This window comes from Hypomesus transpacificus, chromosome 3, assembly GCF_021917145.1.
Source record: "Hypomesus transpacificus isolate Combined female chromosome 3, fHypTra1, whole genome shotgun sequence".
Classification (NCBI taxonomy): domain Eukaryota; kingdom Metazoa; phylum Chordata; class Actinopteri; order Osmeriformes; family Osmeridae; genus Hypomesus; species Hypomesus transpacificus.
The window spans coordinates 1,783,715-1,854,057 of NC_061062.1; the positions used below are offsets into that span (position 1 = coordinate 1,783,715).

At 46.8% G+C, this 70,343-nt stretch overlaps 5 protein-coding genes across 8 annotated transcripts in view; 1 reads left to right on the plus strand and 4 right to left on the minus strand.

The window, feature by feature from the left end:
* LOC124486873 overlaps positions 1–2,366 on the minus strand; it is a 5,707-nt gene extending 3,341 nt beyond the window's left edge. The window contains exon 1 of the mRNA XM_047048755.1: positions 2,112–2,366. The gene's annotated coding sequence lies outside the window, so the exon portion shown is untranslated. The remainder of the gene's footprint in view (positions 1–2,111) is intronic.
* A 6,768-nt stretch (positions 2,367–9,134) lies between these two features.
* On the minus strand, positions 9,135–34,335 carry tmem63c (transmembrane protein 63C). The gene is made up of 23 exons (XM_047048107.1): positions 34,248–34,335; positions 25,126–25,370; positions 22,598–22,677; positions 20,761–20,848; positions 19,990–20,027; positions 18,807–18,949; positions 18,015–18,066; positions 17,768–17,876; positions 17,448–17,521; positions 17,273–17,353; positions 16,783–16,903; positions 16,355–16,488; positions 16,143–16,265; positions 15,028–15,181; positions 14,551–14,657; positions 13,658–13,744; positions 13,435–13,500; positions 13,137–13,299; positions 12,490–12,595; positions 11,634–11,801; positions 11,423–11,535; positions 10,743–10,817; positions 9,135–9,594 (listed from the first exon to the last, which is right to left on the minus strand). The coding sequence occupies exons 2-23, from the start codon at positions 25,333–25,335 to the stop codon at positions 9,367–9,369; spliced, it is 2,520 nt and encodes an 839-aa protein (XP_046904063.1). The 5' UTR covers positions 25,336–25,370; positions 34,248–34,335; the 3' UTR covers positions 9,135–9,366.
* On the plus strand, positions 33,148–39,217 carry zdhhc22 (zinc finger DHHC-type palmitoyltransferase 22). 3 transcript variants are annotated; one of them, XM_047049820.1, is made up of 3 exons: positions 33,148–33,338; positions 35,940–36,497; positions 36,625–39,217. In XM_047049820.1, exons 1-3 carry the CDS (start codon positions 33,329–33,331, stop codon positions 36,900–36,902), a joined length of 846 nt encoding a protein of 281 aa, XP_046905776.1. In that variant the 5' UTR covers positions 33,148–33,328; the 3' UTR covers positions 36,903–39,217. The 3 variants fall into 3 exon arrangements, with proteins under 3 accessions (XP_046905776.1, XP_046905793.1, XP_046905785.1); XM_047049837.1 differs by having other exon boundaries at positions 36,483–36,497; XM_047049829.1 differs by lacking the exon at positions 33,148–33,338 and adding an exon at positions 35,121–35,183.
* Positions 39,218–39,321: 104 nt separating this feature from the next.
* Positions 39,322–44,428, minus strand: cipca (CLOCK-interacting pacemaker a). Its single transcript, XM_047049613.1, has 4 exons — positions 44,276–44,428; positions 42,186–42,296; positions 41,697–41,869; positions 39,322–41,111 (listed from the first exon to the last, which is right to left on the minus strand). The coding sequence occupies exons 2-4, from the start codon at positions 42,238–42,240 to the stop codon at positions 40,296–40,298; spliced, it is 1,044 nt and encodes a 347-aa protein (XP_046905569.1). The 5' UTR covers positions 42,241–42,296; positions 44,276–44,428; the 3' UTR covers positions 39,322–40,295.
* A 1,139-nt stretch (positions 44,429–45,567) lies between these two features.
* pgfb (placental growth factor b) lies at positions 45,568–59,716 on the minus strand. 2 transcript variants are annotated; one of them, XR_006958548.1, is made up of 7 exons: positions 59,108–59,716; positions 48,759–48,795; positions 47,328–47,524; positions 47,133–47,212; positions 46,974–47,003; positions 46,707–46,824; positions 45,568–46,410 (listed from the first exon to the last, which is right to left on the minus strand). XR_006958548.1 is itself a non-coding variant. In XM_047050158.1 (7 exons), the coding sequence occupies exons 1-7, from the start codon at positions 59,168–59,170 to the stop codon at positions 46,389–46,391; spliced, it is 492 nt and encodes a 163-aa protein (XP_046906114.1). In that variant the 5' UTR covers positions 59,171–59,716; the 3' UTR covers positions 45,568–46,388. The 2 variants fall into 2 exon arrangements, 1 of the variants encoding a protein (XP_046906114.1); XM_047050158.1 differs by having other exon boundaries at positions 46,762–46,824.
* Between the last annotated feature and the right edge of the window lie 10,627 nt (positions 59,717–70,343).

Sequence of the window (70,343 nt, forward strand, 5' to 3'; positions counted from 1 at the left end):
TGTCAGGTTTAGCATTTTGTGTGTGAGGTTTTCAGTTATGTGTCTGCAGTTTTGAGAAAGCCGATATTGTTTTGAAAAACGTGTGTTGACAATGGCGAAAAACTGTAAGACCCAGCTTTCAATTCTAAACCACACTTTCTTCAAAACACTACACACAATCCTCTGTATTTTGCACACTTCATCAATGCCAAATCTCCTTGTGTTCCGAGAAAACACACTGCCATTCAAATGGCAAAACTTCCATTTCCAAGGCTGTTGTTCAATTTGCAATCAAAGCTTTAGCATTATAAGGGCCACAGGTGAGCTCCTGGTTTTGAGAACAATGGATGACAACATGAAAGGTAGAAGAGATCAGAGAGACAGAGGTGAGGGTAGGAGGACGAGGAGGACGAGGAGGAGGAGGAGCAAGAAGGAGAGCCATTATCTCTGATGAGATTCGGGCCACTGTGGTCAACCATGTGGTCAACCATGGTTTGACCATGCATGACGCTGGCCAGAGGGTTCAACCAAACATAAGCCGCTTCTCAGTTGCATCCATTCTCCGGGCATTCAGAAGAGAGAACAGGTAAGAAACACTACTATGACAGGAAAACACTAGTTTTCAGATACGTGGAGCCAGATACGTTTTAAGGCCGTGTGTGGGTGTGTGGTGTGTGGGTGTGTGTGTGTGTGCCATAGACTGCGCTGTGTCTTCTTGTAGTGCAAAGCTCCAGAGCAAATCACCTTAGCCCTTCCAGGTCTATATCCTTGTGGAGGGAGATTTTGTTTCTTGTTGTCAATATGCCTTTAAAGCGATTGTCTTAGAGACATAAAAAAAGAACACCCCCAGAAACCTTGAATCTTATCCATTTAAAATGTACACAGTTCGAAACTAAAAATGAAACAATCCCTTTGTAAGGAGAATAGAACTGATCTCTTGCTCATTTCAGTCTCAGAGTGAGATTTCAGCTCCTAACGACCCACCCATTAGCAAATGCCAAATATTCATATGATAAGGGCATGGTACTTCAGTGATTGCTATTGGGTCATTAATGATGTGTCAAGAAAACCTGTGGGGGCCACAAGGACAATCACGAGCCATTACGTAATGGCCATTGTTTTTGACCGAGGTGTCCCAGGTGAGTTTACACCTAACTCATCAATATGCATCATGTAGGGACTCTAGTTTTGGAGAGGGAAAGGTCACTCTGAAATTATAAATATGTAGTAGTGAAACCACACGCACTTTCTGATTGCTAAACTCACATATGTATAGCTAACACCTATGTTTACAAGCAGGGTCGGACTGGCCATTGGGAGACTCGGGAGATTTCCCGAACGGCCGGTCAAACAAACGGCCGCGTCACTATTAAAAAAAAAAAATCCGAATAGTTTACGCTCACTTTGAGGAAGGCTTTAAATAATAAATGTGCTATTTGGCTCAATTGCAAATGTCTTGATTTTTTTGTTCTGTGTATTAAAGCAGGCACAGGTGACACAGGGAAAGAGATGGAGGCTGCTGTGGTGACAGGGTCCAGTGGAGAGACTATTTAGTGCTGCACCTATGACAGGTGCAGCACTAAAACTGTACACAATAGTCAGTCTGTTAACAGGGTTATTATATGGACATTAGTTTGTTGAATTGATTGTCATTATTGAATATAGTTAACAGATGATTGTTCTTTTGCAACATCAAATAGCAGATGCAGAAACAGAGACAAGTATGGAAAAAGAAAGTGAGGGAGAAAGTGGAGGGGGGGCGGGGTCGGTGGGCCGTCTGTGTTTCAAAGTCCTGGGCTGTTTTTCACTCCCACCCTGTTTACAAGGTTCAAAAGTCTCGGTCTGAAATCTTTACATGTGTTTTTGTACAAAATCTGAGCACCTCTGAAGCTATGTTTTTATAAGGGTATGTTTACATTTGATTTAAATAAAATGTATTTTCCTACATTCCTTTTACTCACATGTTATCATTGCAGAGGTCTTCTAGAATATAATCATAAATGCCATTTGTGCATCAATGTTTTTAGTTAGGTGAAATGTACAAAAACATCAAGGCATGTCAGACAACCTGAAAAAGACAAACAGGCCTTGGACCCTTAAGTGCTAGGCTGCAACAGAACGGTGGAACATACCTGAAGCCCTCGCCTGATCAGGTCTGATGACTGATGAAGTGTTTTTATGCTGTCGTAGGTGATGAAATGATGTAATTCAAGCCTCCCCTCGATGCTGCTGTTGGTGTGATGTGAGTAAGGAATGCCCACCGTGTTTATCAGTTTATAAACTCAGAGGTTGGATTATTTTCAATCAGAAGAACAAGAAATCATTCTTAAAAAATCACATAATGATGTTCTTTCCTTTCCAGCGTGTTATGGGATCTGCTCCTGGTTAGTCCCACCCACATTAGTATAGGTCACGTGATTTCAAATAACTCAGAGGAAATCATTCTTAGAAATCTCATGTTTTCCTTTCTCTTCTTTGTGTGTGTGTGGGTGTGTGTGTGTTGACTCTAGATCTTTTCAACATGGGTTTCTGCTTTTTGGTAAAAGCACCCTAGGTAGTCACAGAAGGAGACTAGTTAGTAGTTACTAGTTAAGTAGTCACAGACGGACAACGTCATTAAGTTATGCCTACTACAACGGTAAAACTCCAGCTGTAATGTTTAAGTTGGGTCACAGCCAGCAATGTTATCTGGCAAAAGCAATGGGCCAAGCGAAGCTGTACAACATCACTTGTTGTAAGGTGTGTGTGTGTGTGGTGTGTGTGTGCGTGTGTGTGTGGGGGGGTGTGTGTGGTGTGCGTGTGTGTGTGCGTGTGTGTGTGGGTGTGTTTAGCAAAGCAAACCGGTCTGCCCTCCATGGCCATGTGTGTGTGTAACAGCCTTGGTAACATTATGTGTGTGTGTATCCTTGTGGAGTTCTGGCCTTGAAGACTGACTAAACTCATGGAGAAAAACTCACAAACACAGAGTGCACTCCCTGTCACACACACACACACAGACACCACACACCATATTTAGGTTATAAATATGCTCTGAGGACAGATCAGAAATTAAGCCTCTCTTTAAAGGGTGCTACTATGGAACAGGTTAAAGAAGTCAAACTGTTGGGTGTCACTATTGACGAAACACTGTCATGGTCCACCCACTCAGTCCATTACCGTGGTGAGAATGATTAAAGGTACCTATGCCATTAGAAGGAGTTGCTCATCTGCTAACTAACACAACAATTAGACTAGTCATACCATCTCTAGTTCTGTCAAATCTGGACTACTGTCCTGTTATCTGGTCTAGTGCATCAAAGCATGAACTCGGTAAACTTCAGCTTGCTCAGAACAGAGCGGCAAGACTAGCACTTCACTGCTCTGTTAGGCGTAGTGTGGATGCTATCCATGCCAGGCTGTCATGGATGAGGGTAGATGAACGACTGGCATGTAGCCTTATTCTGTTTTTAAATAATGTGTATTCCTCACAGAAACCTGTCAGTTTGTCTTTACAGCTATCACCTGCAAATGAGAGACATGGTTATAATCCTAGACAGGCACTAAGTGGTCACTTTACTTTTCCTCTACCCAGAACCAATGCACTTAAGAAAACAGTAATGTACAGAGCCATATACTGGAATGTGCTCCCCTCATATGTGACTCTAACACATTTGTTAGATGTATGGCAGGCAGTCGAGGCAGCCAGGCAGTTAAGGCAGGCAGGCAGTCGAGGCAGCCAGGCAGTCGAGGCAGCCAGGCAGTCGAGGCAGCCAGGCAGTCGAGGCAGCCAGGCAGTCGAGGCAGCCAGACAGTCGAGGCAGCCAGACAGTCGTGGCATGCAGGCAGTTGAGGCAGGCAGGCAGTTGAGGCAGTTGAGGCAGGCGGCCGAGTGGACCGTGTTCAGCGCTCATTCAAACCCGATGTAGGAGACGTATCGATGTGTATTTCATGATTCTGACTAATCTTCAAAGAGAGTTTGCTCGAGAGCTTTCTAGAGCTGATGACCCCTGGGGCTATGAAGAGATATTCCCATCCCTTATGAGCCATGCCTTATGAGGCTGAAGGACTGACTCCAGTGGAAACAAGGCAGTGAGAAAACACAACAACAGACACACATTATTTTTAGAAAGTCTGCAATGTGTTTTGGAATGAAAGAGGTGTGTGTGTGTTGGGGGGAGATTGGACGTTGTCATGGCAACTGCTACCGATGAGGGTCCAGAGAGTGGTGTGTGTTTGTGTTTGTTTTTGGAGAAAGATGGCAATATTCCGTTGTAGCAGCTGATCAATTATAGTGATGAGAAAGAGGCGCTTGAGTGTGGGAGCGGGTTAGCGTAGCTAGGCTTATCAGGTTAGCTCTTAGATGATCGTCACGGAGACCAACTGTGCCGAGTGCTGGAGAAACAGTCCGCCTGCCCGCCCCGCCATCTCTGCTGCCTTCACGGCAACCGCCGTGGCCTTACCAACCATAGGAAACAGTGGCGAAAATCTGCTATACATTTTTTTGGGGGGGGAATTATGTGACATTTTCTCAAGAGCAATTCCTGAGGGGGACACCAAAATTACTGCTGTAACACATAGCCTATATTGTAATATGTTAAATGTGTTATATTAATATTATTTCAATTTCCTCATGTTTACAGTGATTTATGCGGAGACAAATCCTATTTTTCCCAGGATGGGGGGGTCGTGTCCTCCCTGTCTTCCCCGGGATTTCCGGCTATGATACGAAAAGCCTCTCGCTGTGTGTATCTGTTAAATTACATTGATTTACTGACATGAGAGAAAGCGGCACTTTTGGTTTGTTAAGTTTGGCTTAGTTTAGAGGGCGTATCGCAACCCACAAAGGCAGTTTTTTTCTTCATCCGCCAAGGAACGTTGTATGTTTTGATAGATGATTGACGCGGCATCAGTGCTATAGACAGTGAGGCATCCACTCTGTTTTTATGTCGCTCTCTCCTCTGGCTCGCTGTCTGAACACCACAAAGGTTACAATTTGATTGAAGCACGCAGCCATGGCGACCAGGCGTTAAGCCACCCGGTAATAGCGCCGGTCTCCTGCATTAGATAACCGCTCCTGACACCTTTCCCGGGAAATGGAGACGGTGGCCTTTCGTGCAGTCGTCGGGCTCTAATGAGCTGGCCCTTCTGTGACACACTGCCTGCCAAGAGCTTCACAGCGCCGCTCTGGGTCTCACATCGATTTCCTCCAAGATCTGAGAAGTAGGCACCGTCCTGTCGAACTGTCCAGCAGAGCTTGTTGGCAGACCCCGACTTTCGAGCTTTGAGTCGGGGTAGACTTCCACTAATCTGCTGTAAACATATGCTAACATCTGAAGGTGAATAGGAAACGACGAACTTCTACTGTCATTGTCACTCAGAATCCCCCCAAAAATATGTAAATCTAAAACAACAGGGACTGATTAAGTGGCATTAACATGTGCAAATAGAGAGACAGGGAGTCATAGGGGACTGACAATATGGTTGCTGCAGGAGGGGGCAGATATTTTCTATTCTAAGCAGCTGGTTAGCAGAGAAAAAAAAGCTGTGGCACTCACCCACAGGAATTACCTTTCCCTCTGTAGCAGACTCCTAGCAGTTGCCAGGGGTGACAGGGGAAAATGTCAGGCATTTCTCCTTTTTTTTTTCTTTTATGATTTTTTCTCTCAATAATGAGAAAGGTCATTGTGACTGGCAGGGCGCATCATTTCAGTTGATATGTTTTCAGTTGACCGTGATAACGACTGTGCTTTAATTATGAAGGTGTAGGCTCACCGAATACCTCAGAATCGCTCAGGTAGCCTCCTAAATGCTACATGGTAGTTTTGATTCAGCAGCATTCGACTCACATCTCTCTCTCCCTGCTGTCTCCAGCTTCAAGCATGAGCCAGAGTCTCAAGCAGGTAATTGGCCCCGTCCTCATATGGTCTGTAGAGGACCAATGAGGTTTGCGATATGCAGAGGCTTGTCCCCGGGCTAGTTTGTATGCAGACACACTGTTTCAAACACTTGGGCCTTCAGGGAGGAGAGCATGTGCATGCATTAACCCTGGCTCTCCAGACCCAACCAGGACACTGCCCTGTTACCCTCCCTACCCCGGGGAATTTCACGGTTGATACGGAATGAGTTTGATCCACAGAGAAACTCTGGGATTTTAAATCCTTCATATCATGCGATAGAAGCACTGAAAACTTGTTAGGTTCAAAACGTGGCGTGCAGAATTGAGTTGTATTCGGTTTGTTAGACTCCTGTGGTTCAGGCCTCATGTTGTGTGTTGCACTAACCCCAACAATGATCGTTCCTACGTGCAGTACGTTCCCCCTTCTGGTCTGGAGAGACTGCTATCCTTCTGGTCTGGAGAGACTGCTATCCTTCTGGTCTGGAGAGACTGCTATCCTTCTGCTGAACCAGTGGCTCCACGTCCTCTGACGACAGGAGATGGATGGGGACTGCGGCTCTACAGGCATCACAGCAGGCATCACAGCAGTAGATTATATCTGAATTCAAAACACAGCATTTCAAATAGGAGTTTGTTTGAATAGTTTGACAGTGACACACATCAACATCAGGGGCCATAAAGGGAGTTTACCGAATAAGGCAGGCTCATGGAACAGGCCCCAGGTTCCTGCTACGCTCCCTGTCACATGACCTCAGCCCTGTCACATGACCTCAGCCTTGTGAAAAAAACAACAATCAAGATTGCAGACCGTTTCTTTGTCTTTTTATTTCTCAGCAAATGTCAATGATTCAGAGAAATCTAGAAGTGGGATTTCGGCAAGAACACACAGTATTTGTTAAAGGATGAAAATTACAAATGAAGTCTGGAAAAACTCAGTGTTCCATGAATAAATGGAGCGAGGCAGACAAGCACACAGGAAAACAGATCACTAAGCATGAAATCTAAACAATTTACGAGAATATTCCATTCCCGTCACTGACATTGGAATAAAATAAAAAACTTTCATTTTATATATATATATTTTTTTTTATGTTACCACACATTAAATCAAAATGGACAAGAAATCTTATCAGCTATTATGGTCACTGTCAAATATAAAAGGATTAATATGTCAACATGAAGTGAATTATGGGTCTTGTGGCCTGGACACCACTTGTAGAAGCTGAAACCCTGGACACTTTATAGGGATGTGAATTCTCAGACGGCCGGTCAACCAGATTTCACTGTGGCACTTTCCACAATTAAAGTCTCACATGATAGAGAAGACACTGAACAACATTATTATCCTCAATAACAATTTCTTTCTGAAGTCTTAACATGTGTTTTAGAAATATAACTCGATTTCTTCATAAAATTTAACAAATAACTTTAATTTTATAAGGTACCAGTCCTGTAATAACCCTCTTCTTTCCTCTAAACCCTCCATGAAGCTGCTACTGGCACACTCGGCTCAAGGGATCCACTGCAGAAAGACAATGAAAACATTGAGGAAATCTCCTGTAAAACCAGCCAGACATCGCACAAAGTCGACTGGATTCAAGGGTCTAAAAATGAAATATGTTACAGCTGCACATTTTGAGTTCCTACTACTGTACAGTAGCTTTTTGCTTTAGGTGTGACAACAACAACAAAAATCACCCAATATCTACATGATGTCAACAACAGTTGTTTACTTTCAAGAGATTGGCTATATGATCACATAGAGCAGATCTGCAAAGACACTGAGTGACATCTACAACAAGGTACCTCAAACCACAATCCAGGTGTTTCCACTGATACTGTTTAAGACATCAGACAAGCAAAACACAGTCAGCACAATAACATGAGTCAACATAGTCTCTGTAACCCACAGAGACGCTTGTCTATCGGCTGCATGACACAGGAGAAATCTGCAAGAGAAACACACTGTGTCTCAGAATGCTTCCCTGCTCCAGCATACTTTACTGAAACGTCTTGGTCGTTATCAAGTCCTGCAGAACGAATTATTCATTTGAATCAGGTGTGTTGGAGCAGGGAAACATCTAAAACATGCAGGGCAGAACATCCCCGAGGACCAGTGTTGGGAACCACGTTCTGTATCCCACTGGGAGACGACAAGTGACAGGAGCGGATGAGGAAATCATGAGGTGTGATTACATGTTTGTCATTTCTACGGTTTGAATCCCCGGTTTGAATCCCCAGTCTGAATCCCCAGTTTGAATCCCCAGTTTGAATCCCCAGTTTGAATCCCCTACTTCCCTGCTTTAGTTTCAGACCATGCAACTTCATTCAGGCCATGCTGGATTGTCAGACAAAAGTGATTCTCTCTTCAAGGCACAACAAGAGAACGTTATAACAAACCACAATCAGTTTACATTCAGATTGGCAAGGAAACCTCCCTAATCCCTTCAGCAGCAAAAACACCCAGAATAACAAAACTAGTCAAGCTTACTGTCGCACGAGTGAAACATAAGATGATCTGAGTTTACACAGATGGAGAGAGTGCTGTATGTGGATTACAAGCCCTAAGAGATCTGGATTAGAGGACAGGATCATGGGTAGAGGAGGGAGAGGCGTAGTTCGGTGGTTAGAGCATTTAACTGCAGATCAAGAGCACTCAGGTTCAAATCCCCCACCGTGCATTTGCTAACGGAGTACATTGTTATTACAGGGTGAACGCAGAGACACATTCTTACATGTATACAGCACTGTCAACATGCAGTGGTTTGTCAGAGTTCTGGAAAGATCTAAACTACTGTGACCATGATGCAAGAGGGTAGGATCAGAATCTGAGTCTGTTTGTGTTTCTGGATCTTTATGAATCAAATAAATAAAACCAAAATGAATACAACTCATGTAAGTTCACTCAAATCTCAGAAAGAGGTAAATAAAGGAAACTTCTGCACCCCACCCCAAGCACAACACTGACAGCACAAATAACTGGCAGTTACAGAATCAGGAACAAATAACAAGAGCTTCTTTAGTGACCACGATGATTACAATGAGATCCAGGTAGAGTGGGTTCCTCGTGTCTTCGCTCCGCGGGGAGAGTGTTCCATCTCGGAGTTCCACTCTAACCCTCCTTCTGTTCAGTTATCTCACTGCAGATGGCTTCACAACCCCACAGCCCTCTCTCTCTGTCTCTCTGCATCCTAATGCTCTGCCTCCACAGCCAAATCCACCCTCCCTCACCAAACCCTCACCCACCCACCCTCCCTCACCCCCACCCCCTCATCATAACCACCCTGCCTGTCCGCTGGGGTCAGCCCCCCTCCCTTCAACCCAGAGAGTCCCCTCCACTCCTCCATGTTCCTGTGTCACACGCACGGCTACCAGGATGTCCCCACACGACACAGTCACCCCCAGCCAGCGCGTGACCAGCTGGGGGATCGATTCAGACAAAACATAGCGCAGCGGCAGCTGACTCAAGCCAGGCGCAAGCGTGGAGAGCGTCGGGGAGGCTGCGTTCCCTGTCACTGGTGCCCCACAGGGCTGTCCATGAGGGGGCTGGGGTAGTAGGAGTGTGGGGGATCCTGGAGCTGGGTCTCCAGGGTCTCCCCCTGCGCCCCCGGGTCGTCCTGGCCCGCCGGCTCGTGGGCGGGGCCGTGGGCGCAGGCCAGGGCGCCGTAGCTCTGGTGGGCAGGGGACGGCATGGGGGTCAGGGACAGCTCTGGCTCCAGCAGCACCGACGCCACGAAGAGCTGGAGGGAGGAGACACACACAAACCAAATTGTCAAATGGGCGAGCAAGGTAATAGGAGTAAATCAATGGACTCTGGAATACATTTATCCAACTGAGTTGTACAGGAAGGCAAGGACTATTTCATGTGATGAGCTGCATCCCTGAAGAAACGGGTTTCAGTTACTTCCCTCGGGTTGCCGGTTTGTGGTCCCGAGATGGAAAACAAGACGCTACAGGAATACTTTTGTTCCTGCGGCAATTGAGGTTTTAAATAATGATAAGAGGAGAGATGTTTTAGTATGCAATAGTTAGTTAACTACAAGAAAGGATATGCTTGTGTTTGGTGCAGCCTGTCATGATGTTATTAACCGGTATATTTGTTGTGAATCGTTGTGTCTTGTACGTGTTTTTTCTGGACAACGAAATTCTATTAATCTGCAAAACACTTTTACCTGCGGGTACGAAATAAAGATACCTTGACCTTAACACAGCACACATCAGGACACACACACACACATGTAATTGCACACCTGGTAGACATGTCCTATTCATGGCGGGTGTTTTCACAAGTAAAATCAAATGTCTTAGTCCACTGAAATGGACACACACACACATCAACACACACAGCACACATCAGGACACACACACACGTCAGCGTGTTTAACTGAACACCGGGGAGTTTCACAACAATGACAACACAAAAAAACGTATTTTTTGATTATTATATATGTATATTGATTGATTAATATAATAGTACATTAGGTGTAACTTGGCATGATTATGATTTTTTGTGATTGATGATCATTCAGTTGAATGATATGTTTATAATTAGATGTGTTGTCTTTCACTCTGGACTGCTTTGGCAACATTGTTTAACCTGAACATTCATGCCAAGGTACTGAATTAAATTGTCGAGAGAGTGGGCCCATGTAAACACTGTCAACGAGTAACACGAACACGGGAAGGGACCCTTGTGCTGTGCAGTCATGTCGTTTGTGACTAAAATGTTATGAAGTGTTTAGTCTTAGTGTCAGGATATCTCACAGTGAGCGTCATGTGTGTGTGTGTGAGGGGTGTGAGGGGTGTGTGTGTGTGTGTGTGAGAGGTGTGTGTGTGTGTGTGTGTGTGAGAGGTGTGTGTGTGTGTGTGTGAGAGGTGTGTACTGTACATTAGAGGTGGTGGAGGAGGAGCCAGTGTTCCTCTCTGCGTCAGGATAGGCTCCCTCTGCCGGCTTGTCCGACATCTGAAACACACAACCACAGGAGTGACCGTCAGACGAAGAGCTGACCTGTCCAACGGCTTTTTGAGATTGAGCCAGAGCATCGCACCTGGTGCAGGCCAGAGCATCTCACCTGGTATCAGACCAGAGCATCTCACCTGGTATCAGACCAGAGCATCTCACCTGGTACAGGCCAGAGCATCTCACCTGGTATTAGACCAGAGCATCTCACCTGGTATGAGACCAGAGCATCTCACCTGGTATGAGACCAGAGCATCTCACCTGGTATCAGGCCAGAGCATCTCACCTGGTACAGGCCAGAGCATCTCACCGGGTATGAGACCAGAGCATCTCACCTGGTACAGGCCAGAGCATCTCACCTGGTATCAGACCAGAGCATCTCACCTGGTATCAGACCAGAGCATCTCACCTGGTACAGGCCAGAGCATCTCATCTGGTATCAGACCAGAGCATCTCACCTGGTATGAGACCAGAGCATCTCACCTGGTATCAGACCAGAGCATCTCACCTGGTATGAGACCAGAGCATCTCACCTGGTATGAGACCAGAGCATCTCACCTGGTATCAGACCAGAGCATTTCACCTGGTATCAGGCCAGAGCATCTCACCTGGTAGCTTGTTGACTTGTCTGTTTGCTTCCTCAGACACAGGCCGAACAGAGACAAGGTGATGCAGGACAGCAGGGACACAAAGGTGAACAGGGTGATGGGTCTCGTCGGGCCTGGGTCACAAAGGGGAGAGCAACAGAACATCAAGTCCACATGGGATCCAAGTGGCTCAGCCAATCCTTGTGTGACGAGGGGGCGGGACAGGAAATACCTAGTCTGAGGACTGAGAAGAAGAGAAGCCAGAACATGGAGAGGATGGGGGCTACGATGACCTGGCAGATGGCTGCTCTGTGGATGCGCTGGTTCAGTTTGGTGGGCACGTAGGCATAGTAGATGTTGTAGCGGTCCACCATGTGCTTTAGGATTAGGTACAGCAGCCCTGAAAGAGAGGTAGAGAGAGACAGAGAGAGAAAGAGACAGAGAGAGAGATAGAGAGAGAGAGGGAGAAGAGAGAGAGAGAGAGAGAGAGAGAGAGAGAGAAAGAGAGAGAGAGGGAGAAGAGAGAGAGAGAGAGAGAGAGAGAGGGAGAGAGAGGGAGAAGAGAGAGAAAGACAGACAGAAAATGAAACACTGAGGACCTCTTCCCTTCCTCCAGATTCTCCACGTCCCCCAGGCAGGTGAGCCCAGTGGGCAGCCAGGCCTGAGCAGGACAGCGTGGGCCCTGAGTGCCGTGTTGCAGCTCTGGGCAGAGACAGGAGAGGAGTGGGCGTCTGGCTGGCAGCTCGCTGTGTCTCAGCGTCTGGGAGGCCAGCAGCACTCTCTCACAGTCTGAACCCGGCTGGCAGCAGAGGTGAGGGAGGTTACAGTATCAGGAGATACGCTCCCACTCCCACACACACACACTTATACGGAAACACACATGCATCTACACACACACACACACACACACACTCTCAAACACGTGTAAGCACATACCTATGCATGCGAGCACGCATATACACACTTGTTTATGCACACACACACGCAAACTCGCATTTACATGTAGTCATTTATGCACACACACACTCAAACACGTATACACACATACACATGCATGCAGGAACACACACACACACTAACAGGCTCACCAAAGGGCACGATAATGGGGCAAGTGATGCTGTAAGTCAGGCTGACAGCAAAGATGCACATGGTCCAGGCGTACTCCAGACCAAACTGGAACTCATAGGCCTGGCTCTGGAGAGAGACAAAGAGCAGGGAGAACGAGGTTAAACAGTCACTGTCCACGTCTTCAATTATCCTTCAATCATGGCAGGGAAGGCCTCGAAAGAATGGCTTTCATGTGGTGTCTCCTCAAATGTTTATTGCACTGCAGTCAGTCCTCTTTAGAATCAACAAGAGGATTTATTGTCGTTTGCAGGACAAGTTAAAAGGTTCTCTCTGCCACGGCAGACACACAGCACTGAGTTGAACTGACTGAGTCAGCAGTACAGGTCAAGCAGCTGGAGAGGGTGGAGAGGAGAGGGTGGAGAGAAGAGGGTTTAAGAGGAGAGGGTGGAGAGGGTTTAAGAGGTGAGGGTGGAGAGGGTGGAGAGGAGAGGGTGGAGAGGAGAGGGTTTAAGAGGTGAGGGTGGAGAGGGTTTAAGAGGTGAGGGTGGAGAGGAGAGGGTGGAGAGAAGAGGGTTTAAGAGGTGAGGGTGGAGAGGAGAGGGTTTAAGAGGTGAGGGTGGAGAGGAGAGGGTGATGGTGAACACAGAGACCCGACGGAGACCCTGACCCGTCTGATGTGGATGCGTTCGGCCTGGGACTTGGCCAAGCAGAGGCGGAGGGCGTACACCACCAGGGCTGGGACTCTCAGCAGCTCCATGGCGGTGCCCAGCAGGCTGGCCGTGATGACGTAGTTAACGAAGAATGCCCCGTTGTCAGGGAGGAACACACACCTGCACACAGGGGTCAGGGGATATGGGATGGTTGAAGGGTTTAGTTGCTGCGTTTGGGTACTTGGTTTTGTATTTATGCTATGCAAAAGTCCTGTATGGTCCTGAATCATTTACTGTTGACAAAAACAAACTCACTGGAATTTAATGTCCTTGTCATCCAGGAAATTCACATCAAACAGCCATCTGAAAAACAGGTCCAGGCTAAAAAGAAAAAGGTAAATTATTTTATATCATTTTTCTTTGGAAGATTTTCCACACAAAATGATGCAGCACGTTTCATATAAAAAGTATATGTTTTTATTTACAGTTGATCAGGAGATTGATCAAGTTGATCAGTTAAATACTGTAGGAGGGCTACCTGGATAGACCCAGCGAAGGAAGGATGATCACCATGAACACCAACAGCAAGAAGCACTTATGCATCGTGGTCTGATTCTCACTGGACCTGAGGAATCACCAGTCATGTCAGGAAACACGTGCACACGCACAGCAGAGGCTCTGCAGACACTCATAGGTACGCACGTGAAAACACATCCTAAAGACTCGAAAACAGATTACCGGGTTTCTTACACACCGACGAAAGCTGCTCACACCTAATATCTGTAAACAGTTGATTTGCATTTGGTGCTTCACACACACCACACTAGGTGGGGGTGGTTATGATATGAGCTGTTCCTGGCTCCTAGGTGCTGTGTGAGGTGGTGCATGTTCTGCTCCTCTCTGCATAGTGACCACTGTGCATATCATTATCTCCACATCGACATCTCTATGACAACCTGACCAGAACGGGAGAGCACAGAGAGACTGACAGAGAGAGAGAGAGAGAGAGAGAGAGAGAGAGAGAGAGAGAGAGAGAGAGAGAGAGAGAGAGAGAGAGAGGGAGAGAAAGACAGAGACACAGAGAGGGAGAATGAAGGAGAGAGAGAGTGGGGGGTAGTGAGGATGATGGAGGGAGCGAGAGGTCAAAAGAAAGAGAGAGAAGGGGGGTAATGAGGGAGGGGGGTGAATGAGAAAGAGAGGGAGAGAGATAGAGGGGAAAGGACACAGGGAGACTGGCAGAGAGAAAGGAGTGGGGGTGAGGCAGAGATAGAAGAGGAAAGAGAAAGAGGAACAGGGAGACCGAGAACAGGGAGATCAAATGATAAAGACGGACAGTGGAAGTTGAGGAGAGAGGGTGATGTGGCCTGCTGTGGCCTTCTGTGGCCTGCGGGGGGCAGCGGGGGCAGCGGGGGCAGCGGGGGGCAGCGGTACCTGGTCCAGTGGGACTCGAAGAAGGCTGAGTAGTAAACGATGAAGGGCAGCAGGACAGAGAAGGCCCACAGCAGCAGGGTCGGGAGGAACTGGGTGATGAGAGGGTTCTGAGGAGAACATATCAGGAACATCAACATGTGGGGAACTAGGCATTATGTTCCTGGTTCTGTTTATTCTTATGATGAACATAAGTACATAGGAAGTCCCATTTCTTCCACAGAGTGCAGACATTCATGCGATGTAAGATGCATTAATTTAACAGACGCTTTCCTCAGCAAGATCTGAAGATCTCAGGGATCTGAACCTGTGAGCTCTCGGGCTCTTAGTCATACACTCTAACCACTGAGCCATACCCGGTCCTAAGATGGTCGTGAGAGTCTGGAGACAGTTAGGCCCAAGCAGTATCGCTCTCAGACTCCCCCCAGAACACACAGCATCTCCACTGAACCACGTCACAGTCCAAGTACAGGCCCTGACCTGAAGACTCTCCACTGGTCTGGTGACGTTGAACTTGTCCATGGTGTTGACGATGATGGCAGGGGTGGTAAGGAAGAAGAGGAGGAGGAAGAGGAGTATGTTGAGCAGAATGCAGCGCAGCCACCAGCGAGAGCCACAGACAGACAGGTTTTCCCTGGAGACAGACACGGTGTTTAGAAGTGCAGACAGACAGGTTCTCCTGGAGACAGACACAGTGTTTAGAGCTGCAGACGGACAGGTTCTCCTGGAGACAGACACTGTGTTTAGAGCTGCAGACAGACAGGTTCTCCCTGGAGACAGACACGGTGTTTAGTAAAAACATCTTCCTGGGTGACAGGGCAGACAGCTGAAGCAGGACGGACTTGATAGAACTACATGTCCCATAAACCTCCAGCTGTCTGTATGACAGTAGTCTTTGCAGTACACCGAAACAGCAGCCATCTCTTGTGTGTGTGTTCTTGTGTGTGTGTGTTCCTGTGTGTGTGTTCTTGTGTGTGTGTGTGTGTTCTCTACATTTCTCCGGCATACAGAGCAGATTGGGCCCATCATACTTGAGTGCTTTTTTTAAATGAAGGAGCGTTAGTCCCTGGTCATTGGCCGTGTCATTGGCTGATGCTGAGACGTTGTCGTCCACATTCTCCCAGCGAGCGAGGCACGAGGCACGAGGCGTGAAGCACACACTGCAGGACACCGTCTCGTTAGGTTAATCCCCCCCGCTACATATGCAACGCTCTGCTCTGTTACGTAACCACAGAGGGAAGGCTGCACTGGCTTTCCAGGATGAAAGAGCATAACGGCTAATCCTTTCATCTCATCTACCTCTGATTGATGGTATTGGACGAGAGAGAGAGAGAGAGAGAGAGAGAGAGAGAGAGAGAAATTAATCAATTTGATCTCTTACTTGATCTTAAATATTTGAGAGATAGAGAGAGAGAGGGAGGGAGGAGAGACAGGTAAGAGAGAGAGACAGGTAATGTGATTATCACAATCCACAATGTCACAGAATGATGTGACAGCTGGATGCTTTCAGTGGATGTGTGGATGTCACCCGCTCATCTGAGAGCTCGACGTCAGCGTTGGTCCTGCGACACGCTCGGCACGCTCGGCACGCTCACCAGATGATGTCACTGGGGGCGGGAGCATAGCCAACCCCCCAGCTCTGGGACTGGACCACCGTGGTGATGCTGGACTGCTGGGGTCTCCGACGGCAACGGACCCGACTGTAGTCCTTGACGATCCTGGAAACACAGAGCGGTGGTGAGGTGGGGGAAACACCCGGACACTTCCAGGGTCAGGGGTCGCCGCGGGAACGGCGTAGCTCACTCACACAGCCGTCATCCTCTCGTCCCTGAAGGTGACGAAGGCGACGCCCAGCCTCTTCAGAGAGATGCGGTTCTTCTCCGCGTTGAACTCGTCCGTCAGTTTCTCCTCCAGCTCGCTGTAGTACTGCTCCGCATCCACCTGTCAAGGAGACACAGCAACATGCCATGGAGCCGGCTCTGTCAGGGAGACACAGCAACACGCCATCGAGCCGGCTCTGTCAGGGAGACACAGCAACACGCCATCGAGCCGGCTCTGTCAGGGAGACACAGCAACATGCCATCGAGCCGGCTCTGTCAGGGTCGGAGTGGAGCTCTGCGACCGTCAAGGAGCACAAACCAACAGGGTCCGTTGCCGTAGCTCCATCCTAGTTCAGGTTTGCGCTGCCACCTAGTGGCGGACAACAGCCAACGCGCCGTGTTTGTGAGAACCTACCTGCTCGAAGCCACACAGATCACAGCAGAGGATCTGGGCACAGGGGTGGGTCTTAATCATGATCTTCCCCTCCTTCTGGGTCTTGGTGGTGAAATACAGCCTTCCTTTCATCGCCTTCCGTCTGCAGACCAACACATGGAGGGTGAATAAAACAGTTACCATAGGGATCATTGCTCTAACATCACTTCTATAACTTATATTCTACTAATAGGTAGATTAGTACAACTACAGGTCAGTAGAAGCTCACTTAGGTTAGAGGTTTGGATCATTTCTTTCAGGTTTACATCGGCCGCTAGGGGTTGTCAAGAGCAGGACCAAAGAATAATAATGTACTTGTATCTGTACCTCTACCTGTACCCTTACCTGTACCCTTATCTGTACTTGTACCTGTACCTCTACCTGTACCTGTACCTCTACTTCTAACACAACGATAAATCAAGTTGAAAGCTGAACTGTCCCCAGTGTTGTGAGTGTAGCCGGGGCATCGTACCTCTCTGCGTCCAGCCTCATCAGCTTGTGAACGTTGAAACCAAAGCGGATGTCGGTGACAGTGCAGCTGGGGTAGGCCTCACTGGAACGACACACACAGACACACAGAGTCACACACCTCACATGTGGCTGTAGTCTCTATGGCGGGATGGAAGGCAGAAAAGAGGCATCCTTACTGGAAGTGCTTGGTGATGAGTCCCGGGTCTGCTATCTCTCTAGGGATGGAGGTGATCATCAGGGTTCGAGCTACCTGCCACACGCAACAACGTGTTCAGATAAGAACTGATGCAGACAAGCCCCTGCCAAAACACAGACACACATACTGCACACACTCACACTCACTCACTCACACACTCACACACACACACACACTCACTCACTCACACACTCACACACACACTCACACACTCACACTCACTCACTCACTCACTCACACACACACACACACACTCACACACTCACACACCCACTCACTCACTCGCTCCCACCCACAGACCTTGTCGTCCTCCCTGTACTCCAGGTGTGAGGAGTGGTGGGCCATGCAGAGCACTGTGATGATGAAGTAGAGCAGAGCGAAGGTGCTGTGGAGCCATAGGAAGCTGTCCCTGAGGAGACAGGAAGTACAGACACATCAGCTGCTGGACAGACAGCGCCTCCACACCACACTGATGTCAGCTCATTCTGTTTGACACAGCGCACCAACTGACTTTCCTGAAGATGGGAAATGTCAGGTTTGTTCTTACTTTGAAGGAACATTAGCCAACGTCGTTCTCCCAAAGTTTTCAGGGCTGTCTCCTGTAAAAACGACAGGACAGCGATGGATGAAACAACTAGTATATATATACTTTACGTGTGTACAATGACAAGACGTTAAGAGAGGCGATGTGTTCAAACACAGAAAGCATTTTCCGTCCAGTGATAACTGAAAACGGGACCCTCAAGATTACGGCTATGTCTCACTTCGCTATTTTCATGTGCATGCGATGTGTGTGTGCCGTTGCTATGGCAGCCACTATATGGGTGTGGGTTCCTTAACGAGAGGTGGTGGTGACACACTGGTCCATATAGATGACAGCCAACAGCAATAACTGCTGAGTGGTGAGCCTGCTCCAAGTAGACCTTTATTGGCTCGCCTCAACATTCCCTCTGAGAGCTCACAACATTAGGCGGGGACAAAAAACACTAAACTGCCAAATACCATTTATTTTGCTGTTCAGCAGTCGCATGTTGTATACTCTGACATTAAGCGTTTGTTAGAAGGAACTGGGAAAACCTTTTGGGGGGGTTTGTTTGACTATTTATAGTCTACTCTATGGCTTGAGGAAGACCTCACCACTAATTCAATCCCAAAAGAGAAAATGAGAGCAGGATTTGTGTTTGCAGCTGTGGTGTGTGTTTGTGTTTGCAGCTGTGGTGTGTGTGTATGTGTGTGGCCTCCCTGTGTGTCCTGCTAGGTGTTCCTCCAGCTCCGCTGCCGTCTGGGATAGCCCGGGGGCTCCCAGCGCCTGCCAGCCCCAGTGAGAGCTCCAAATTACCCAGGAGGTTCCCGGAAAAGTTGACAGGCAGGATGATGGCCAAGGACGTCAGACAGACCACTGTCACGAGCAGGATGATGTGGCGCTGAAAGGACAGGTAGGTGATGGCGTCGATGCCACACTTGCTGCGTATCTCCTCATCCCTGCGGAGATGAAACAGACACGTTCAGTAGGTTTCGAGGGTGGGTGGGGGGGTTGGGGTCTATTTCTGGCTGCCCCTGGAGGGTAACCTCCCCCCCCACGGAGTCTAAGCCCCCTGTGGAGACTCCACAGAGCGAGGGAGGGTTGAGGAGAGACAGTGGAGCCTAGTCCGCACAGAGCGAGGGAGGGTTGAGGAGAGACAGTGGGGCCTAGTCCTCACAGAGCGAGGGAGGGTTGAGGAGAGACAGTGGGGCCTAGTCCTCACAGAGCGAGGGAGGGTTGAGGAGAGACAGTGGGGCCTAGTCCTGACAGAGCGAGGGAGGGTTGAGGAGAGACAGTGGGGCCTAGTCCTGACAGAGCGAGGGAGGGTTGAGGAGAGACAGTGGGGCCTAGTCCTCACAGAGCGAGGGAGGGTTGAGGAGAGACAGTGGGGCCTAGTCCTGACAGAGCGAGGGAGGGTTGAGGAGAGACAGTGGGGCCTAGTCCTGACAGAGCGAGGGAGGGTTGAGGAGAGACAGTGGGGCCTAGTCCTCACAGAGCTGTGCCTTTCCTCTGGTGCCAGCGCTGCGGTCGGAGAGGGGAGCCCTGACAGGAGAGTCCAGTCGTCTCGTAAAACTGTAACAACAGGAGGTGCATGCTGGTCCCATGGCAGGCCACACATTGAGAACGCACATGCCTCTCTCTTTCCCAGGGTGCCGTGGGTGAAGTACACAGCAGATACTTACACAAGAGCTAAAAACAGCTGTGAAGCGACCAAACTCCAACCATAATACTCTGGAAACCATGGACACGGAGGAAGTCATACTTTTTTAACAGTCCTAAATCTGTTGAGCGTAGTCAGGCTCGAGCGAGCGCAAATATTTGCTGGTAAACCACGACGCAAACGTCCGTAGAAGCCCAGAGTTGTTTGTTTTCGCTGCTTAATGGGATATAACACGAGCATTCACTTTTCACGATGACATCAACTTTCGAGCGAGGGACAATAAAAAGGACAAGAAGCCAGGAGGGTGGAGGGTGAGAGAGAGAAGAGTCCCGTACTTACTTCATATGGTAGAGTGATGTCAGCCATGAGCAGAAACCCTGGAGGAGGAGGGAGGAGGACATTAAACAGTCAGTGGATCGCTTATTAAAGACAACAGATGACAGATGTGGAAGGCCAAGCACACCACTCGTCTGGACAGGATTGCTTCTGTCATTTGCATAACATCAGTGCCTCTGCTGCCTCCTCGCTGGCTGGAGGGGCTGAGGAGGTTTAATAGGTCTAGCCCGAGGCGTTCACCCCTTTACTGCAGGCTGGGACTGAGGAACGGACTCGGGGCGAGGACTACAGGCTGGGGGGAACCATGTGTCACTGTCCAGGAGGGGGGCACTCTCTCTCTCTCTGTGTCTCTCTCTCTTTCTCTCCGTTTCTCTATCTCTCTGTATTTCTCTCTCTGTATCTCTCTCTCTCTGTATCTCTCTCTCTGTGTCTCTCTGTATCTCTCTCTGTCTGTGTCTCTTTGTATCTCTCTCTCTTTCTCTCTGTCTCTATCTCTTTGTATCTCTCTCTCTTTCTCCCTCTCTCTATGTATCTCTCTCTCTGTCTCTCTCTCTCTGTCTCTCTCTCTCTCTCTGTCTCTCTCTCTCACGCAGGTATGCGTGAGTTCACTCACAGGAGGAGCTGACTCCTGTGGTCTGCTTTCTCTTGTCCGTTGCAGGCTTGGTTAGTCCTCATCTCCACAGCTGGATCTTTCACCAGCTTCAGATGAGGGTTGGACGTCTGGCACACAAGTGCTTCGCTAGGGAGGACACCGGGTGTGACAGCAGAACTCACCAGGTCCTTGGTGTCAGAGTCGGAGGGGCTGGACTCTGAAGGAGACTTCTCCTTCTCGCTCGGCTCTCCGTAGAACAGGGACGTCAGGCTGGTGGGAACAGGAAATTGGGGTGGGGGGGCAGGAAGTTGGGGTGGGGGGGCAGGAAGTTGGGGTGGGGGGGCAGGAAGTTGGGGTGGGGGGGCAGGAAGATGGGGTAGGGGGGCAGGAAGTTGGGGTGGGGGGGCAGGAAGTTGGGGTGGGGGGGCAGGAAGTTGGGGTAGGAGGGCAGGAAGTTGGGGTGGGGGGGCAGGAAGTTGGGGTAGGGGGGCAGGAAGTTGGGGTGGGGGGGCAGGAAGTTGGGGTAGGGGGGCAGGAAGTTGGGGTGGGGGGGCAGGAAGTTGGGGTAGGGGGGCAGGAAGTTGGGGTACGGGGGCAGGAAGTTGGGGTACGGGGGCAGGAAGTTGGGTTGGGGGGGCAGGAAGTTGGGTTGGGGGGGCAGGAAGTTGGGGTACGGGGGCAGGAAGTTGGGGTGGGGGGGCAGGAAGTTGGGGTGGGGGGGCAGGAAGTTGGGGTAGGGGGGCAGGAAGTTGGGGTGGGGGGGCAGGAAGAAGATGGTGGGGGGGTATTGGAGACAAACAACAAAATCATTACAACAATGATTGCTAAACTTGTACAACTGGAACAACTGATTCACAGCTGAAGGAAAAGTTCCAGTGATAGTTAGCCGAAAGTTAGATTGTCCCCATATGCCCTGCCAGGCAGCTACAGTAGGCTTACAGGGTGACGGCAGGAAATAATCAGGATGGACAGTGTGCTTAGAAATCCAATGAGGCGATGAGATGATTGGGTTTGGGGATGTTTCTCCGCGGGCCTTGTAGCTGACGGCTCCTCAGCGCGGCACTTTAAGCAGCATGATTCAATTAGCACCACTGTCTCCCACTAGCAGGAACACAGATGCCCCGGACCCTAGGACAACGGAGAACTGCTGCAGGTCAGGCAGAAGTAATCAACCCTCGGCTCGCACGGCAGAGCGGAGTTTAGATCAGGCAGAGTCTCAGAAGACTCACACAGAACACTGAGAGGACCTCAACTCCTAAACCTGAGCTGGGAGTACAACGGTACTTAGGAATGGTTTGCTGAACCCAACGCTAGTTTCCTCAAGGATCACAATGACTCTTGCTTAGACTGTTGCTCTTGTTGGTTAGTGGTAGCTGATTTAAACTGTTGTATTATATTTAATCCTATTTTTATTGCTTTCCTACAGGTACACTTGCACTTAGAGATTCATGTTGTGTAATTGTAATTTGCTTAACTGCATGCTCTTATGGTTTCTTCCCTTTAGCACTTATTTTTTGGTTGTTCACAATATGTACTTCTGTTTTTGGCTACCTGCAATGCTTTGGGGCTATCTTGTTGTTATTATCAGTGACCTATGCACTTTGTAAAGCTCTCTCTTGGAAGTCGCTTTGGATAAAAGCGTCTGCTAAATGAATAAATGTAATGTAAATGTAAATGTGAGCTGTTCTGGAAACACAGGGCAGTCCAATACCTGGAGAACACAGTGTGCCTGCCTGCCTGCCTGCTGTCTGTGTAATGCTTGTCTATATTCTAAAAGCGTCTGCTAAAAATGAATAAATGTATTCTGTGTGGCAGAATATAGACCCCTGGAGAAAAATCCTTCCTGTGCAGTACCGTCTCCTCCCAGGAGAGGGAGATAACGTCCAGGAGTACAGACCACGCGAACAGCGTTCTAATTACAGATGACTCCATCTTGACTGTGGGTTTGACTGGCGGAGCCCCGGGCAGTAACAAGCCCAGTGTGTGTGGAGGGAGGAGGCTGTGAGGAGGGAGGGTTACCTGTCGTTCTCCACCAGCAAGGCCAGGCGTCCGTAGCCCCACGCAGCCTTCCTCACACAGGAGAAGATCAGCAGCAGGAACTGGAACAGCAGAAACACACGGAACAGGAGAGTGGACGTTCATGTCAACACGCAGTCATGAGTGAATATGAACACGCTCACACACACGCTCACACACGCAAACACGCTAAGACGGTAAGAGTGTCTGCTATATGACTAAATGTAAACACAGTCTTTTATCTCTTGGTTTGCACGATGCATCCATATCTTCAGATGCCATTTTAAAACATCAAAGCGTCTGCTAAATTTATACATGTCTGCATCTGAGCCAAACAGATGCACTCTCTGGTATTGGAGATGGTATATGTTGAGCTATTCCCGTGAGGATCACAAACAATAGAAGGTCCCAAATTCAGCAGCTATAAGGAGCTTTTGTTTTCTTTAAGTCATATGTGGTTGTCTTGGAAACTACTGGGGAGAGGTCAGTGTGCGCACACACAGGAAAGACATACACAAGACTAATGACTAGAGTTTGAGAGTAGTCAATAGAGACAACTGTGAATAGACCCACGTATCCTTAACCGGAGGGGGATGGGGAGAATAACTGGCAGAGAGAGAGAGAGGAAGAAGGAGAGAGAGATGACAGAGAAGGTGAGAGGAAGAGAGAAGATGAAAAAGAGAGAGAAAGAGACAGGGAGGAGAGAGAAAACAAATATGAGAGAGAGAAAGAGAGGGCGGGGAGAGAGAGAGAGAAAAATAGAAAGGAAGAGAGAGGAGAGAAATAGGGGAATATGATATTTTCATTCATCTAAAATATGAACAACATTTGACAGAAATTAGAAGCCTTGGGTGAGATGTCTATATATATATATATATATATATATATATATATATAGCAACAGAATAGTGATGAGTGACTGTTGACAAACACAAATGCCAGCCCAAGGTTCTGACTGTCTAACTATATCTACAGCTGACCATAAATCATTTCCCCATTTTAACCGTAAATATCTGTCTGTCTGCCTGTCTGTCTGTCTTTCCTCTCTGCCTGTCTCTCTTTCCTCTCTGCCTGTCTCTCTTTCCTCTCTGCCTGTCTCTCTTTACTCTCTGCCTGTCTGTCTTTCCTCTCTGCCTGTCTGTCTTTCCTCTCTCTTACATTTACGCATTTAGCAGACGCTTTTATCCAAAGCGACTTCCAAAAGAGAGCTTTACAAAAGTGCATGGGTCACTGATCATAACGAGATAGCCCCAAACATTGTGGGTAGCCAAAACATGAAGCATACACTGTGAAAACTAAATAAGTCCCAAAGGGAAGAACCATAAGAGCATGTAGTTAAACAAGTTACAATTAACAACTTGAACCTCAAAAAAGTGCAGGAGTGTAGCTGTGGAAAAACAAAGCAAGCAGCAAAATATATTACAGAGCAAGTACAGTAGCTTTAAGTCAGTTACAACTAACCAACAAGTCTCTCAATAAGAGTCATTGTGATCCTGGAGGAAACATCAGGTCCAGCCAAGCATTCCTAAGTACGGTTGTACTCCCGGAACAAGTGCGTCTTGAGCCTTTTCTTGAAGGTGGGGAGACAATCAGTGTCTCTGTCTATTTCTCTTTCCTCTCTGCCTGTCTCTCCTATCTGTCTCTCTCTCTTTCCTCTGCCTGTCTTTCCTTCCTTCCTTTCTTCCTTCCTTCTCTGTCTGTCTGTCTGTCTGTCTGTCTGTCTGTCTGTCTGTCTGTCTGTCTGTCTGTCTGTCTGTCTGTCTGTCTGTCTGTCTGTCTGTCTGTCTGTCTGTCCAGAGCCCATCTCTCCTGTGTCTGAGTGCTGGTGTGTCTCTTGTGTCTGTGTCTGCGTCTGCGTCTGTGTCCCAGAGAATGAGCAGTGTGATGGTGACACAGGGAGCTGAGGTGGGCTACAGCCCCGGGGGATGGCAGCTTGACTCGGCCTCGTCATTAAGACACTAACCATTAACCCGCTGTGTTGTCAGGACAACCAGGGAGCAAATCTAAGCGAGCAAATGAGAGCGGAGAGCTTGTAGACGAGTGCTGATAATAAACAACGTGAGGATCAGGACAGACAGCAGAACAGAGGAGGAAGATCCTGAAGTCTATTATTATCTGGGGAAGGAGAGGGTATCCATGCCTTGATCTGTCACCAGTCTGAACATCACAAGGGGAACTGATCTATTTGTATCAGAGCCTGAGATTACTGTAACGACAAAGGAAACTGATTTGAGTTGATACTGAACACAGTTTACAGAGGGATGCCTCCTGTGAGCTCATGCTGTCATGTCAGTGAGATTATACTCCCACGAAGCGCTGAAAGGCTACAGCGATGAGAAGGGAAGTAATCCACTTAGACTGTTAATGGTAAGGTTAGAGTATGTGTTTGTGTATGTGGTGTGTAAGTGTCCATGTATGTGTGTGTGAACGTGTGTGTATGTGTGTGTTTATGTGCGCGTGAGTACATATGTGTGTGTATATATGTGTGTGTGAATGTGTGTGGTGTGTGTGTGCGCGCATCAGAGGCCTACCATCCAGAGGACCACGTTGATGGCGAGGACGGTGGGCACGCCTCCGAAGGGCAGGCCCTGGAGGACAGAGCTCCGAGAGTGGGAGCGGTAGCACCTCTCGGCCGTGCTGTTCTCCTCCTCCAGGGGGCCCAGGAGCCCCAGCACATCCAGCTCCATCCCCCTCCCGTCCACAGGGGGCGCCATGCTCACAAACAGCGACGAGTCCGCCATTAGTCTTCCAACGGTTCAGCGTCCGCGGTCCATCCCTGAGGGAGAACAGAGGGGGTGGAGGGTAAACGTCTGAAACGCTGTCTCTGTTGACCTGTGCAGACCAAGACACGTGTCTATAGGCTGAGGTAAAAGCTTTGGTCCTGGTGACACAACAAAACTCACAAGGGGGTCACAAAGTGTCCAGCGATAACCAGTAGCCTGCTGTTCTTCCCTCTCCTGATTGGCTGAATCAAAGCTGAGGTGGAGCTTTGCTTACAGCTTGTTGCCATAGCAGTTCATCTTTCCTTACAGCATTCATTCTTGATTCATAGCTCTTTCATCGAGAGCAATTTCAAGGCTATTCTAAAGCCTGGTCATTTCTGTCAAAGACAGAATAGGAAATGAATGGTTCATTTAACCAAGGTCTTTTCAGGAAGGGCAACTGACCTCAAGGTTGAATCAAATATGGTCTTTTAATTGACACATATGCCTTTTAAGAATCCCCAGACTGCAGTGTGAAGGCTGACGCCTGGAGACTGGGGCTTCCTGATGACATCAGCACTGGAGCCTGATCTCCATGGGGACGCATCTACAGACAGGAAGGAGAAGGGTCACATGACCGAAGGGTCACATGACCGATCGCTGCAGGACCGGACGACGGCCAAGCCTAAACCTGATGAAGAGCCAGGTGCTGTGTGATTATGATAGAAACAGTAGACAACAGAAAATGTTCTTTGGACAATAGAAAATTGACCGCTTTGCAAACCACGTGTCTGTATGTTCATGTGGGCCAGTCTGTTTCTCATCCTGATCAATTCAACTTTGCCAGAAAACAAATCGAGGCTTTCCACCGTTTGTTCTGATGAGGGACGAGCAGCTTGCAGAGGGCTTATTCCTCGTATCTGGCTTGCTGGTGTGGATGAACAAACCAGGGAAATGAGCCCATCACCCACGCTGCCTTATCTACAGTCAAGGCCTGGGCCATATACAGGACCATCCCAAACTCACTGAGCAATCAATACAGATCCTGTTCAGCTGTATGAATACACACTGTGTTAACGGACCAAAATAACCCCAGGAAAGTCAATATCTACGAGGGGCTACGTTAGCCGTTTGAAGACAATATTATGTATTGAAGGTGATCTGTATTGGCCCGTAACTAAAAGCTTAATGTTCTCTGCCGCAGGACAGGGCAGCCAAAACAAAGCACTTCCTCTAACATAAAACAGAGAGAAAGAGACATGGAGAGAGAGAGAGAGAGAGAGAGAGAGAGAGAGAGAGAGAGAGAGAGAGAAGAGAGAAGAGAGAAGAGAGAAAACGCTATGACGTACTCAAAATTGGGAAGCGGTTACAAAGTGGTCAAGTGGGCGTTCTGTTTCTGCATCATGACTGATGTCACTTTCTCTGTCTCTCTGGCACCTTATGTGCGTATGTGATGTCACGGGATGCAGTGGAGCCGGCATTCAGCGAGCAGAAAGAGAGATGAAGCGACAACAGGATGTTTCCCAGAAGGCGTAAGTGGGCGAGCTGATGAATCGATAGCTAGAGAGCCTGTCAGAGTCACACCCTCACAAGGATGCCTGGAGTTGCAACAACCTCCGTAACAGGAAAACACAGAAATAGATTGCTCTGAGACCCAAGATGATGTACGTGAGATCTGATGGCCGATTCAGAAGCAGCGACTGGTGCCACCGTCACCTGGAGCTCCCAGAGTACAGCTACAGAGGAGACCTCCCCAGTGGAGCAGAGGACCATCCATACTGGTGTCTCTAAGGAGCTGTGTTTCTGTGGCAGCCAGCCTCCTCTATCCCACAATGCACCCCTCTATTCCTCAGCCTCATTGTACACAGGTTTTGTACACAGGCTTGCATACTGGATACGTACAGTGCAATACATAATACAGGACGTGTACAGTACATGATACAATATGTATTTACAGAAGAAGGCTTTTTCTAGCAAGCAAAACAGCCTGGGGTAATGTGATATGAGCAAGCACAACATTCTCCGTTGTGATAGCGATGGAGAGAAGAAAGCAAACACTATCGCTTTCAAAGTTAAATCAATATGAGGCTGAATAACCAGACAAACAGAGAGGCTATTAGGAAGAGCAGCCAGGAGGTTTTATAAAAGCGTCAATCTCTGAGGACAAAACACAGACAGGTTAGAGTAGGTGTGCAGAAGGAGTTAACATGAGGTGGATGGAAAACAAACCCAGTAAAAGCCTGACATGCAGTTGTTCAAACACTCTTGGAGGCCTGCCTTTCAGCTGTCCATCTCCTTCAACAGAGTCAAAGCTGCAAACGGCAACATGAAATAAATTCAGATGTAAGAAACAGATCCCCCAGTTCCTGTCTGAACTTCAAAGCTTTCCTCCAGCTGTAGTTTGATGGACAGTGGTGGTTTCACAAAATAATCCATTGAGGAACTCCTGTCTCGCTGAAGGCGGATTGCTGGAACAGGATTTGCTGGAATATAATTGGTTGCAAAGTAGCAGACAGATCCCAAAATAACAGAAATGCTCATAACACTGGCATTGAGCTGTCAGAGCAGCTATAGACACTCTCCACTAGCCGACACACCATGGTTATAGGGGAGAAAACCTTCCTTCAAAAATAGTACTTATCGTGCCTTTAAGTCTGGCCTCGCTCTGCCCTCTCTCTCACCCTCCGTGAGGCAGGCTCAGTGTCGACTAGTGCTCTCTCCATCAGAGAGGAGGACCGCTGCTCTTCCCAGAGACTCTTCCTGCAGGATGCAGGATGCAGGATGCAGGATACAGCATGCAGCATGCAGCTTGCAGCATGCAGGATGCAGCATGCAGGCTGCAGCATGCAGGATGCAGGATGCAGGAGGATGATGCTGGGGAAGGAGACTGCGCTGGGCTGGGTCGTGGGGCCACACAAGCAACGTCACAGTCTTCACCACTGTGATTCAGCACTATTACAAACGCTACCCTCCCTCGACCTCTCTGGACGTCTCTCTGCCTCTCTCTGTCTCTCTCTGTCTCTCTCTCTGTCTCTCTCTCTGTCTCTCTCTGTCTCTCTCTCTGTCTCTTTCTCTCTCTCCCTCTCACACACACACGCACTGGCTTATTTGTTATTCTGACTTCTGAACCACAGAACCTCGGCAGCATGACTAGCGGCATTGTGGGACTTAATGTACTATCTATCCCACCCCGTCTGTCTACTTGCCTGTCTGTCTGTCTGTCTGTCTGTCTGTCTGTCTACTTGCCTTGTCTGTCTGTCTGTCTACTTGCCTGTCTGCCTGTCTGCCTCCCTGCCTGCCTGCGTGCCTGCCGTGTTTGTATGGCCATGCATCTTCCTGTCTGTCTTCACAGTACAGGAGGAAGCAGCTGCTGACCAGAGTGAGGAGGTGAAGAGCTGACGACACACCTGAGTTTCAGTCACAGAGGCAGAAAACAAGCTGTTAGAACAGAGCAAAGCTAGCTCAGGCCAACTAATCTGCTCAATGCACCAGACACAGCTGAGGTGTGTGTGTGTGCGTGCGTGCGTGTGTGTATTCGGGTAGGGGGGGATTCTCAGAAAATAAGAATTCGAAATCAGTCAATCAGATAAAATGTTCTACAAAAGCTACAGTCACTAAATCCTACCGCCTCTAAATAATTGTGTTTTCACTGCAAGCTGTGAGACATTCTATCAGATATTAATAGCATGAAAGTGACTCCCTCCAAAATATCACATTCTGCAATGGAATATAATTATGTTCATCCCACAACAAAATCTGTGTCACTCCAAATGGGCAATTAGAGGGTGAAACTAAGATCATCATCGAAAATAAACAATAGACATCACAGCACAGTTGGTTAAACAGGCCAGTTTGAGAAACCGTCTGTCTGACAAATTGGTCACTGAGCGCAATCATTCATGGGACATCCAGATGACGTGCTAAAGAGGGACTAGAGACACATCTACACAATAAAACCTTCAGACATCAGGATTCATGACCTGCTTCAGTGAGTGCGTGGCAGGAAGGAGTTGGGTGTGGTAGAGAGACCTAGGGGCTCCCACAGAGAGGAACTCAACCACAAATAAAATGTGAACTGGAAAAGACATTGACATCTTGTCAGCTAACTGTTTGTGTCATGTAAAGATACAAGACTGCCTGGGAGGTTGGCTTGTCAATTAGCATGAATAAAACAACCGCAGGGTCGAGGGTGCTGCTTGGGGCTTGACAGAGGAGGCAGGAGTCTTGTTTAACAGGGCCTGGTCCCTGTGTTGTCACGGCCACAGCCGTGCCCCCCTATTGTTTTTGGTTTTGCCCTGGCCTAGTGTTTCCCTGTCATTGTCGTCACCTGTCTCGTTCAGTTGTCGTTAGTTTCATTGTGTTCACCTGTGTCTTGTTTGTTTCTGTGTATTTAGGTTCCTGCTTTGTGTCCAGTCTTTGTCTTAGCATTACCCTTTGTCCCTGCGTGTACCCTGTCTGTTTCCCGTTTTGAGAATTAAACCTGTGTTCCTCGCTATGCCTCGGTACTCCCCTGCATTTGGGTCCAACCCCACCTCACGTCGTGACATGTGTCATTTGTGTTGGCCGAGTTCTGAAAAGACTGAAGCTAGAGACTAAGCTATTTTCACTCATTAGCTTCCTAACAAAGAAGCACAGCTTGTAGAATATGCATGAGCTTCCACATAACACTCTCACAATCCCTCATGTCTCCATGGTGGAAATGTGGTACGAATGGGGAAAGAAAATATATATTTCATTTGTAATGTATACATAAGCATGAATAAACAAATTAGATTATGTTATAAAAAGCCATCTTTAATTGAAATCTTTACTTAATTAGTGTATCAACCATCACTACATTACAATTATCCCACAGCTTGGTTGCTTCCCCTCAGACTATCCCCCCCCCCCCCCCCCCCCGCTGACGTGAAAGCTGTCAAAGCAGAACCTGCTACTCGCACCAAACAGGCAGCTGGAGGTGCTGGGAGGAGGAAGACAGCAGGCCTGTCTGCCAGCTCAGGGTTTATCTGCTCTGGCAGAAGGGACTGGCCACTCTCCCATTCACACCAATTTCCGTCCAGCATGAAAAGTGCTGGGCCAATCACAGCCATTTATCTGAGAGGGGGTGGGTTTTATTAGTTTGACTGGGGGGGGGGGGGGGGGTGGAGGGGGGGCTCTTGAGACACTCTGCCCTCAGGAGATGGAGGCTGTTGCACAATCTGCTCCCCACCTGCTCTGAGTGGGGGTGCATCCCTGTGCTAATTCACACACACACACACCCACCCACACAAACACACACATACACACTGACTAGCCAAGCATGGCTGCTGAGGAGACCGTTTTTCAGCCAAGACTGCTTCTCTCTCGGCCCTCTCGGCCCTGAAGGCTGAATGAGCCACAACGTGACTGGAGTGATGACTGCACTCCCAGGCCTGTTTCAACACACAGAACACCTGCTTTCTGTCCGCCTCCTCAAGCTCTGCAGCGCCCCTGAAGACCCTAAGTGGACCCTTCTAGCTGTTTGAACTCCACCACTAATTACTAAATAAGATTAGGATGCAAAGGGAAAGGTATGGCTCAGTGGATAGAGCGTTTGACAGCATATTAAGATGTCGCAGGTTCAAACCCCCCCTGTGCTGTATCTAGCTTTGGATTAAAGCATCTGCTAAATGAATAACTTTGAACGTGTTTTAATTACATTTCTTCATGGAAAAAACTTTTAACAGACAATATGTCAACACATTAGATTGAGACATGGATGTGGACAATTAAAGAGACAAGGCTTTAAACCCCACCAACACAGCCCTGACCTCCAGGTTAACATAGCGGGTCTTTATAATGAGAGCAAGATGTATTGATCAGACTGAAGTTAATAAACCCCACTCCTACAGTTCAATACCCAGACAGGCCTCATTCAAGCTGAGTTGGCAGCGACAGCTGATGAAGCAAATGGGATGAGGTCGACATCAAAGGCCACAGTCTGGACCTCTGTGTGTGATTACGAAGATACAGGCTTATTGCACAACCAGAGGAAACACAGGATGCCTAACTGCAGGTCTGGACTGGGACTGAAGAAAGAAACGCAAACCGGCCAACGACCGTGTATTATTATTATTAGTAATATTGCATTATGCCTCGGCCGTTTGACCGGCCATTCGGGAAATCTCCCGACTGTCCCGACGGCCAGTCCAAGCCCTACCTAACTGGTAGGCTTACACTATGGTGCTTCCCCTCCTTCGTCAGAGGGTTCCAGCTCTGAGCCGCACCGTGTGGGATGGGCCCTCTGGAGAGCCGGCCTCCCAGCACAAGACCACAGCTTCTGCACCGGTAAAATAGCATGGAAGTCTGTTTCGAATTATGCACAGCAAGCGCTCATTTGAGTTTAAGGTTCTGTTATATCTGTAGCTTCACAGCCGTCATCGAGCACAGCCGTGGTTCCAGGGGAAGCGTGCTGTCATGCGTGTTGTCATGTGTGTTGTCATGTTGGCTTCTGATGCTGCATGGAAAAGGCCAGCTGTTCACATAGCATCTCTCAAAGTAACAAAGGAGGAGATGAGTCAGTGCAATGCATCGCACATCAGATGCAATCTGTCACACGCACACAAACACACACACAGCATCATAGAAAGAAACCAATCGGTGCTCATTAGCACAAGATATGACCTCCTGTGAAACCAGTTCACTTTGATAGTTCAGGTGTGCCTTGGATTTTCTCTTGTCCAAACTTCCTTCCCTGTCTGGCACAGAGAAAGGGAAGTCCTTTATTTTAGAGGCAGAATCCAATGGTATTAGTGCTGAAAATGGCAACTTTCCAGTAGCATGGAATGCAAAAAATGTAGCCAGGTATCATTTTACTATCTGTTGACACAATATCTATCTTTTTCTCTTCTTCTGGGTCATGTGACTCAGAGGGTCATGTCATCCTCTGTCCACTCAAAGGAGGGAATCTCAGAAGGCTGCTGTAGATCCACAAGGCTTTCCTGGCTGACGCCATTGTTCCCAGACCAGAACCAACAGGCTGGGATGGTGGCAAAAGATCGTTTTTCAATCTCAGCAGAGAACCCACTGAAATATTCATGTCCCTGTTGCTTGGATATGACAATACCAACATTCTGCGCTTTGGCCATGGAAAACTGAGTTCATGAGCTGCATTTCACAGCTAGTGACCAAGATGGCAGATTTCTGCCTATTGTTAGTTCATGTTCTGTTCCGTTATGAAAAAAGAGAAATAGCCATTAATTGAAAAGTTCAAAACCAAATTATTGCCCTGGCATTTAAAAGACCATTTCCTTCATGAATTTAATCTTTGAAATGTCAATAGTACTTTTGGTAGCCTGCTGCTTATAAAGGTTAACATGTGATTCATGACTCCAATCAGCCCAAATCAAGAAAAAAATATATTGTAATCTATGTTTGAAGAAATGTACTATGTCCATTTGAATAAATGTCCACATAGTATACCATGTCTAATCTCAATTTAATTAATATCAAAGCCATAATAAGTCAACCGTACGTGATACTGTATTAAATATTGTAACGATGGCGCTAGGGGTCTTTATTGGAGTGGATGCGTAATAATCGGACGCAGAGAAGAAGACCTTTTTATCCTGTGTCGCAAACACCGCTCGGCTACAGGTTTTATTACTACACCACCAATCACATGTGAATGCCAACAACAAGTCATTAACTCACATACAATTCACAGTTATGGCAACAACAATAACTTATAGTTACTAATATCCATACATCATCCACTGACAAACCTAATTGACAGAACAACAACACTCAACTCAAACATGCATACAACATTAACCAAACATGAAACAAGTATGTGAATTGCGCCACCCACAATCCTTTGCGCCAACAGCGCGAGTTAACACGCGACCAATCCGTGGGTCGCTACAATATGTTGTGTTCTCAAATTGGATCTGATAAGTTACCGATCAACAACTCACAAAGTAAGGTACACTAAAGAGATCAGTGGAACACCAAGGGCCCCGGCACCACGGTGAAAGGTCAAAAAAGTCCAGATATTTTTTCCCGATGCAGAACGATGCAGGCGGGTAAGAATCGCTTCAATGTGGCCGAGCATTGAATATGGTTTCTGGCCAAATTCGTTGGGCTTTGTAATAAACAGCCTGAATTCGTTCAGTTGAAGTGTAGCAATTGAAAGACATTAACAAGACCATTGAAAATGTAATCGTGTCAATTGAACAAACGGAACGTGTGCACGAGGTGGAAAAAAAACATTAGGCTATGTTTGTTTATTTATGGTAGAACGATGTTAGGCTGATCGTTCACTCTGGTGGACTAAAACAGTAATTTAAAAACAATGGCTAAATTAATACCCAGCTGATTTTAACCATGTTGAGTGGTTAAAATCAGATAGTGTTTAAAGGCTACATAACGAGGGTTGATGACACGACAGAGTTAGACCTTCACAATATCGCTGATTTAAGGGTGTGTTGTTGTTCCGTGTTGAAATCTCTGCCACATACCTCGTGTCGCTCTCGGCACAATGGTACACGAATATACTGACCATAGCCTATATTCTACTGATGATCGCCTCACATGGCAAACCTTTCAAAGGCACAGAATATACCTATGTCACGTAGGTCCTTCAGGACAGCAGTGGCGACACACAACTGCATAAACAAGTTATAGGCTATCTGAAACAGCAACAACAACCAACATGATATTAAACCGTGATTTATGTTGATTGCTGCCTCAAGCCGACATTTGCCTTATGAATTTCAAGCCAGCGTTGATCTCTGGCATGTGAGAATTCACGGTTTTTCTCAGTTCCAGAGTGCTTCCTCTTTCTTTTTAAGCTCCTGACTGCACCACTATCAAAACACCGTAAATCCGCCCACTTTTGAAAAGCTCTGCAAGTTGATCATAATGAACTGCAGCTCGCACCAGTAAAACAAGAAAACAATTATTAAGAACCGTGAAGAGTACGGGTAGCCTACCTTTGATCGAGATTTCCATTAAGTAGCCTATGGGGTTACTTTCAGATGTTCGCTATCGCTGGGGTCTGATTCCGACAGGGATGCTGAGCTGCCGTTTATTTTTGCATCAGCACCAAGAAACAAGAGGAACTCCCACCTGCTCAGGGACCGTCTGTAAATTGAACACCTGCCCTGAAGATAAGGGAACGTCGTTCAGAACACAAAAGCCATTACGTTTTTTCTTCAGAGGTTGACAAAACATTTTTGCATACAAGACTTGCACAGATTGGTCCATATGAAAAATCTATTTAGCGTTCACATCTGCTTTACAATAGGTGAAATGTGTTAGGGAAATAGCCTTGCAGATCTTACAATAAATGATCATTCTTTTTTCATTGTGACAAATAATCTTTGTTTTATCATCAGCGTCTCCACGAGCTCATGGTCAATTTCAAACAATTTACTATTTTGTAGTTTATTAGGCTATATTCATATTTATGTAGTGGGCTACTAGGCCTATATTTTGCCAATTATTTCTCTATCGGGTTTCATCAGACCATGACAGTTGAAAGTGTAGTGAGCGTCGCCACCTGCTGGTCAATGTAGGTATTTCTGCACTTGACAAAATAGGTCGAAATAATTAAGCATTGTTGTCTTAGTGTTAGCCATAGCATAAACAATATACACTTATGCAAGAGGAGGGGAGAGATGTGGAAATCAAAATATAATATTTAATGTAGTCTACTGTAAAAATGACATCGGAATTTTCAAACAACTTGATGGTCTAATCCAGACCAGCAGGCGGTACTAAAGAGTCGATGCCATTTCAGTTTAAAGTGCCTCTTCATTGTGAGATAGCGCAATATTTGGTGATTTTGTGAATTAGTTGTACTGCTGACATCGTGCGAGGGGCTGAAATACAACTAGGCTACTTCGTGTGGAAGTAAACGACGTCAGGTAACATCCGTAGCCTACCTTAATTTTACAGCATTCCATTCGTTTCTGCCAATAATTGTTGGAATGTCTACCCTACGGTCAACCTTATCTTAATCTGTCTAGCATGTGAATTGTCTGCAGCTACATTATAATAGGCTGCAATATGTCATCTGACGTCCTTGTACGAGACGGTTCTAGTAAATTCATGGAAGTCATGTCACACAATCAGTCTACCCATATTGGGTTCACAACAGAAAAACGAGTAAAGACATGCAAACGCTCCTAACAGCAGAAACCTATGCTGTAGCTTTAGCAAGATAATCACGATAAACACATGCCGCGCAAATAGCATTATCCTGGCAACGCCGAGATATCTACCTCAACACATTTTAATGGAGCTTTGTTGTCACTCTAACATAGCCTACATATGTCTCATAGCTTTCCTCCTTGAGAAGCCTATAGCGTTGTGCAAAAAGATTTATCCTAGATGCTGCATGTAACCTACCTCTATGTAACTGCAGTTTAGCCTGATGTGTTTTTTGCAACCCCCGGGCTTGAACCTTAGGAATGTATTTTATTTTTCGTTCGGTCAATCAGCAACCCCTAAATTAACAGTTTTCGTGATTCCTCCTGTACTCTTTCTTGCCAAGGAGCTGTTCTTTCAGCACCACGCGATTGCCACGTGCGGACCACAATTTCACAGGGTCAAATTGTACTGGATTAAAGCCACGCATCATTTGTCACGTTTAAACTGACAAATATTTTTACTTTCCTTAGAAATGTTTACCAGGATGTTGAAACTGAAACTCCTCAACGCTCTGGCACCGGCATACTTCTTTATCGCCACTGCAGTGACCTTCATTCTGTACTTCTGTTTGTTCATCCCGACGATTTTCCAAACTCCTGCAATGTCGCTGGAGGCGTCGACTGTGTTTCACACCGCGGTTTTCTTATTCTTAATGCTGAACGCCTTGGGGAACTATATTATGACTATAAAGTATCCCGCTGAGAGTGCAAACGAGAGCGTTATTCCTATGTGTTCACCAGACTGCCCGGACAGAGTGGATGCCCACTACCTTCTCAATGGCCGCCACTTCTGTAAACTCTGCAAGAAAGTCATTCTCCGGCGGGACCATCACTGTTTTTTCACGGGAAACTGCATCGGCAATAAGAACATGCGTTACTTCATCATGTTCTGCATCTATACTTCATGCACTTGTTTGTACTCTTTGGTTCTTGGCGTGGCATTCCTAACAGTGGAGTACTCCATCTCGTTTGAAAACCCGTTGACTTTCCTGACCCTTTTACCCCTATCCACAGGTTACTTCTTCATGGGTGAGTCTCACTCTAAAGACATCACAGAATCTAAAACCCAGTTTATAACCATAAAACAGATGTCATCACCCTACCGTTTTTCTTCTTCTTCCAGTCCAGCTCCTAATCTCGATCTTTTTCCCACCAGGGGTGATCTCTGGTCTGCAGCTCTTCCTGGTGCTGATGCTGTACGTGTGGCTGGGCATCGGCTTGGTGTGCGCTGGATTTTGCTGCCAGCAGGTGCTGCTGGTGGCTAGGGGCAAGACCTGGTGTCAGATGCAGCGCGGTCAGCTGGTGGAGAGTTGCAGCACCTGGAGAGACAACCTGGGGGATGTTTTCGGCTCTCGCTGGGTTCTAGGGCTCTTCCTTCCTGTTCAGACGGTGGAGGCTAGCTCGGCCGACCAGGCCGGGCATAAGCATGACTGAGGATCCACTGGCAGGGGTGCCGTAACGGGAAGGGGAGGATTCAGACGATTCTAAGGGCCCTGGGTCAGGCAGGGGGCCCGGCAGAACCCCATTCTTTCCTGTATGGTTTTTATTTTGGTGCCCGGAGTACAATTAGCCAGGGGGTCCAGAGACCCTAACCCCAACGTGGGACCTCAACTCTCTGCACATGAACTGCCTCAACAGTGGTTTAGAACACACTCTTGCTCTCTCTTTTCTCTCTCCCTCTTTTTCACCCTCTCTCTGAGTGTGTCTATAGGGGGCCTGAGGAGAGGACTCGCTTGTGGATGGTTTGGTTATGAAATATGGGTAGAATCAGCAGAGCCCAGAACAAACCTCTCTACATGAGGCCCGTCAGGGAGACACGTCTGATGTCGACCATTACTAGTATATAGAGTAGGGATATGTAAAGCATTTATTTAAAAACATTACTAATGGTTAGTTTATTATTACTGTAGTTAATCATTTAGGTTAGTTTATTCTTGGCTTCAAATGGTTATTTATCATAATGTGATACTTGTACACCGTGTTGCTTGAACAATATGTTTGTCATTCAGGTTGTTCAAAGTCAAGCTTGCACCGAGTGTTATGTATTGGGTTATTAGGCTGTTAAACATATTTAACAAAGTATAGCCATTTATAAACATTCATAGAATAATTAAACTTTCAAGACAAAATTAAACCATAAAAATGGTTTGTAATTTAACTCATCCTCCTTTTAGATCTTCCTGTTCTAAGATAGTCCAAAATCAACAGATCTCTTGAAAAACACAAGTATGATTCTCACAGGCACAAAGTAAATTCATGAAATGACACCATAACACACATTCCTAGAAGAACAGGAGCCATAGCGATATAAACCATTGGTGACTTAGATTTTACTGTAGTTATCCTGTCTTTATTAAATAATTCAAAGAATGGCATAGCCATGTAATCAGCTTAAGATTTGAGTATCATATTGTTTGAATACAATAGCTTAATACTTCAGACACCAAGTGCAATTTCAGTATGTTGTTGCACTGAATAGTGGTTATATATGGAAGGAAATCAGTGACATGTTTTGAATTTTAAAAGGCATCGAATGCTTAATATTGAAATTTAAACACCACAGAATTAGTTGGTTTTGAATTCACTTCTTTAAAATTTAAATAAGATTTTTTTTTTCAATGTGAAAAAAGATGCAGATCCAAAAATGTAAGGTTCAGAATATTTTTTTAAGCTTAAAACATTTGAATAGAACAAAAATCAGGGTGCTCAAATTAGAATGGTGAAATTCAGAAGAAAAAAATCCAGATGTCCCAAATTTTGGGGATCTAAATTGTACTGCTCGAATTTGAGCAACCTGAATTTCAGAATGTTACATTTTTGGATCAGAATGTGTTTTCACATAAATAAATAAAAATAGTAATATTTCAATTTCAAAGAGGTGAATTCAAAACCAACAAATTCTGTGGTGTTTACATTTCAATCTTAAGTATTCAATGCCTTTTAAAATTCAAAACATTATGTCACTGACTTGCCTCCATAGTTAAGTGAAGTTGTTGATGACACTTATAATATTCAGAGAGAATTATTAGTATCATTCTAGGATTTTTTAATATACGACTTCTAGAGTATGATGGCTATCTCTCCTGCTGTACTGTGGTTGCATCACACGGGTACTGGGTCCAATATCGCTGCTTTTTGTACTGTAAACAGAGTAAAATCCAAATCTATGATTATCAACATTCTGGCATCGTTTCTGTGAACTGTTCTTCAAAGTGTTTTGTTGAAGTGTATGTCTGCTTGGTGTAAAAAGAATACACTTACCACCCAAGGGCTGTTAAGAGAATAATACTTCACTGAAGGGAAACTTCCTTAAAAGCTTTGTAGACACAGATTGCCAGGATGGAAAATAATTTCTTTTAAACAAAATTGAGCAGTTTGAGCTGGAATCAGATTGCACATTTTCTACCCCAAGTATACAACTAATACAACATAATAAAGGGATGTTAGATGTCTGACAATTATTTAATATATATAGTTCATCCCTATTTTACTCACCTTATATAGATATTTATTGGATAGAGGGTTCAAGCTAGGATAATGCTTTTAATGTGCCAAACAGTCGAGTACTGCCTGACAGTACAACAAACAGATCCAAAGATAGTGAGTTATCCTGTAGACAAAGGTCATTAAAGAACTGGAACTAAACACTTTAAATATTACATAGACATATTAAACTGTATTATCTCAATGTCATTTATGTTTTTGTGCAGAATTTCAAATCGATTGTTGAGCTATTTCGTCTATTCTGTTGATCTAATAAAAAATAATTAAATAAAAAAACAAAAGACGGTATTTCACGTCTTAAAGCAATGACTGAAATTGTGTGTGGAAAAAAACACTAATATTCTGCAGATTAACATTAGCTGATTATTTTCTTTAATAAGCATACACAGCAATGAAAATCATTGTTATTTAAAAAGTTACAAAAGTGCACTTCAATAAATGACCTGGCAAACAACAACCTGTCTCTGTATGTCTATTAGGAACAATAGAAAATAAAATGTCTTAATAGGACATCAATTTCAACACAAACACATTTGCCTTTCACACTGAAAAACAAGGACTGATAGCAGATTGAATACTTAATTAATTAAGTAAGTTAATAATAACTTAAATATCACCAGCCCAATTTATAGCATTTCCCAGTTGCTAACTTAATGTCTTGCTAATAACACCGCTTGATTGCATTCAAGAACATGCTCATATAATGTTAACAAATGTGTATCTCCTACATAGCATAACAGGCAAGTTTAAGACTGAAAATGACAATAAATAACAGACGTTGTTTGTGTCTAAGCTGCAAGTACAGTAACACATTTTAAATAGGCTTCTTGTTCTCGCTGAGGGTTTAATAACGTACTGGGCATTATGTACAGTTCCTGGCAACCATTGGTAACCCTCTACCTTATATGAGATATAATGTAACATATTAAAATTATTATGCTACCAATTTTCTGAAGCTACACAATAATCAACAAAAATATTAGTTATATATTATTCTTAATTTTTATCGAGTAAATAGAACGAGAAAGCACTCCTGTGCTGCCAAAACACGCAAAAACAGTCAATCTTAGTTGTTTTGTTATTAAAAGACCAACTCACCACAACCCTCGTCATTTGGTTGAAAGACTGTAGATGATTATCTGTGCTATGTCTTGTATGAGTTGTATTTTTAGCACTAACCCATGTATTTTGAAGCCATAGCCCTTTCTAAGTGGCATTCACTAGTTTGAAATAGCGTTGATAAACACTATTAACAAACCATGAATGTAGCAAAGGGTCTGGAACACCGTAGTGCTTGTACGCATGTCACACTGTCCTCGTGTCCTATGTTAGGACGCCCTGTGTCTCCTGCCCTTGGTCCTGCATGTCCTCTAGATCTGAGTCAGGTTCCTGCAGGGCCAGAAGCAGTCTGGAGCAGACCTGGGGGTCTCCACCAGTCAGGGCCTCCACCAGCAGGGAGGTCTGCTCCCGAAGCTGGTGCAGCTTTCGCTGGGTGCGTTGGTTCTTCTTGATAAGTTCTTTGGTGCGCAGTGTGATCCCCAGAAGGCCAGACTTGTTGAGGATGTTGTAGGTGCTGCAGAAGCGAGTCCGTTTGCTTTTACCCACAGGGGGGGCATCTTGGCAGCTTTCACCCTTGTAACTACCCGCCTCTGACAGAGTTGCGGAATCTGAGAACCCCGTGCTGGCCTCAGAGTGCAGTGACAGAGGCCTGTCTAGAGGCTGAGACACACATCTCTCCTGGCTGTTGACAGCCTCGCAGTGGCCATCTGAAGTCTCCAAAGTAGAGACGCATTTGAGGGGTGTGGGTGGTCCAGGTAGGACACTGGGGGAGCCGTGTAACTTCAGGCCACTGTGATCCCTCCTGTGACGCCTCCCATACTCTGGTGTGGACCTGCCCCTCTCCAGAGATGCCCCATGCCTCCTGGACGATTTCTCTTCTGGATGAGGGGCTATTTTGGGGTAGGATTTGAGGATAGGCAGGTAGTTCTTTGATTGTCTGTAGTTGTCAGAGGCACTGGTTGGAGAACTGTTATTGCTGTTGTTTACCATGGGCTGTAGCAGGACTACCTGGGACTGAGGAACTATCTCCAGAGGTGAGGAGTAGCCCCAATTCTTTAGCGATTGAGTCACTGGGCTAGGCTGAAATACATAAAACACTCTTTAGCTAAAAAATCAGAAAGGGATTTATTCGCCATGAAAGTTTGCACAGACAAGGAATTTGCTTTGGCAGGAAGGTGCATACAATAAACATATAGGAATCTTAAATGTAAATATGTGGTCTAACTATGCTAAGGGTACATAAACTAGCATATTAAGTGGAATAAAATTAAAATAAAATATAAGTTGCCGTAATTTACAATATAAAATACAAATATTACAGAAGATACAAATGGTACAGATAACGTTTTGTAATGTAGTGCAAAATGCAAATTGTGGCAAGATTGGGGCAGTTTAGGCAAGGTCACACTGCCCAAACAAATAACAACAAACAGTAATAGCCAACAATGGTTGGGTTGTGTTGGTTTGGTGTGATGTGCCTTTGAACATGACAGTTATCTTTTCAAACCCAACAGCCAACAGTAGAATTTTAGGTGTTTGTTGGACATTGTTGGAGCAGTGTGAACTGGCCTATAATCTTTTCACAAATTACACCCTTTTATGAAATGATGACCCTTACACAAAAGACACCAAAGTATTTACCAGGACAGAAAAGCTGTACAATACCTGATTCAGGATGATGTTGTTCATTAAGAGCATAGGGGACAGTCCTGGATGACATCCTTCCATTACTACCCCCTTGGAGCCGCTCTGAGGATCCTGGGCAACTAGCCCAGTCATCCTCCCATTGTCCTCAGAGTCTGTCAGGTCCACAGCACTCAGGTACCCAGAACTGGTGTCTGTCAGGAACAAACAAGCAAGCTCAATTATCTCTCAGGGCATTGGCCTACATGGAGCTAAGCAATCCACAATCTAGAACTGTTATTGGTAGACAGTTTTGCCTTCTTACTCTAATTTAACTTTCAGAAGTAGCTTCCAAAGGTAGCTGGAGAAATGTGAGGAGGTAACAGTGTACTGAGTAACCTAATAAATGGAGACATGTTTACTTTGCCAGTAATCCCTGGCCTCAAAATAATAATCCCACAAGGTATTATCAAATGGCCTGAGCATTTTACATTGTATAACAGTCCTGGAAACTGTATCTGAGAGACCAACCTGAGAAACTTGAGTCTCTCTCCTTTCCAGACTTGGCGGATTTCTGATCCGTCATTATGGATGGTCTTCAATGACCCTCTGCTTCACTGAAAGAGCTTATCACTTTTTGTCCTAGAAGAAAATATTGTAGCGTGAGGGGAAACAGACAGGACTCAGGGCACAAGAGGCAGAGACCACGTTGTCAGTTTGATAGCTTAAGGGCCCGGATATATTTCCTTGTGCGAAGACGACAGCTACCCCGGGGTTGAGATGTCTGCCAAAACAATAAACCAGGTTGGTGAGACCCGTTCACAACCAAAAACCCCAGTCTGCCTACCCGGTCAGGTCCAAAAGCCCTGTACGTTAACCCTCCCCTTTCAACCTTTCCACCAATACCCAAACCAGGCTAAACGTCTCCTCTAATTAACCAATAACACTAAACCAACCCCCCCCCACATCGAGAATTGCTGACAGTTGGTTGTCTAATTTGATACAGTAACACACTGCAAAGCAATTCTTTATCTGAAACCAGTAGTGGTTAGAACCAAAACTGTACTGTACTGTAGCGAGTGGTACGTGACAGTGGAGCGAGTGGTACATGCCAGTAGCTAGTGGTACATACCAGTGCCTCTACTGGCACGTGACAGTTACTGTTCTGTTGATAGTGGTTGGAAGTGTCTCGTGGCAGTTGCATTGGGTGTCTTTTTATTTTTTTAATATAAGTTAAACTGTTTGTGCTAACAGACTCCAAACCATACTTATGATGTCTCACTACAAGCTCACCATACAAAGTAGTCGATTTAGACATTATATTGCATATAGTGTAATGGTGTGACTGTAACGTAAAGCAGACTTGTACACACGTATTGAATTAGTAACAAATTATTTTACACAGCGTTACTGAATTTAAGCGTGCACATGAGCCACCGTTGTAGACTCTCCTACGTCTCTAATGCACATCGTTGTGTTGTTATCAGCGCCTCCTAGTGGCGTATATCATTAATTGTAATAACTGAAGTCTTTAGGTGCATTCGACATGGACTGATTTCATGCAGCGCCGGCTGACTTGAGACGGCGCCGAGGCTAGGTCACTGTGACGTAGCCATCAAAGTAAGGTGCGATCGGTTTGAGAACTGCCGGCTATGTCTATGGTGTAGCTGAGCGCATTTTCTACATTGTTGCATTAATAACTTCTCAGCAAGTGATTTCATTGATCAGTTGTTATGGGCTGCTGGCACTCAAATTTGACTTGACATGGCTTGAAAATCTTGCTAGCTGACTAAAAACCGTTGGAATTAACAGTTTTTCATAAGTAATCATATACTTTTTGTACATTACAATGAAGTTTACAGTGTTAACTATACAAAAAAATCACAAATCTCAATTTTGACAGAAAACTATTTTCGATCTTTTATGGCTTATAGTCAACAATGAGCGGACTCGACATCCACGAGTTTCCGCAGGCCGCCACAGGCCGCCACGCATTACAAAAACAAGTTTATGGCCTGTTCTGCTATTCTAAAATGGCCGCGGGGTAGTTGACAGTAAACAAATGCTCCAAGACACCCAACTCAACTGCCCCGAGACACTTGCGTACCACTATCAACAGAACAGTAACTGTCATGTACCAGTGGAGGCGCTGTCACATACCACTAGCTACTGTCATGTACCATCAGAGGCGCTGTCACATACCAATAGCTACTGTCATGTACCAGCGGAGGCACTGTCACATATCAATAGCTACTGTCATGTACCAGCGGAGGCACTGGTATGTACCACTAGCTACTGTCATGTACCAGCGGAGGCACTGGTATGTACCACTAGCTACTGTCATGTACCAGCGGAGGCACTGTCACGTACCACTAGCTACTGCCACGTCCCACTAGCTCCACTGGCAGATACCACTCGCTCCACTGGCATGTACCACTAGCTACTGGCACGTACCACTCGCTCCACTGGCACGTACCACTAGCTACGATACAGTTTCGGTTCTAACTGCCTCTCTCTGAAGCTCGAGCTTGCTTTTGAGCCACAACACACGGTGCATACACGGGACCACAGCTCAGTTTTTACGATGAAATCATAAGTCAAATAAGCTGTTGTTTACTTACATTAACAGGTGACGCCTCAGGAGTCTTCCGCAAAACGGCCTTCTTGTGCTAAAACAGGCTCCCCAAGCAATGACAAACAGCAATACTTTGCTGCTCCGCTTTAAAAGTAATCTACGGCTTCTATTTTTCCTTTACGGCGTGAGTTGGGCAGAAGAGGTTGCTAGGAAACCGTAACGTCATTAGCTCAAAGCTTTGCTATTGGATGACTTTGATTTCGCATCTGGAAACGTGATACGCTTGATAAGAATCTGTTAGATTAGTTGTGACTCTCATCTTGATTATTATAATGGGAGTATGTTAGTAAATAATGTAAACATGGTCATCGCTACAGGGTGAACAACACACGACAATGTTTAAGGATGTTAACATAATTTGAGGCCGATTCTCTTTGTCACTCAAACACAACACACACAAGCACACACCATTAATACAATGATATATCTCTTTATTTGTTGTCAGTAATTTTAATCTGTATACAATAAACACACAAGTTTTAACATGTCTGTATTATAGTTGATTAAAACATCACATACAGCACTGTAATTCGTTTGAGTTAGTCCATGTTTTTCCTTCTCTGAGCAATTTTGTCCACGGTCAAACTGATGATACTGAACATCTTAATCCTAAATAGGCCTTCAAGTTATGCTAAAATCCTCAAACACTGGAACAGCAACTCCAACGTGGTCAACAGAATTCTAGTCAGTCCATGATCTCTGCATTGGTTGGCCCATAAGGTAATGGGTCATAAATCACAAATCCATCATAAAAAACATCCTTATGAGTAAGAAGTAGGGATGGTAGAAACCTCTACAACCATCAAAGTATGCAGGACAGAGTGAGCCATTTTCAACTAATTAGTAGTGGATGATGTGGATTGTTATCCAGCTGAAATGTAGTGTTTCTTCGAGAAAGACATTGAGATGCAATGTAATAGAAAGAAAAGGTGCATTAGAAAGCTATGGGTAGCAGTATTATTTTATTCTTTGGTTTAGCTGTTCTAAAATTTAACAAAACACAAATGTCTATATATATGAAATATTGTAGATATCAGATCATTTCTCAACACCATGGTTTGCATTGATTGTAAATTAGTTTATTTTCTTTCAGATATTTAAAAACATTATCACACAAACATTTAATTGACATTATTGTTTCACCACAAATACAATATACCTTCCACCACAGTTTTCTCTGGTCAAAACTTCATGGATGGTCCCAATGCCAAATTAAACCACAAGAGAGAGATATAGTTTCATACTGACCTCAGTTCTGTCCTTTGCTTGGGGGGGGGGGGGGGGGGGGGGGGGGCAAGGTGGGGTCAGTTGTACTGTTAGAGGGGCCAGTTACATTAAACATTGCAGTTGTGGTATAGTTTTCTTCACTGCATTGCAGGCATTAACAGGCAAGAACATGTTTATCATTATTCAGACTCTACATTTAGGGGGACACAAGGGGGGTACAAGGTTGTTGTCACAGGGGCACTGCCCCCCCCCCCCCCCCTGCCCCCCTCCCCGGAACCGCCCCCTGATCTTGAGTAAGATGAGATACTGTTGAAATGGAGGTCAAGGAAGTTCTTTTGGTCCTTAAGTTGTAATAAAGCAACGGAAACCTGTTCCGAGTTTAGTCAAAAACAAGATAGAAATATGTACTTTGATTTGATGAAAGCAAAAAAAAGCATAAATAAATATTCATTACAAAAGGGAGAAACCCGCTTAATCAACCACAGTGATGAAAAACAACATTAGCCAATGATAATAATAATCATGTAATACGGTAATAGAGAGAAATAGCCAAAAATACATAACAACTTGAACTTGTACTTGAGAAGGATCGCATGATGTCTGGTCCTTATGGTCCTCCATTACACAGGTCTCTAGAAGAGTAATTTAACTTGCGTCAAATGTGTCACGGTGGGTTTAACCTAGCAGCTGCTTTAGTCAGGAGATGCCCCCGGTAACCACGGGAGCTGTCACCGTGACGCCCAGCAGCGAGAGTCTCTGGGTGCAGTGAGGGCCAACAGGGGATGTACTCAGAAGGCTCTTGAAGCTGATAGCACTGGGCAGATCATAAATAGGGGGCCGGGTGCGACAGGGCAGGGCTGCTGCTGCTTCAGTTACCTACGAGGGGGCTGGCAGCTTTAGGAGAAACAAAGAAAAGAGAGAAACAAAAGTTAAAGGTTTAAGTTTCATTTCGCAACGTAAGAACAGTCAACTCTGGAATGGTTGGCCGCTCTGGTCAAAGATTAGTAAAAAAAATATTACACTCAGTAGTGTGGGTTTGTTGAGAATAATTTTTTCTTGATGACAGAAATCATTTTTCACAGACTACATTTACTTCAGTTAAAAGGTTGGATTAGCCCATTTTTTTCAGTGGGACTTTAAGCTAAATTGCGACCAGGTGAATAATTATGACAATATGTCCACATTTTTACCAGGGGTGCTAATAATCCTGCTCAGTTGACTGTAACACATGAAGATGCTGGTCACCTGTCACAGTCCTTCACTCTCTGTCTCTCCTTCCTCTTCCTCCCTCTTATTCGTTGTCTTTTCCTGCAGAAAGATTTCACTTCCATTAAAGATCTCTCTCTCTAAATACAGACATCAGTTACACTCTAGTCATTTTAAATAATCTGTGGCCAGTCGTATTTAATGTTTTAAATGTTTTCAGTTAAATGAAAAGTAATTAGCTGATAGCTCACCTTTCACTTTTTCCCATTGCTTTCCTGATTCTGAGGATTAAACATTCATATGTGAGATCAAATCTTGGAGACCACCAAAAAAAACATTCATTTTAATTGAAGAAGACGACATAGAGATGGTTGTGAAAAACAAAACGTGCAGCTGTTTTTGTCTCTTACCTACATTCACATGTCAGGTGCTCCACAAATGTCATCTCGACATATTCTTGGCCCTGCTCGGCAGGCTTGATTTTCAACAGCTGAGGATACAGGCCAGAGTTATTAATACCAGCAGAGCTGACCCTCATTCTGTGCCATGTATATCTGACGCAGATGACCTGCCAGCTAGCTGTCACAGCAGCAACACATCTTTACCTGCATGGTGACATTGGATGACTGTGTAGGATGACACTCTAGGTTCTCATCACCACAGCAACCAGCGCAGCGAACGAGGGGGACGCAGGAAGGGCTGAAGATATGCTCCACCTCCCCAGGGTACTCCAGAACCACCTCCACCAGCTTCTCAATGGTCCGACAGAAGCTCCGCCCCCACACTTCCTGGAACATTATCACTGGGGGAGAGGAGACAGGTGGAGAAAGCTGTCAATAAACAGGTTGGAGGGTTGCAGTAGTGGTGGTCGTGGCTCACTGGGCTGCAGGTGCATCACTGTTCCCCGCCCTGTTCCAGCTGCTCTCCTGTTCGTCCCCAGATCGCAGTGCGTATTTTACAGCATTAGAGTGGGCATCTTGGGAGATGCACTCTTAGCTGACAAGCTAGCCACGTGAAGGGAGTTAGCATTCTGTCACGGAACCCTTCAGGTGGGAGGGAGGCACAATTGCACAATGACTGTTTGCCTCATTAGCCTGCTCGCTTGTCTTCTTACAGGGATCTTTACTTGTGTAACTGAAGGAGAATTGTGTGAACGTGACCTGATAACATCTGGAGTGGGGGGAAACAGGACAGACTGTCCTCGAACAAACACAGTGGGAACAGAAAACATGCTGTTATGACCATGACCAGGAACATGGCTGGGGCTTGAAATAGGGGTGTGATTAGGGCCAGGGATGTGGCTAGGGTTGAGGCTGGGGCTGAGGCTGGAATTGGGGCTGAGATCTGGTCTGGGATTGGGGCTAGGGTTCAGGCTGGGGCTGGAATTGAGACAGGCTGGGGCTGAGGCTGGGGCTGAGGCTTGATGAAGGCACCAATGGGACCAGACTGACCCGAGGTCACCTCACCCCCACCCCAACAGCTGTTTGCAGAGCAGGCATGAGGGTGGGGGGGGGGGAACGGGTGGCGTCATCCTGGTCTACCGGCCAATCAGCATGCTCTTCAGCCTCCCCACGCTCCTCTCTCAGCACCCTGTCTAGCTGGATCCTGTTGCCTCAACCCCGACCCCCTACTGGGGGAGAAGACACCCCCAGAGAAAGGGACCCATGGTGCATCCCCTGTACCTCATCCATCACCCCTGCTGAGGGATACCCCAACCTGACCCTGGGAACTCCCTGTTTGTCCCAACTCACCCCAAGCAACCTTCACCATTACATAGAATAAACAAGCAAGCAGTATTCATCGACAACTTTCAACAAGTGTGGAAAACACCCTTATAAATCAGCTGACGTAGTGAGTGGGCTAGGGGCTGTTTCTGGTCTCTCACTGGGGTCAACAGCCCAGGAACAGCCCAGGAAGAAGGAAAGGCACCCCGTTGATAAAGCCAATAACATGACAGAAGAAAAACAGTCATGTTTTCACACAGAGACATACATGTGGGGAAAGTCAGTTGAAAAATCACAAAGGATGATTCTTACCTTCACTTGTGCTGTTTGTGGTGGTTAAGTGAGAGCACTGAAAAATAAATCAGAGGATTTGGGTTTAGAAAATAACTTAACACTTTTAATTATGTAAAAAAACAAAAAACAATCGCACTGTAACCATTTCGGATCATTTAACGTTCAAATACTGACAAATCAAATGTTCGTGGCATAACACTGCTCTCTTGTGGTAAAGTACGTGAATTGCAAGGAGAGGGTTGTTGGAACCGTTTTCTTTTTCTGTAGAGAAGTCCTTTTGACAAGAACCAGAACCACAGTCTTTTATATATCACATTTCTCAATATGCCAAACTGTTTAACTTCAGAACCTGCTTCCTGTGGTGTAAGATTCAGCCTTCTATTTATTTTCCCATTGGTGGTTTCCTCTACTGTCTAGATTTTTCCCATCTCCCCATGATAAACAGAGTGTGTTCTCATTCCGCTAGAACAACACGAAACTTTGGGCGACTCGTCATGTGCACTCGGGAAGACAAATCTCCGTCTGACTATCCTCCCTCTCAACTCCCTGCTAGCAGTCTGACATCCACCCCGGCGTTGAATGGCTCTTAGTGGTGGATCACCAGCAACTGTGATAATCTGTGTACCTCATTCCCTTTTACGCTAGCTCCACTGTTAGGTAGGCCCCTGTTATGCCTCCTACACACTACACGACTTTCAAAGACGTCGGATCGTAGTACCGTTTATATTACACAACCGTCTGTCTTGCCATGATGGAAGTCGTTGGGTTTTCAATTCACACGACAAACCGGCGACCGGGGTGAACAAAACTTTTACAAGACTTTTCATTGTTGGCGAATCCACGACGATCCTAGCCTGGTCCTAACCAGACCTTCGTACGTTTCAAAACCAAATTGAGCGGAAGTACGTAGGAGGGCAGAGCCAGGGTACGACGATCCCGCCTCTACTCAAAATTAATTTTGCAAGCTCACGCGTGAGTGAGATCAAGGTCAAGGTAATTATAATTCTAGATATCTGGCTATCGTTTATCGGCAATCGTGTATTTGATAGTTTATATCGAGCTCTAATTTGCCTACGATTTCGGGCTTTTCTCGGCGATCTCCACCAAACTGTCTGCGAGCGAAAAACGGGCTTAAAGTTGTGTAGTTTAAACTCGCCATTAGCTAAGTCTCTACGTATCATTCCCTGTTAGCGAAGTCCCCGGTTAGCGAGGTCCCTGTGAAACTGACTATTAGCTCCCAGGCCCAACGAGCTGACTGTAGGGTTGAACAGTGAGGACCTGCCCAATAATTATAGTATTATATGACAGAAAGGCAACGGCATGGCTGGTGTAATGGAGGGCTGCTTCTGACACAAATCATGCCTGAAATGCCTTCCTTCCTGTCATGGTCCATGTTTAGTTTGAGGATGAGGACAGCTGCTGTCATGGGCAGTGCTACGGTCTGCCAAATCTGTCCAAACAAAGTAAATGAAGAAAAATGTTGTGCTTTAGTAACGATGATATATCCGTTCTTTAGACAGCAGAAGCTTGCACACGCACATACACACAAGTGCCTCTGAGGTAAGCAGGGCCGGCGTTTGCTACAGGGCGAACTAGGCAGCCGCCTTAGGGAGCCTTGAAGAGGGGGCCGCCAAATACCGAAATGCGTCCATTAATTAACCATCCCACACCACCAGCAGAGGGTGCCGAGGCAGGGTGGGGGGGCGTCTCTCCGATTTGCGCTCCCTGGGGTGGGTGGGTGCTATTGAAACATCTTGCCTAGGGCGGAGAAGGTACTCGCCCCGGCCCTGTGTGTGTGTGTGAGAGAGAGCAGTGTGGGTGGGTGTTAATGGCAGCCTGATCCGGCCTGTAAGTGGACTTGAAGCAAGTGGTGGTCTCTGCTCAGCCCTCGGACAAAGAACAGAACTTCATTTCTTTCACAGACCCCAAACCCTCAAGTCCACCGTCAACTCAGCCTGGACCATTCCCACACTGTTTCCAGGAATCCCTGCCTTTCCTGGGCATCCCTGCCTGCCAGGGCCCATATCACACACCTGTGTGTTTGCCTCTATTTGAACACGTTGTTCAGTGGTGGCTGTAACTGCAGCTTCTACAGCACTGCTACCTCACCAGGCATTAACAAGGTTTATAATTATTCAGACTTTTCATTTAGTGGGGCCACAGGGGGGTCCAAGTTTGTTGTCACAAGGGCACTGCCCCACCCCTAGAAAGGGCACTGCCCCACTCCTAGAAAGGGCACTGCCCCACCCCTAGAAAGGGCACTGCCCCACTCCTAGAAAGGGCACTGCCCCACCCCTAGAAAGGGCACTGCCCCACCCCTAGAAAGGGCACTGCCCCACTCCTAGAAACGCCCCGGCAAGGGCAACCCCGGGACAGTGTTCTCTCCAGCTAACCTGACACATGGACTGGAGGGGGGAAACTCAGGCCACAGTCTTTTCCCACCATGTGAACCATAAATTTGCCTCTTTATATCTACTCTCCACACCGCCCAGACCATAGAAGGAATCCCTGTTCCAGTGTTAATTTGCACATGATCTTTTCCTTGAGTTTTCATGAGGTAAGAGGGAGGCTTCTCTCACAGGAGATCACAAGGGATTTTTGGCGTCGGTCTAAGATGCCTTTTGGTGTGTGGTGGGCCGGAGAGGATTTGGTGTGTATTTATGGCGGATAAGTCTCGACGCGACGAGGCAGGCTCTCTTGGACCCTCCCTTGGCCATGAGTGGGGGAGCAAGCTGTCTTCTGGAGTTGGCAGATTTGCGAGGCTGCGTGTGATTACTCACGTAGGGCCCTCCGTCTTCTTTAAACATTTGTGATGCATATTTGAACACGTGTCCTCATTTAGGAAAATATGGGAAAGAGAGATCCCAAACTGAGTCAATAAAACTATACAAGGAAATAAGCATCTCTTTCAATAACGTTGGATGCTTGGCCACGGCCCCACTCTGGAAAGGTCGGGTCAGGACAGAAAACTGCACCTCAACATTAATCGTGTTTTATCTTCATCACATCCCATCTGGAGGCTGGGGACATCTGAGTACAGTTCCTAAAGGGAGTCATGGTTGGATAAGGCTGCTTGGGAGGTGGCAGGTGAGCCAGGTTGTGAGGAGTGGTGGCAGGGCAGCTGGGGGAGGTGGTGGAGGAGAGATGGGTCTGGGGGAGGTGGTGGAGGAGAGATGGGTCTGGGGGAGGTGGTGGAGGAGAGATGGGTCGTGGGGAGGAGCTCTCAGACTGATTAACGTGCTGAAAGTGGAACAGGGTTGCTGCTCCCCCAGGTTTTCATCACTGGCCTCCACAACTAGCCTCTAAACCCAGCCTCCGAACCTAGCCTCCACACCTCGCTTTCAGGGCTGGCCTCTACAACTAGCTTCCATGACTAGCCTGCATTTTTCATTGAGGTTTGTAGGGTGCTCTCATCCGTGTCTCAAGGCCGTTCCGCTGAGGGGTACTGACAGTAGCCATCCACAGTGAAGAAGGGATGGGGAGACCCAGAGAAGAGTAAATAAGAAAACATCTGTACACGCTGAAAACATCTGTACACGATAAAAACATCTGTACATGATGAAAACATCTGTACACGATGAATGCCTGGAAATAAAGCCATCCATCCCCGGCTACTCTATATGACACAGCTGCAGCCAGTACCTGACTGACTATGCTCAACATGTAGGGCACGCTCAGTCAGATTGGAAATGCAGAAACCCAGTGGTGGAAGCACAGTTCCCTCTTTCCTCCTAGAGGCCACATCAGGGGGCGTCGCTACGTGCTGGCCCCCCGGCCCCCTGTCCCCTGGGGGCCCCAGAGTTACACAGCAAACTCCCCACTCCCTACGCACAGATGACGAGCATCATCTTCAACCTCCGCTCCTCTCCAGCTGGGGGAGGCAGGGCAGGAAGGTCAAATAGCCAAAACAAAAACTAAATGGAGACCAAAGAAATGTGTAGTTTGAGGATTTCTTGGATGTGACGTGAGTGGAGAACCAGGGAGGCTGAAGTTCTCTCCTCACCCACCTTAGTGACTGTCTCCCAGACGTTAACGCTGACACACAGGCATGACTCCGGAATTCTGTAAAAATAGTCTGGAGAAACGTATTATAGACCCCTGGTGATCGAATCAAACAACTTCAAAGGTTAAAGCACATCAAAGGCATATCAGCATCGGAGCGTTGTTTAAAAAGACCAGGATACTGTATTTATTCAGTGTGTCTCATCTTAAGTTGAACCATGGAATGATTTTGGAACAAGAAAGGAAGCATGCTATATTGTATAAAACACACTTCACATCCAATTTCAAACAATTTCAGCGCACAATAGATAAGGGAGAACAATTCAAGAGGAAACGTCAGTTTGATATCCAACAGACTCAGCGCTAAAAACCAGCCCAGAGATCTCTGTCCAACATCCAACACAGAGATCTCTGTCCAACATCCAGCAGAGAGATCTCTGTCCAACATCCAGCACAGAGATCTCTGTCCAACATCCAACACAGAGATCTCTGTCCAACATCCAGCACAGAGATCTCTGTCCAACATCCAGCACAGATATCTCTCTCCAACTTCCAGCACAGAGATCTCTCTCCAACATCCAGCACAGAGACAATTGAAGATAAAGATCACACAAGATGGAAGGCGTGATATTTTGATTTCCAGCTCTCTCTCTCTGTGATTTTTCCTCTCAGAGTGAAGGAAGTCATAGAGAAAAACAAAGCACAACAGATGTGTAATGATCCAGGCACCAATCAAACTGGGCCCTGACACGAGTCACGTGACTCTGTGAGTTGACAGGCCCTGGATGAGTTGCAGGTCAGTGAGTAACAGGGTTAGTTCAGGGGCTGGGAAGAAACTGGCCTACATCAAACCCCAAGCCCAGGACACAATCCAGTGGAGCACACCCTCCTCACCCCCCGCACCCTACTCACCCTCCACACCCCTCCACACCCCCCCGCACCTTCCTCACCCTCCACACCCCTCCACACCCTCCTCACCCTCCACACCCTCCTCACCCTCCACACCCCTCCTCACCCTCCACACCCCTCCTCACCCTCCACAACCCTCCTCACCCCTCCTCACCCTCCACTCACCCTCCTCACCCTCCACACCCTCCTCACCCTCCTCACCCTCCACTCCCTCCACACCCTCCACAAACCCTCCTCACCCTCCTCACCCTCCACATCCCTCCTCACCCTCCTCACCCTCCACACCCTCCTCACCCTCCACACCCTCCTCACCCTCCTCACCCTCCACACCCCTCCTCACCCTCCACAACCCTCCTCACCCTCCACTCACCCTCCTCACCCTCCTCACCCTCCACTCCCTCCACACCCTCCACAAACCCTCCTCACCCTCCTCACCCTCCACATCCCTCCTCACCCTCCTCACCCTCCACACCCTCCTCACCCTCCACACCCCTCCACACCCTCCTCACCCTCCACACCCCTCCTCACCCTCCACAACCCTCCTCACCCCTCCTCACCCTCCACTCACCCTCCTCACCCTCCTCACCTTCCACATCCCTCCTCACCCTCCACACCCCTCCACTCCCTCCGCCGGGGAACAGATGAAAATAGGGAACTATGTCAGAGAATCACCCGGAGAACCAGGCAGTCCACTGCCATAACCCTTTCATGAACAAGATGATATTTCATTCGAGGTCAATCAGATTCCAACCAGATCCTTATTGATGAGCAGGCTTCTTTTCCCATGGTTACAAGTCACCGGGGCGACACCCAGAGAGGGCGGAGCTGGTTTGTGTACATCAGAGGGGAACAACCCTCCAGTGGGGACAGCACACAGTGGGTTTGACAGTGTCCAGCTGGAGCACTGGGGTGGTCAGGTCACAGCTTGCGAGCACAGCGCCTCAACACACACAAACACACACACGTCCAACAGACACAACACTGGACACACAACGTCTCAATATTTAAGTACGATATGTTCAGAATATTGTTGATCCAGAAAGCAGAGGCTTTGGGGCTGGTGGAAAACTGCGGAAAGAGGAAAGCAGCTGTCTAACTGTCTGTTATAGGAACATAAGCATCCACTTAAAGAGTAACCTTACACCCTACTGTATGCTCTGCTAATGGCTTGTGATGCATTAGGATTACTGTCTGGGAAAACACAGCACAGGAAGCTGAAACAGTTTTTAATTAAATATCGTCATTGAGAATAACCTGCAAGTGAAATGATAGAAAAAAGGTAGATGTCTATCAGATCGGAAACAACATTTTAGACCAAGCTTATTTCAGCCATATACATCATAATGCGGGTGTACGAGCACATGTGAAGTCAGGCACACACACACACACAGGTCTTCAGATAAGGCTGACTGGCGGTAATTGTGGTCCCTATTACAGTAAATGCTGTACTCCCTGTGTAAACCACAGTAAATTACAGCCAGATGGGAGATTAAAGTCAGGAGAGAGGATGGTTGCCCCAAGCACCCCTCCTCCCCCTCCCCCTGAAGGAAAGAGGAAGTAAAAATCCATATTTCCTGACTGCGATTGCACCTCTCCCCTGGGCCGGGGAATTACAACTAAAGAGGAGTAAAGGAGGGGGGGTGGGGGTGTCACTGGAACAGCAATGCAAGAGGCAGCAGGAGGAGGGGGAGGGGCGGGCAGCAGGTCAAAGGTCGAGCTTCAATTAGATCTCATATCTAAAAACACGAACCACTTTCCGAATTCTGAGTAGAGAGCTGTGGTTTGAGAGGAGTGAATCACCATAGGAACCAGACCGAGCACCGTAGCCGCGGTGATGTCTTTCTCAGTGTCGGCTGGAGACGATTTCTGTTCGTTGGACTGGCTTTACCGGCTTCCCTAAAAATCTGTGTCAAACAGAAGTGTTTGTGTCCCCCCCCCCCCCCCACTGTCCTCCCCCCCGTCCTCTGCATCTGCTGTGTGTGGTTGTCAGTCTCGGGTACTGTCACTTTTATTCACAGCGTCAATGTCAAGGAAAGTCACATGACGTGGGAGTCACATGACTGGAGGCCAGGCCGTCCTCTCTCTCTCCGCACAGGGGCGAGAAAAACCTGAATCACCTTCAAAACGTTGAGGAGGAGAAGAAAAGGGAACCACTCAATTCCTGCGAAGCTCAACACAGGAAGTGAAGACACATCCAGTACGAACCATCCTGCCGTAGAGTCTTGCCATCTTCTGTACAGTAAGAACTGTAATTACATGCACAATGGTGTGGTCAACTCTACCACAGAACCTTCACTGAGTCAGATCGTTCAGTTCCTAGACTTGCTGACTCACTGGTCTGTCTGGTTTAACAACCTGTATGCATGGATTGGAGACAGAAATAAACCTGAATCTTGTGCAGACTGGTAGACCAGGCTACCTGTTTGCTGTACATGTTTGGCTAACATGTATTAGACGTGGTGAATGGGCCTCAAAGCAGGGCGATGGGCACAGCTCTGACTGTGAGAGGACAGGATGTTAGTGCTGACACACACACTCCGTGTCAGTGCCACCAACACCTCTGTGCCCATGGCAGGAAAGGCTAATAATAAACCTTCACCGGATGAGCGAGGACAGAACTGAGGGACTGGCAGAATGTGAGGAACAAGGCGGCTGGATGTGGAGGGTCTGAGGGGTGACTGGTCTGGGGACAGAGAGATCACGGGACAGTGTGGCAGACCACCAGGTGTTTCCCATCCCTCCGCCAACATAACAGGGAGAAAGGGGACGTTTTCTAGTAAATCAGGGAATCATGTGTGGTGTGCTGGCACGCACACACTGGCCCACATACAGTAAACACACACACACACACAAACACACACACATACACACAGACAGACATAAACATACACAGACACACACACACGCAAACACACACACATACACACAGACAGACATAAACATACACAGACACACACAAACACACACAGGCCCACCCATGTATACATGCACAATTAAACAATTACCGCCACCAGCCCATGTGTAAACAGGTGTCCTAATCAATACCTGAGACGCACGTGGCCTCTGCAGTTCAGCCCGTTCCTGACGCAACAAGCCAGAGCTCAATCCTGGACACAATAAACAAAGAACCACAAACAGGCTGTGTCAACAACTGCTGTCTTGACACTGACAAGAAACCATCATCAATTAGAGCAACGTATTTCAGGGTGAGGAGACACTTGTCTGGAGAGAGACGTTTATAAATGGTCTTCCCAAAACCACATGGCAAATGTTTGCTTTTCCATTCTGGTTAGCCAGGCTGAAGAATGGTTTACTGTGGGCCAGAGAGGGTTGATGCTTTACAGCCCGGGCCCATTCCAAGAACGACCAACTGATGGACGACACAGGATGAGGATGTAAGTGGACGACAGTGAGGATGACAGTGTCTATATAAACTACGGGGTCTTTGGACTGTACGGTCTTCATCTGATAGTTTTAACCCTCTCGCCTCAGGTGCTAGTACGTTTATTAGAAGGGGATCTTCAAAGCTAAATCAGGGAGTTCCTCTGGAATGCCGTGCATGTGCTGAAGCTATCAAGCAGCGTGAGGGCCGAGGTACAACAATAAAGGGAGTCCTCTGGCTTCTGTGAGAAAATTCAGGGAAAATGTGACTTCATGTCTGAGGGACATTTTGGACCTACTGAGAAAGGAAAAACACCTTGTTTACTATCCATCTTTGTTGGAACGGATCTGAACAAATATGGAGGACACATGTAGAACAGGGGTGTATGAGAGGCATATGTGTCCCATACTGGAGTTCTACCCTTGGTCGCAGACTCCGTAGAATGCCAGATTCCTACAGGTTACATTTCACATCAGTCTCCACACTGCTCAGAGCAGCTGTGCCAGATGCTGTACATGTCATGAGTGCAGGATTTTCTCACTGGTGTTTTGACTAAGCAGGCCATGATCTGATTATGAGGATTAGTATAGATGTGGCAGCCTTCTAACTTCCCAACTCTCTCATTTTCACTCTCTCGCTCTCTTTCCTTCTCTCGTTCGGTCTCTCTCTCTCCTCTCTCTCTCTCTCTCTCTCCTCTCTCACCCTGAATGTAGTTGGTGGTTCACCTTTGCAGCCTCCTCCTCTGAGACCACAGAGCTGTAAACCCGGAGAGACGCGAGGCTCACCCCAGAGTCTCCGTCCAGCTCTCGGTTCATCCTGAATCCCTCCATTCACAGCCATCTGACTGGCCCGACGCGGCATTCAGCCCAGCGGCCAGTCAGTCAATGATGTCTGAGACAAAGGAGGTGAAAGGGCCGGGGAGAAGACCTGCTCTGCATTATACATGAGAGCTCTTCGCTGCAGACACAGCGGCAGTGTTGGGCCGGCCCTGACCCACGTTAGGGGAGCAGGAGAGGCTGAATGGGCACCCTGGCTCTGATTCGACAGCAGGTGCTCTGCCAACGTCCGGGTAGCACACCCCCTCGCAAGTCTTGCTGCCGGATGGCACAAGCCGGTAAACGAGCACTCGCTGCAGTTTGAGGACACAGGGACTGCCGGCTCTGCTCAGGTTTTTTTAGGATCTAAGACTGAGACGGGCACTGCCAAGACACCGAGCACAGTGCTGCTTTGTCCTGATCTGTTCTGGCTGACACTGATATGACTGCTGAGTTGGTTACTACTATTACACATGATCAAAGTTCAATCACACACACACACACACACCATATTCTTGTTATCATCATCATCATTATTTTAGTTATCAAGTCGAACGTTATCATCCTTGGTATCATTGTCCTTATCATCACTATTGAAGAGTTTAGAATTATTTTTGTTGCAGTTAAGGTGAAAAGTGTAGGGAGAAGGAAAATGGTAGTTTCTTAAGCCTTCTGCCAAGTTAGTCTGTCACACTGCCAAGCACCTCAAGCACCTCAGTTTGCTGAATTATTAGTCTGTGACCTCGCCTAACAATCTGGAAATGGGCTTTGGAGAGAGAGATCAGAGATAGGTTTATGAAATCGACTGTGGTATAGTCATTATTCCAACGAATGCAGAAGAGGGGTGGATGAGAAGCCGGTCTGTACGTGATCAGATCTAGAGGCACGTTCCACCTCATGACTCAACGGTTTTCAGAATGGGTCCGATTCCAAAAAGGTAATGTTAGGACATGCTAAGCACTTCTTGGCGATAAAAACGTTTTTTTTTTTATACAAATATGGATATCCCTTCAAAATATCAATGCTCGTAATAGACATTTAAAGACAGAAGAATAATGGAGATTAAAATATACATTATTATGGTAATTACTATTTAGCCAATAATGTAGCCTACGCTAATATCTATATATATCTAACAATCAAATATAAATAATGTATGCCTGGCACATATGCCTGGTCGTCATAGGAGGGTTATTGAATATAACTCGTCTGTACATACATTTTAATTTAGAGAAGCCCACTGAAATAAGACATTCTACCTGTGCAGGTGAAAACTGAAGTTGAAGCACCACCGCAATCTGGATGACAAACGAAATTTTCATTTTGCGGTGCCTGTCAGACGACCAGGTGTAATATTTAGCAATGCAAGAGAAATCCACCAGTCCAGAGATTCAGGGGAGATATGATGATAATGATCCTCCAACTCGAGTCAACTTTAGATTTCCCGAGAAATTGCAACGTTGTCACTCGCTTTCTTCTTCTTTCAGTAAGGGTGAGGCGAGCGCATCGTCACGTATGCCTCTGGTCAAGTGTAACCTGATGAAGCAAGCTGGTAATGAATACGGCTTTCAGGGAAACATAAGGCCTATCAAGAAAAAAAAACGGTTCTGATTAAAAAATGTCCTCAGCGGTCGCTTGATCAAAGGGTTACAGAAAGGCTGCGGTTTAACCCCAAACTCCAATAAATCCAAACTATTTCACCCAGAAACTGTAAAACAGCGTCTAAACCTATTGATAAAATACATATTTCTGAAAAGGTAGCACGTCAAATATTCCCGAAAAGTGCACCGTGAGCAGCTGTCACAATTCGTAAGTTGGACTCGACTCCCAGTCCTCCTCTGTGCCTCTCCTCGGTAAAGTGACATACTAGCCACTAATTGCCTCTCACTACCCCTCAACATGTTGCCCATTTAATCTCCTCCCCTCCAACTTCCCTCCCTCAGATTCTCTCCATCGTTGTCCTCTCAACACTGTTTACTCTACCTCCATGGAGACGATCTTCAGACTTGGCGGTGTGTTTTTATTTATTTCTGCAACCCGACTTATTCATGAACATTTATCTGAAGATCCACACTCATCGTGAATTATGCATCTTGCCGATGTTTGCAGTGTGTTTACTACCAAGGCAGAGAGGTAGCCTTCTGTGTATGACGTTGATAAATCCACCTATCAACGATAACCCCCAAAACACGATGGACAACCTAGAGCAGCAGGACTTAGAATGCTGTAATTTGAACCAATTTCAGTTCACCCTTCTGGGCACAAAAATGGTCAGGACATTTTTTTTTGTCCTCGTCAGTGACAGACTGACAGTCACTAGCTGAGAAACGTGTCCTGTTCAGCACTCAGGATGTACTGTGGGAGCTAGTTGAGCAAGGTCAACATTATGCTTCTCCTAACAGGGGGAACACATAATACCCCTTTGCCATGAATGAGTGTCCAGGAGACATGGAGATTTTCTTTTTTGTCTTTTTAAGGAGGACAGGGACTTTTGTATTTAGTTAGGTCTGAGGAGAGAACAAGATGGAGAGAGGGAGATTCCATGATTGTTGACACACAGAGTTAATCTTCTGTATAGGACTGCCGTGTTTGCAGTACCACAGGAATGCAAGGGGTTCCTCGGAGCCTTGCTCAAATTCCTCTTGCAGGGCTGAATGACGGCCCTCTGTGGTGTAGACCACACTTAGGATCATGGTGTTTGTAAACATCTCCCACACTTTGAGGAGACACAGCAACCCCCTACTACCACCAGGGAGGAATGGACCATGGGTCAGTGCAAATGGACGTGACAGTTGAACCACTCCTTCAGTTAGAATCCCTGGAATTAAACATACTTTGTCGCGTTTCTGGCGTTTTAAAGAATTAACGTGGATTCACCAAAACTTCAGCTAAACAGATCTAGTTTAAAGAAAATCTTTTAAAGTACCCAGTGGTCATTTGGTGTTCCATTACCAACCTCAGTTACTTTATTCAGTTACTAACCTTTGAAATTAATATTGCATATTGAGTGGTACATGATTTCATTTGAAGTGTGAAAAAAAGGTTTCATTATTCGATTGTGCTTTAAAACACTTTCTGAATATCATCACACTCAAATTTGTTTACATTACAACACTCCCTAAACACCAGATTTCACCATTAGTACATTACTGTACCACCCAGAGCACTGCAACATAATGTTGATGTTTGGAGTCCTCCAGTTAAACAGTACATCCACACGTTCCATGTGTAACTCCTGTTGAATATCACCTATCTCACGTTTACATTTAGTCATATAACAGACGCTCTTATCCAGAGCGACTTACAGTAAGTACAGGGACATTCCCCCCGAGGCAAGTAGGGTGAAGTGCCTTGCCCAAGGACACAACGTCATTTTGCACGCCGGGGAATCGATCCGGCAACCTTCTGATTACTAGCCCGACTCCCTCACCGCTCAGCCACCTGAGTCCTTATCCAACGTTATCCGAACCTCGTCTCTCCCCCCAGGCAGGATGCCTTCCTGCGCCTTGCATCAACAAAGGGTTTCAGCCAAAGGAAAGATGATGAAAAACATTCAACACAATTTCACAAAGCATTTAGAACGAAAGCATTTTCATTGAGATTCACGCCACGCATTCAAATAACCTAAGTCACAGTCAGAAGACGGATGTGACCCACAGCCATGATTGTGGGTTCTGTTTTTGAGGTTGTTTTGCATATCAGGGGCAGAGAAATAAGAGAAAACTGTCAGATTACAGGGCTAAAGCCAACAGAAGTCATCCCCACCACTGCAACAACACAGCCATGGTCTGTTTGTTCAGACGACAAACTCAGACACCCGGCTCAGAACGGGGACCGCCTTCCCTCCATATGTCCAATGATATATCTCTGTTTTTAAAGGTGCACTGTCTGATAGGAACCAATTAGGTCACTCAATATGTTTTCAGTCTAAATACATGCTGACAAGACAAGCAAACCTGGTGAGAGGGACAGTGTGTTGCAGGAGAGATGGGTCTGGCTGCTGTCGTCACCTGAAACAACCCCCCTGTCCTTTTGTGCTTTAGATAAAAACACAACTGTGGAAGGGGAATGTTGTCCGAGTGGTCTCTTGTCCAATGTCAAACATTCTATTTAGGCAAGGGGGAAGTGTCGTTCCAGCTCCGAACATTTGACCAGGATGGAACCTTTTTAGGGAACTATTCCGAGAACGAGAAGAACTCTGAGACTGAGACTACTAGTCTGAAAACAACTGAGAGGTCACAACGCGTCGATTATAATAAAATAAAAATAAAATAATAATTCAAGACATCTTCATTGAAATGTTGAACTGTGAAGTTGTTTTAGATTGAATGCCAGCGATTAGGGTTAGAATTGTATTGAATCTTGTTGTCCATTTAATTTTTTTAATATGTTTTGCCTTTTACTTACATTACTTGCTGACAGTACTTGCTTTTATCTTACACATTATGTTCACTTATGCGACAAACTACCAAACCAAATTCCTCATACCTGTAAACGTATTTGGCAATAAACTGGATTCGGATTACAGCACAAACCCTCTATGCTATTTGACAGACCTGCAGTCTCCCACTGAGTCCAAACTGAGTGTGTCATTTTTCCCCTTTCATTCAGTCAGCGACACGTTCCGTCACTTGAAACATGAAAACCGATCCCTGAACGGAAGCTGGCCCACCGCTTCGCCCTGCGGTGCGCTTGAATCATGAAGCGACACGAGGGACTCCATTAGCTGCAGAAAAATCATCATAGATCATTTCAAAAGATTCATCAAGGAGAGTGGACCGGGCTCACGTTTATTTTGTCAAGAAATTGCGGCCAATGAGACACAGCAAAATGTCCCAACCAAACCCTAATACCAGGTCTTGGGCTTTCTGGCAGCAGGGAGGGAGGAAGGGCAAAGGGTCACGAGGTCACGTCTTGTAAACGAGCCCCCAGCACGCTCCTCACTGGCTTATTGAAGTTCTGAGGACCCAAATGGGCGGGGCTCAGGAACTGGGGTGCCAAAGTAAGCACATTTTCTTCTTGCCGTTGACCCCTCATTTTCCCAAGATTGCAGAGAAAAAGGTAAACAGATGAACTACATTAATGATGTCCATTCATCATCGAGGAGCCAGCTCTGGTTTCCTCCGCGGTGGGGCTTTCTGGGAGGGGGGCAAGGGCTGAGGCTCCCCTCCTGCCACCGGCCAGCTTTGATTAACAATCAGGGCTACCAAGATGAGGTGCTTATGGAGGTTGGGAGCAACCATTGATTGCTTACTAACTTTAATGATTGTGGCTATTGTGGTCATTGAATTAATGACAGTCGTCTGGCACATGGTATGATTTAAAAACACCTCTGGAAGAGGAGAGAGACAAATTCTGAGTGAAAATGCTTATTTAGAGACATTTTGGGATGTGAGTTTATAATTTATGAAACAAAGGTTTTTTCCTGGTACACTCTGACCACCTGGCTGACACCTAAACAGGATATGACACCACCAAACACCAATACCCTTCCTGTCACTAATTGACCTGTACAATCTGGATTTTTTTGTCCAACAACACAGCCTGCAAGACTCAACTCAACATGGATACAGTGTAAAGGGGAAGTGCTCCATTCACAGCCAACAAACTACTTATTGTTGTTTCGGATCATCATCATTACATCACGACGCGCTTGGTTATTTCGACCTCTTCAAATCCTGTTTGCACTTCCCGACCACACATTGTCACGGCCTCGTCTCCCCCGACTAAGACGCTGTTACACGTCTTCAAGGTGTCAGGTGTCTTCCTGTTTTCCTGCATCGTTCATATGGTGGCCTGTCATTGTTTCAGCCCGACAGGAAGTCCCTGGGAACCACAACACTTACAGGACCGTCAGAAGGATGTTTTCATTCGTCTGAAGGTGTCATACTGTATTAATGTCACTTCCTTTCCAGAAATCTAAACAGTTGAACAGATTTGAGCATCAGGCTGAAGAATCCAGCATGAAACTAAAACACAATGCAGCCGTGACCCGGACAACAGCCTAGAAAGACAGACGTGCTGTGCTCTGAACATACCCAGTAAGAACTTTCGATTCCTCTTTGTCTTCTGGGTCAAAGTTCTCTACTGAACTGTCAGTTACACGTCCATGTTGATCTGCTAACGCTGCTGCGTCACATAGTGACAGAAGTGTTCATGAAGCCCTGATCTCTTGCAGTGCAGCTGGAAAGAGGCCAGCTCTTCAACAGAGATCTCCAGGCCTGTTCCTGGAGAGCTACCTGCCTTTAGGTTTTTGCCACAACCACACTTATTTGACCTGATTCAACACTAGTTACCTGACCAACCAACTAGTTATTAGAATCAAGTCTGCTAGATTAGTGATGGAGTGAAGACCTGCAGGCAGGTAGCTCTCCAGGAACAGGTGTTCCAATAACCGTTAATTCTGTAATTGCGGCTGTTGATTGCGTCAACGATCGTTGTCTGTCTCAGATCGTAGAAGATTTTGCATGGCAAAGGTGATCTTGTTTCCAGAGGCCGTTGTAGTTGTGAGAGAGGTGTTCCATCACCCTGGCTGGGGGATGCAGGAGGCCTGGGGCAGGAGGAGGAAACACAACATTAAGAGTGAGTTATCATGGCTCATGTGGATGCCAGTTGTTAAAGCTGTTAGGTTTATAAATGAGGAGGCAGTGCGTGTGTGTGTGTGTGTGTGTGTGTGTGGTGTAAACTTGAGGAAGCATTCCCACAGTGACAGGGCTGGCTATAACTCATGATCATGATGATGTTTTAAACTCCATTAAGAGGTCCCACATGGCCAGGAACACACATACGTTGGCTGGGGTCATTTCACTTGTGCCACTGAAAAGATCATTAAGACGCTTGCAACATCTCGTCTCATGTTTCAATGGCTTTCTTAATCACCTCCTAGGTTGTTTGCAACGTGACCAGCTTGCCATAGAGCAGCAGGTGTATTGGGTAGTCTTTTAAAATCCTCTTTAAATGACTCTTCCTCTCCCTTTCAACGTTTAGTACTGTACTGTGGTACACATCCATGTTATCAGAAGAGATTAAGGAGTTAGAAACAACAGGAGAATAATGGAGGAAACATTTTGATAGAGCAGATTACACTGGAGTGATTGACGACGAGATATGTATTTCTAAAAGTGGCGGGGACTTAACCAAACATGGAGTCTGTCAGAGGCTGTCAGGCTGAGGAGAACACAGCCCCTCTACACCTCTCCCTGGTTTATTGTTACAGGGGCAGAAAGTTCGTTTTTTGAACCTCAGATTAGTTTATCATCCCTCGGGGGATCAATGTAAGAGTTTTGAAAGATTTCCACACCAAACATACACGCGCCTGTGTACACACACACACACACACACACACACACACACACACACACACACACACACACACACACACACACACACACACACAGAGAGATCCATAAAACAAATATACCGAAAGTAAATCCTCACTAACCATCCAATGCTAATATGATACAGTATGTTTTGTGAAGGATATTACTTTTCACAGTGTAATCTACTAAGAACACTGTTACAGCAAGGATGGAAAACTGTTCAGTTCATCTAAAACACACACAAACTCAGACAGGACAAATAAACTGAGCAATCTGGCCTGAAACTTCTGTACCGACTCCTGAACAGAAATGTGGAGAGCTGGGCATGTTTTAATACTGTTGTACCTTATAATACCTTTACTGATGTTGAACTATCCATGTTCGCTCTCAGGGAGAGGACTGCCCCAATAACAGTTTGCTCTGACTCGCAACGCGACACCTGTTTTACTCCTTTACTGTGTACATTGTGTGTTTTATATTGCACTCATATTGCACTATTAAAGAGGTAAGGGTTTAGTTGCAAAGTTAATCCTATCTTCTGCGCATTTCATAAATGTACTGATTTGATTTCAATTTTGGTAGGTATGGCTTACATACACGGTCGGCTAGGTTCACACTGAACACCTACAGTGTGACGATGACAGCGTTTGACCTGACCTCTGACCTCACCTGATGATGAATGTTTCTGATGACTCCATTAACACGCTCTGGGTTCCTGCAGAGGTTAGGAGGGTTAGTTCTGGCAGGGGCCGCAGCAGAAGTAGGCCATAGCCTGAGCAAGTGCGAGGTGAAGTTTATTCACAAACGAGTGTTTACAGGAACTGAAGCCAAGTTAAATTGTGCCTGAGAATTTATTTATGTGTAGAGAAGTACATTCACTCAAATAGCTCTAAGCTTGTAGAACAAGCAACAGAGTGGAGGAGGCGAGGGGAGGAGGACAGGGCAGAAAGCCGGGGGAAGTTAATAACTTAAAATAATAAACGATACAACTTGCCGATGGGAATTTGGCTGCAGTGCCATCTATTATCAGGCCTTGTTTCACTTTATCTGAAAGAAAAAAAAAACCTCCAGCTTACCTCTCTTGGGGCTACTGTGCACTTGCTGGATGGTGGTTTTCATTACTCCTGACAATGTTAGTTTGTTTTCCTCTCTCCGGGTGTGAGTGCTCAAGGAGCATGGCTGCCAAGGAGAGAGCAGAGACAACCAATCCCAGATGGCAGTGTGCCTGGAGGGGACAGCTATTGGACCACCGGGGTGGATGGCACAGCAGGACGGTGACACCACGGCGACACCACGGCGATGGGATGCACATGCACAGTATTGACTCACATGAGATTGTTCAGCTGAACAACAGACCTTTTCGGGACGGTCTACTAGTCTAGATTTCTGAACTAGTTTCTTGATTCTCTGACAAAGTCAGCACGGCTTTATATTTGTAAGGACAATTTTTCGGTGACGTTCTCCAATGTTTGATTTTCCATTACGCTAAAAGACAATAAACAAATAAACAAGCTAGCTCCAGGATGGCGAGGCAGGGGTTGTGAGAAAGGAGGGGGTCTGCCCTGGAGTTCTCACCAGCTCTCTCTCTCCCTCTCTCTGTCCCTCTCTCTCTCTCCTCTCTCCCTCCTCTCTGTCCTTCTCTCTCTCTCCCCTCTCTCTCGCTCCCTCTCTCGCTCTCTCTCTCTCTGTTTGTCTCTCTCCCTCTCTCGCTCTCCATGTCTCTCTCTCTATCTGCTAACATTTTTATTCTGCATTAACAAAAACAATCACAACAAACCATGTGACAGATTATTGTCAGAAAATCTAGTCATATTGATACAGATTAAGTTATTGGATTAAAGTGATTATCCAGCTTGAGGAATCATCAGACTCCAAACAGAGGCTGATCTGTCTCATAAAGATCCACTTCCAATCCTCTTGAGCTAGCGTATTGAATTGCAGCATAAAACCCTAAATTCCCTTATTACATTTGCAGAGCTTTGGGTAATCCACTGAGCAGAGGGGAGGGATGTGGTATTGAGCTAGGTCTCTTTTCCTTGGCATGGAGAGGACCAGTTGCCAACTCTGTGAGGTCCCTGCGGTATCAGCTGATGCAGGGAGAATTTGGGAGGCCATCTTTTTCGCTTTGACCAAAATACCCCCCCCATATCCAGTACAGGATTAGAGTAACTAACCAAGAGAATGCCAGTCACCTACTAGAGCAAATAGAAGATCTGGTTTGAGTGTTCACAGCGGTTTGCAGGTGATGCAAAGCAGAAGCTGTGTTTGACACCGTGAGAGTGACAAGGCAGCACTCTGTGAGTGTGTTGAGGGGGGCTGGGCTAGTCCTGGTAATATAGGGCTGTGGGGATAGTCCTGGTGCTATAGGGCTGTGGGGCTAGTCCTGGTGCTATAGGGCTGGGAGTCTAGTCCTGGTGCTATAGGGCTGTGGGGATAGTCCTGGTGCTATAGGGCTGTGGGGCTAGTCCTGGTGCTATAGGGCTGTGGGGCTAGTCCTGGTGCTATAGGGCTGGGAGTCTAGTCCTGGTGCTATAGGGCTGGGAGCCTAGTCCTGGTGCTATAGGGCTGGGAGTCTAGTCCTGGTGCTATAGGGCTGGGAGTCTAGTCCTGGTGCTATAGGGCTGTGGGGATAGTCCTGGTGCTATAGGGCTGGGAGTCTAGTCCTGGTGCTATAGGGCTGGGAGCCTAGTCCTGGTGCTATAGGGCTGGGAGTCTAGTCCTGGTGCTATAGGGCTGTGGGGCTAGTCCTGGTGCTATAGGGCTGTGGGGATAGTCCTGGTGCTATAGGGCTGTGGGGCTAGTCCTGGTGCTATAGGGCTGGGAGTCTAGTCCTGGTGCTATAGGGCTGTGGGGCTAGTCCTGGTGCTATAGGGCTGGGAGTCTAGTCCTGGTGCTATAGGGCTGGGAGTCTAGTCCTGGTGCTATAGGGCTGTGGGGCTAGTCCTGGTGCTATAGGGCTGTGGGGATAGTCCTGGTGCTATAGGGCTGTGGGGATAGTCCTGGTGCTATAGGGCTGGGAGCCTAGTCCTGGTGCTATAGGGCTGGGAGTCTAGTCCTGGTGCTATAGGGCTGTGGGGCTAGTCCTGGTGCTATAGGGCTGTGGGGCTAGTCCTGGTGCTATAGGGCTGGGAGTCTAGTCCTGGTGCTATAGGGCTGTGGGGCTAGTCCTGGTGCTATAGGGCTGTGGGCTGGTGTGCAGGGGGACCACAGGGAGAGAGTGGACAGTATTGAACGGACACAGACAGCAGGCTCTGCTCTGACTCTTACATGAAGAGTGTGTGAGAAAGTGAAAACAAGCAGCACTAATCAGGAGGAAAATAAACAGAGTTACACCCCTGGGCGTCCTGGAAGCAGGGGAGGGCAGAGGCCGAGTCAACGTGTTACCGATGGTAAAGCCACTTAGTGATCAATATAGTGACCTGGATTCTGCACAGTACCTACACTGAGTTATGTCATATATAAAATAATATATATAAAATAACACCGACCTGATTCCCAATGCAAAGGGTATGCAGCAGAACTCTGAAAGGCGCATGAGCTGGATGTTTCAGACTACAGGATGTTTCAGACTACAGGATGTTTCAGACTACAGGATGTTTCAGACTACAGGATGTTTCAGACTACAGGATGTTTCAGACTACAGCATGTTTCAGACTACTGGATGTTTCAGACTACAGGATGTTTCAGACTACCGGATGTTTCCGGCTACAGGATGTTTCCGACTACAGGATGTTTCAGACTACTGGATGTTTCAGACCACAGGATGATAACTGAGAACATTTGATGTAGCTCTTACATAACTACTGACAGATTCCAACATGCACCTTGACATAAATAACACACATGAACACAGATCATTTAAGTCGTGAAACAATCTTAACGACAGTCCTCCAATTACAAACAAACAATCATCCTTGTTCCTGGATGGGAATGGTGTCCCTTCTGTCTGACAGAGAGGCTGGGCTTCACAGTTCCTACCCTGGTGAGTGTGTCACTGGGGACCAGGCAGGGGTTAGGCTGACCGAGGATGCCAGGGCCCAACAAGGCCCAGAAGGAGGCTGCTAGCGCACGACAAGCCTCCAAGGAGCCTGGCTGGTCCGAGGACTCCAGTCTAATCTCAGGGATCAGGGGAACTTTCCCATCAAGATGAGAAGCAGATGTCTCTCTCTCTCTCCCTCTGTCTGCCTGTCTCTGGCTCCCATCTGTGTCTCTCTTTCCCTCTCTCTCTGTCTGCCTGTCTCTCCCTCTGTCTCTCTCTCCCACTCTGTTTGCCTGTCTCTGGCTACCTCTGTCTGTCTCTCTCTCTCTCATCCCCATCTGTCTTCCAATCTCCACCTTTCCTCTTCCCGCTCTCTTTTCCCCTCCTCCTACATCTACTCTCTCCCTTGTCTCCCTTGTCCGTCACCCCGTCTCCCTGTCCCTTCACCCCGTCTCCCTGTCCCTCCACTCCCCCGGGCCCCAGGACGGTCATGGGAGGAACATGAGCACCCTGGGAAGGGTGGTTGTCCCCAGGCACAGCCACATGACGAAGACGACGTTCTGTGGGAGGCACAGCCACATGACGGAGAGGACGTTCTGTGGGAGGCACGGCCACGGCCGTTAGGTAGCTAGCTGTGAGCCTGTGGACCCCTGCCAACAACTCCAGAACTTTCTCATGGAAAAACGCAAACAAGGCAGTTCTATTAAACGTTGTGTTTCGCAGATTCCCACTTAAGACGAGTAAACTCTGGTAGCCTTTAGGTAGGCAAGGTCTCTAGAAAGCCCCCCCCACCCCACCCTTTATTATTCTGTCTCCAGTGTTGATCCAGCATGTGAACTCTGACCCCTGGCAGGATATGGATGTATGGAGATCAGAGGGGTAGTGGCTGGAACACTGCTGCCCCAGACGCCAACCTCCCCAAAGCCCTACCCCAGGGGCCTGTGCTGTCGCCACCCACCTTCAGAGCCCGTGGCTCCCCATCTGCACCTGCAGCCCTCCTGGGTCAAGGCCCTGGCCTCCCCCGGCCTCCCCCAGCCTCTCTCTGCCTTCCCCAGGCTCCCCCAGCTCCCTCGGGGGCCCAGCCCCTTGGCTCCAGCCCCCGTGTGACTCAGCGCTGACGTCCGTGTCCTCTCTGGCTGCGTAAACAGCCAGGCTGCTGAGGCGTCGTCCTCCCAGAGTTAGTAAACAGCTGAAGGG

Bases quoted from the DNA above. Each gene is read 5' to 3' on its own strand.
- cipca (XM_047049613.1), bottom strand. From the start codon at position 42,240: ATGACGGATCAGAAATCCGCCAAGTCTGGAAAGGAGAGAGACTCAAGT. The intron at 41,870-42,185 runs GTTGGTCTCTCA...TGTTCCTGACAG, and splicing joins GAGAGACTCAAGTTTCTCAG to ACACCAGTTCTGGGTACCTG. The intron at 41,112-41,696 runs GTATTGTACAGC...TATGTATTTCAG, and splicing joins ACAACATCATCCTGAATCAG to CCTAGCCCAGTGACTCAATC.
- zdhhc22 (XM_047049820.1), top strand. The intron at 36,498-36,624 runs GTGAGTCTCACT...TTTTCCCACCAG, and splicing joins CACAGGTTACTTCTTCATGG to GGGTGATCTCTGGTCTGCAG.
- pgfb (XM_047050158.1), bottom strand. From the start codon at position 59,170: ATGAAAATTTCGTTTGTCATCCAGATTGCGGTGGTGCTTCAACTTCAG. The intron at 48,796-59,107 runs GTAGAATGTCTT...TTTATTTTTCAG, and splicing joins TTCAGTTTTCACCTGCACAG to TGCTCTCACTTAACCACCAC. The intron at 47,213-47,327 runs GTAAAGATGTGT...CTGTATCCTCAG, and splicing joins CATCCAATGTCACCATGCAG to CTGTTGAAAATCAAGCCTGC.
- tmem63c (XM_047048107.1), bottom strand. From the start codon at position 25,335: ATGGCGGACTCGTCGCTGTTTGTGAGCATGGCGCCCCCTGTGGACGGG. The intron at 16,489-16,782 runs GTAGGTTCTCAC...TCTCCTTGACAG, and splicing joins ATCTGTGTGGCTTCGAGCAG to GTGGATGCGGAGCAGTACTA. The intron at 15,182-16,142 runs GTGAGCGTGCCG...GTCTGTCTCCAG, and splicing joins GCCCCCAGTGACATCATCTG to GGAAAACCTGTCTGTCTGTG.